The sequence below is a fragment of the Schistocerca nitens genome, chromosome 6 (genome assembly GCF_023898315.1).
Source record: "Schistocerca nitens isolate TAMUIC-IGC-003100 chromosome 6, iqSchNite1.1, whole genome shotgun sequence".
NCBI classification, from domain to species: domain Eukaryota; kingdom Metazoa; phylum Arthropoda; class Insecta; order Orthoptera; family Acrididae; genus Schistocerca; species Schistocerca nitens.
Window position 1 is genome coordinate 326,415,867 of NC_064619.1, and position 72,089 is coordinate 326,487,955.

Genomic DNA, 72,089 nt, shown 5'->3' on the forward strand with positions numbered 1-72,089 from the left:
GGATGTCATTTCCATAGGGTTTCATTTCTTCATTTGTTTTGAAACTTTTGTAGACACCATCACCGAGGAAATTGACATATCAAGAGTTGTATCATGAGATAGACCTTACAAAAATTTTCTTTACCCCTTCAACTTCCATATCACCACTGCTTCCACTATAAGTAGCTCGACAACTTTCAGAACGAAATTAGAAGTATATATTAATACCTTCAGCTGCTGACGGGCGTTGATATGTATCAACGGGGACAGGTGAAAATGTGTGCCCTGACCGGGACTCGAACCCAGGATCTCCTGCTTACATGGCAGACTCTCTATCCATCTGAGCCACTGAGGGCACAGACGATAGTGCGACTGCAGGGACTATCTCGAGCACGCCTCCTGCTAGACCCACATTCTCACCCTATATATCCACACACTACATTCGTAGTGTCCGTACCCAACACACTCATTACTCGTGGAAGCCGTTCTTACCAAGTCCCGTAAAAGTTCGGGTATTATGTGTGCATCCACACAGAAGAAGGTCATGGTCGGTATTAAGTGAACTATATACTTATGTATCCATATAAGTATAACGTTCAGAATGTTTATTTTTAATTCTATCAGGGCATCTGCAATATTCTGATATAATTGCAACATCAGTCACCTTTGCAATGTATCCACTGGCGGCTGTTACAACGCCACTGAGTGACTAATGCTCTCTCTTTTGCCAGGAACCGTCTACGCCCACTGTAGGTACCCTTTTGTTGACTCTGTCATTGGAACTAGCAGCTTCTTCAACTGATTCCTGCATAGTTTCTTGTGCAATATTTTCCACTACAGACCCTAATGTTTTATTGTAAATGCCAAATTCTATTTGAGACTATGGAAAGTTCACAAGACAACACGTAATTTGTCCTGCGGTTGCACCTTTTCCAATAGAGTGAGGGGCATAAACCAGTCTCAAATTAAGTTCAAATAACTTTCCTGACTCACTTTGCACAAAGCGACAGTTAAAAAATGATGCCTTGTTATCTCACATATCACGTGACATCATTATTTCACATGCAAACCCAACATGTCGCTTGATTTGGTGCTCAAAACCTTCCTGATTGCAATTCTTACGACTGACATAACTTTTAAAAATACCTGACAGTACACTTACGTCAAATATTTCATTCACATATTTTGTCTGTTCCCTGAGACATTGTATTGTAGCTGTCTTCATTAGTATTCCTTTTCCTCTTGGATGCACTGCACTGGGAGAAAGAAGCCTCACTACCTGCATAGACCGAACCTCTACGTTTGCAGAAACTTTCTTCCAAACACGCTTCTTCCCTTTGTCTTTCCGCTTTTTAAGTGTTCTATTACTCACTCGCGGCATTTTCGATAAAAAAAATTTTATTCAAACAAGTATGCACCCACTCTGTCTACCTGCTCAACACGCTTCGAAACAACACAAAACCGTGCACGAAAACCAGCTGCCAGAGATGCCAACTTCTGCAAAGAATCCACAAACGTAAAATCCCAATACCTATCGCCCAAGAAAAGAGAGGAAAGTTCAAACGATGTAAAAATCTATCTCCGACCAACAAACAAAAACAACCTGTCAAATAGGTCGGGAAACTCTCACAAAAGAAGCGCAGGCCCTTTTTATCAACTTATTTTTAAATACGAGGGCTATCTTCAAAGTACATTACGTTTTGGAATTAAAAATAAATAAAGTATTGGAATTTTTTTTATTATATACAGATGAAAGCCACACCTAAATACTACTTTTCTACATAGTTGCCATTTAAATTAAGGCACATATCGTAGCGATGGACGAGCTTGGAAATTCCTTCGTCGTAAAATTCGGCCGCCTGCGCCTTCAACCACGTGGTTACCTCTTCTTGAAGCTGTGCGTCGTCATCAAAACGCTGCATAGCCAACCACTTCTTCATTGCTGGGAATAAGTGGAAGTCGCTCGGTGCCAGGTCGGGACTCTACGGCGGATGAGGAAACAACTCGCACTTAAAAGATTCGAGAACTTCACGAGTGGCATTTGCCGTGTGGGCCCGGGCGTTGTCGTGAATCAGCAAGATCTTTGAGCCCAATTTTCCCCTGCGCTTGTTTTGTATTGCTCTTCTGAGGTTGTGCAGAGTTTGGCAATACCTTTGAGAGTTTATTGTAGTGCCTCTTTCCAGGAAATCCACAAAAATCACACTTTTTCTGTCCCATAAGACAGTCGCCATCACCTTCCTTGCCGACATTGTCTGCATGCATTTCTTGGGTTTTTGGGGGGAATTTGTGTGTCCCCACTGCATCGACTGCAATTTTGTCTCGCAGTTCACATGCTGAACCCATGTTTCGTCACCAGTAACGATACGATAGCGTAATGAGTCGCCATCTTTCTCGTAAGCGTCCAAAAACGTTAACGCTGCAGCCATTCGCTGATTTTTGTGAATCTCTGTCAAGATTTTTGGTATCCATCTTGCACAAAACTTGTGGTAACCAAGCTTTTCGGTAGTGATTTCGTGCAACAAACTTCGTGAAATTTGTGGAAAACTCATAGAGAGTTCCGTTATTATGAAATTACGGTTTTCACGGACCGCGGCATCGACTTTTTCGACAAGTTCGGCAGTCACTATGCTGGGTCTTCCACTTCGCTCTTCGTCGTGAACATGAGTTCGGCCATTTTTAAATTTTATGACCCATTGACGCACTCCACCTTCAGTGATTATGTTATCCCCATACACTTCACAAAGCTATCGGTGTACAGTTTTTTGCAGTCAGAAACCTTATTACTGCACGCACTTCACACTTCGCGGCATTTTCAAATAACCCTGACATTTCAAACTGTCACAGCAAAAACCTCTCACTAGCACGGCAGGATGCCGACTGAGCGGCGGAATGTCATGACACCAAGATGGCCGCGCTAGTCCCGCCCCTAACGGACACAAACGAAAACGTAACGTACTTTGTGGATAGCCCTCGGTCGTAGAATTAAGTTAGATGCGTGAAACATGTTTATATATAAGAGATTTTACGTGTAATTTGATATATAAAGTAGCAGGTAAGGGGAATTGAGATACTAAAAAGATTTTACTTGTCTTTTGACATATAAAGTACCAGGGAAGTGAAATTGAGATATTAAAAAGATTTTACTCGTATTTTGATATATAAGGTAGCAGGTAAGTGAAATTGAGAGAGATATTAAACGATACAGCGTTTCGCATGACGCGAAGAGCGGCGAAGTAGAAAAGAACTTCTTACACACACTGTGATGTAATTGCAACGGTGACCTACGTCAGCAGTCGAGGTGAAAGCAACAACTCGCGCGCATGCGCATGTTAACACGGCCGCAGGAGGTTTAGTTATGAGACATCTGACATGATAAAAGGCCGCCAGGTAACGAAATTAAACACGACCCGCCCAAACACACACACACACATATTATTCACGTTTGGGCCCTACTGGACCACGCGAAGTACAATCACGGGGCATTCAGTTATTTTCTTTTAGATTTTCTCTCTGCCCAAATTGTTTTCATTCTCTCGGAATGAGCTCTTTTCCTTTCATCAGACCATGTGGTTCCAGTTTTCTTTGGTTTTTCAGCTTGACCAACTACCCAGTCATGAATTTTTTGCCTAAATAATTTTCTGTCTTGAATTTCATCTTGTTTTATATCTGCCTCTTTCATGTCCTCTTTTATAGCAGCAATCCATTTTATTGTCTCAAATTTAGCTTTACTTCGATTTTCGTAGAATTCCACTACTTGTTTAGTTAGTCTGGTAGCATCCATTCTTTTAATATGCCCATAAAATTTTAATCTGCGTTTTTTCATATCTGAATATATGCTGGTGTATTGTTGAATTTCACTATTTGCTCTTAGCCTGTATGTTCCTTCTTCAGTATATTTTGGACCTAGAATTTTTCTGATTACTTTTCTTTCTCTTTTTTGGATTTCTTGAATGTCCTTTTTTCTGTTTAAAATTAGCGTTTCAGCCCCATAAAGGCACTCTGGTTTTATGACCGTGTTGTAATGTCTCAATTTAGAGTACCTCGAGAGACATTTTTTGTTGTAGATGTCTTTTGTAAGTCTAAAAGCTGTCTCCATCTTTTGACAACGAATTTCATTTCCAATTTTTTCTAGACCAGTCTCTGAGATTGTTTCACCTAAATATTTGAATTGCGAAACTCTTTTGATTTTTCCATACTTAGTTTCCAAAAGTTTGGGTGCCAGTTTGTTGCTAGTCATATACTGTGTTTTTTCAAATGAGATTTGGAGACCTACTCTTTCTGCTGTTTCTTTAAGGATTTCTATTTGTTTCTGAGCAATTTGGATGTCCTGCGTTAGAATAACCAAGTCGTCTGCAAAGGCCAAACAGTCTATTCGAATATTTGTTCGTCCTAATTTCACTGGTTGGTCAATTTTGAACTCCAATTTTCGTTCGCGCCACTCTTGTATTACTTTTTCTAGAACGCAGTTAAATAGCAACGGAGAGAGTCCATTACCTTGCCTCACGCCTGTTTTTATTTCAAAGGATTCTGAAATTTCTCCTCTGAACTTTACTTTTGATTTTGTACCAGTTAGCGTGTCTCTGATAACTGCCGTGGTTTTAGGATCCAGGCCTTGTTCTTTCACAATTTGGAAAAGAGATTCACGATCCACTGAGTCATAAACCTTTCTAAAATCTACAAAGGTACAAACTAGTTTTTTATTGTAAATTTTTTGATGTCTGAGAATTAGTTTGAGGACTAAAATCTGTTCTGGGCAAGATCTATTTGGCCTGAAACCTGCTTGATATTCGCCAATTTTCCATTCAAGTTGCTGTTGTGCTCGGTTCAGAAGACATTGAGAGAGGATTTTGTATGTGACTGGAAGAAGAGAAATTCCTCTGTAATTATTAACATCAGTTTTGTCTCCCTTCTTATGAAGTGGGTGAATCAAGGCGGTTTTCCATTCATCAGGAATTTTTTCAGTTTGCCAAATGTTTTGCATGATTGAAGTAATTTCTTTAACGGTTTTTGGACCAGCTGCCTTTAAAAGTTCTGCAACAATTCCATCTTCACCAGATGCTTTGTTGTTTTTCAACCTATGAATTTCTTTAATGATTTCCTCTTCATTTGGTGCAAGTGAAACTGGATTGCATTGTTGGGGAATTTTTGGTGGAAATCTTTCTGTGGGCTCGGGGCAATTTAGAAGATTCTTAAAATATTTAGAAAGTTCTTTGCAATTTTCTTGGTTGTTAAGAGCCAACTGTCCATTTTCCTTCTTGAAGCAAAGATTCTGGGGCTGGTACCCCTTTATTTTGGTTTTAAAAGTTTTATAAAAATTTCTGGTGTTGTATTTCTGAAAATCTTCTTCAATTTCTAAGAGTTGACTATTCTCATATTGTCTTTTTGTTTGTCTAATTAGTTTTGAAGTGTCTTTTCTAGTTGCCATGAATGTATCATATGTGTCTTCTGTCTTGTTGCTATTCCATGCTTTAAATGCCTCTTGTCTGGCTTTAATTGCATGATCACAGTTTTCATTCCACCAAGCATGTTTCTTCTGTTCTCGTAAAGGAATCTGATCTTGAGCTGTTTTGATAATCTTGTGTTTGAGTTGTTCCCAATTTTGTGCACTTGTTTTGTCAAATTCGTCTGCTAATAATGATGGTTGGATTTTACTGGTGTCAAATTTGGGGATTAATGGTGTCCTTTTGTTGAAATTTTGGCGTTTTAGCTTTAGTTTCACACGGGTTAAGTAATGGTCTGAGTCAATATTGGCGCCTTTACGAACTTGAACATTTAAAATTTCTTTGTGACATGGATACGAGATTGCAATATGGTCAATTTGGAATTCACCTATGTCCTTGTTAGGTGATCGCCATGTCTTTTGTTTTGAAGGCTTTTTCTTAAAATGACTTGACATAATTTTGAGATTGAAATTTCTGCAAAATTCTACCAGCCTCTTTCCATTTTGATTGGTCCATTTATGTGCAGGGAATTCACCGACCGTTTTTCTAAATTTTCTCTCTTTCCCTAACTGCGCATTAAAATCACCCATTAAAATCTTTACATAATTTTGAGGAATTTTGGAGACTGTATTCTCTAACACTTCCCATGACTTATTTACTTTTTCTGGATTTGTTTTATTCTCCTGGTTGATAGGCATGTGTGCGTTAATTAAACAGTACATTTTATTTGCACATTTCATGGAAATTGTCATTAGTCTGTTGTTTACTGGATTTACTTCGATTACGGAGCCAAGAATGTCTTGCGAAATTGCGAATGCAACACCCAGATGCGGAGTGTTTTTAAGAATTCTTTTGTCTGTTTTACTTTTAAACAATCGGTAGTTTCCAAAATCCATGGTATTCTCATCAGGCAACCTTGTTTCTTGCAGGGCTAAAATTTTGATATTTTGTTCTTTTAGTGTGTCTCCTAATTTATAGAGTTTTCCTGGTGTCAAGAGAGAGTTAATATTGATAGTGCCAAAAAATGTTTCGACCTTGGGCATGAGTCGGTCAAAAGACTTCGATTTCCTCTGGTTTGGGATATAGCGTTTCAGCCTAGTCTCCCCAGAATCCGATAGACTAGTTGCGCCACTGATGGCGGAGGATTTGTTACCACCTGGGGTAATTTTGTAATTACTCAAACGCTCCATAATAGTACTTAGAATCAAAGGGTTGAGCTCAGAAAAGCTCAGTGGTTAAGACTGGAGTAGTTAGTTCCAGAATTTGTATTACGGCCGCACCTCTGGTGAACAGACGCCGACCACAGTGCCGCTTGTTACAAGTCAGACGCAAGGTGGATTTATTGTATTATGTGCCTCTTCCGCTAGTTCCACCGTACCGAGATTCGTTCCCTCCGCCTTCACTACCGTTGAGGTCTTCGCTGTAACCCTAGCAAGGGGCCCTGACAGAGTACTATCACCCGGGCCAGGTGAACTCTGGTTTTTTAAACGAGGTTGTTACTCCTCCCCCTCCTCCTTCCTCATCACTTGCATAATGAGGCCCCGGGCTTGGGACCGGTACAGCGGAGTTATATATATATATATATATATATATATATATATATATATATATATATATATATATATAAAGTTGAACTAAGGGAATGTACAAGATACCAGTAATATCTTCATAGAATGATAATGTTAACTTACTATATACAGATATGTACACGCGGCTTACAGAAAGTAAACTACTACATATATTTAAGGATATGAACTATGACAGCTAAGATATTGAAGAAAAACAATGACTGAACGAGTGGCCACTGAGCTACTACACATTTAGTTTTAAATTGGTTTTAAGTTTTCTCTTTTCAGGGACCCGTGCATCGACGAGGCATAAAGGAAGAAATGATAAGCTTTGAGAGTGGCATGCTACCATGCACGTTTAACGGGCCTAAGCTCAAGCGAATAAAATTTAGTTGTAACAAACATTATATATGAATGATTCAAAGTATACGCAGTAGCAGTCCGGTAAGTGACGTCGTAATGATATAGGTTTGATGCTACAGATAAGTAAAGGGCAGATGTACAGACAGGGGTACAGTCACTGCTTCAGAAACTTCAAAAATGGTTCAAATGGCCGGCCGGCGCTTCAGAAACTCCCAACACCCATTTTTCTCTTTACAATAGGTGTATGCGTATATGTACGTTATCATTATAAACAGGATTATTAGTTTTACAGGTTGAATGACAACAACATTTATGGTTATTGAACACGTGTCATGAGTACTTACATTACACATTGTTTGCCTATTTCATGTAGTAGAAACATAATAAGAACCTGCCGTGAAGAAAGCTGATTGAGAGTTTTCTTGTAACACGATATATGAGTTATACGTCCTTTCCTTAGTAATACGATGGGCTTGTAGTCAAATACACTCATTCCTTCATTCCTAGAGGCGATGTTAAGCATCAGGTTGCTGTAAAACACGGTTTGTGTGACTTCAGTATTGGTACATTGCTTTGTATTTTTATTATGTTGCGAGGAAGACTGTTCATGGCACCAAATTTAGTTTCAACAAGAATTCATGTTTTAATTCCAGTGCTGCAAGTAGTAATTATCTCTCACTGCGTAAATTTCATGCCGATCCATACTCTTTGTGTTAGCTATTGGGCTGCATCCCAGCACGGTTATTCCACAATAGACCAACAGAACTAACACAACTGGCACGTCACCTCTCGTCAGCCTCTACAATAGATGAATAGCACAGAGTTGCAATAGCGTTGAATGATCTACCGTTATCTGTCATCCAAGCCTATTTCGACCCCCTATTCAGCCGAGTTAGAGCCGTTGTTGCTTTCAGGGATGACAACTCTGCATAGCCCTCTTACCTACAAATTTAATCATTTATCCTTCCTTCTAACAAGGGGAGCGTACGAAATTCCCAGAACTAATTTGACTCATATTGATAGTGTGCGTAGGCATGACTGCACTCCGTACGTCGAGAGAAGAGCTCTGACAGCTGACAACGCAGTTGTCAGTATGCGATATGGACGGCAGGAATTCAGACCTTCCTGTCCTACCGTCCTGCCCGCGGCAACACTCTTCAGAAACTGACAATGCCGCGCCATTCATTGCAGCATTCCTGCAGGGACAGCATTCTGCTGACCGGTGTGTTCCTTGATGGAATGTTTTCTCACATGCGCTACCAGTGTTTGTCACCTTACACAAACACACACATAAATATTTTCTTTAATAATGTTGCAGCAGTGCAACAGTTTTTATTTTATTGTTATACGGTTCAGATTTTGATGTATTTCAGTCCAGTTTGATATCTTTTGACATATAAATAAGTTACTGTAGCTGAAAATGGCCTATGGCCGAACTCTGGATCGTATAACAATAAAATAAAAATTATTACCCTCAAATGGCCGTAACATCAATAAAAAAATAACCATGACTATGGTTCCAGCCAAAATAAAAATTACACACAATCAGAATTTCAATATTAGTAAGGTAAAGCAAATTGCACGAATGTTAGGTGTAAAGTATCGAATAAGGACGTTATCTCTATTTTTCGTTCAGGACAACGGAAACCCTAAGATCATCGTCATCTGATTGGTTATCTCTCGTCACGACCACGCAGTCTTCGGTATCTTCGCTCCTGCTGTCCTCATCATTTGATAAAGAAATTACAGTATTATGAATGGATTCTTCTCTGACACCTTCTTCTATGTTTGACCTTGTAATCTCTTTCCACACGTGGTTCACGAAGTTCTAATTATCTGGCGTTATTCGTGTGAAAGCCTCATTTATTAGCCTGTCTGTACCTCGCAACATAAAGGTTTTGTTTCGCTCCGCAACATCTGCTTTCATTTGGGCACTGATGAGTTCAATTGCGTTGTAATGGCAGTGGTACGGTGGAAGACGTATAGCTTTGTGACCGTGGTTCACTGTTAATGTATCAATCACATAATGCGCCTTCCGTGGTATGTATCTTTCACTAATCCCAGAAGTTTCACTTTCCGCATATTCTGTTTAAAGGCTATTTTATTATTATCTTTCAACCAGCTTACTATTTCGTCTCTCCTTGCAACAGCCGTTGGTGCCTTTTTTAATAGTACTTTAATGGAAAAAAAATTATATATATATATATATATATATATATATATATATATATATATAATATGTAAAATTAATGGATGAAAATGGGGAAGAAATGGCTTTAAATATTTTTGTTATTTACTCTTTCAGTACGAACATTGTTGTAGAACCCCTTTGTTTTACGTGTGGTAATAAAAATTCATTTAAACACAATTAAGCACAATTAAAATTACGTGAACTTTAGCAACCCTCTCATGCTGATAAATTCAAACTAACTGATTAATAACATTTATGACTTTGAAAATTATTTAAATTAATTTTTTTTACGTATTTCGGCCTTGGCACACATTTTCTAAATGCAGTGGGTTTTTAAATATTTACTTAATTCTTTCCCTGTCTCTGTTAGCATAAAATGGTTAAATATTGCCAAGCCGACCTGAACGTCTAATCATCATTGACAAAACACACTTCACTATACGTTTAAGTTATTTGCTTTAGAAATTGAAAGAACCGGCAGATTAACAACTTCAACGTTAATTATCCGCCTATGAATGCACAAATGTAAAACCAGTAATAACTTCAGTCAACCTCAGGATCGCTGTAAAAGAAAAATATTTCATAACTCACTGCTAATTTTACCTGCTCCCGATTTACGGGTTTGGTCAATTTTATAGCGTAACAATTTTTTAAATGTGCCGCCGCTGCATCTCGTTCGGTCGCGGCACAGCCCAGTAACACCAACGATAATCGCTAAAAGTGCTGAAAATTCTTTAAAGAAATATTATAGATGGCATGGGCAAGCTAAATTACATTAGTAATACACAATTTTGATACATTATAATGTATTTAGACCACAACAATAATTAAAATTACACACCTTTATAATTTCTCCTGTAATGGTGGCTAAAGACAGATGCAGACAAAAGAAGTCTACTCATGCATACCGGTATAATGCTACGTCACAGGTTCCTCTCTCTCTCAGCTCTCGAGGAAGACGACAAAGAATGCACATTATGTAGTGCTATTTATACTATTACTGATTATTAATATCTCTTTGTAATCTTACAACAGTATTTTCCTCTGTGGCTATATTTTACATTTTTTCATTGCAGATATTAACATATTTCTTAATTACATTATGAGTGTAGAAATATTACAATCATAAATACATCGAGAATATTATTACAGAAAATATTACAATAATAACCAACGTCCTTTATACAAAATTAAATAATATTTTTTGTTAAATAATTACAGTACATACGATTTGCTTCATAGCGGCGTACATAGTACAATTAAACGTCATTTCAGTTTATTAACAGTGTGTGTGCTGGCAGGGAACGTTACATTGCCCCCTGGCATCACTTGGCAAAGAGTTCCTATACTTTGACACAATGGTGCCAGTAAAGTTCTATACAATTCTGCATTTTTTTTTTTTTATGGAATGGCTCTTTTAATTAGTCCCACGGTTATATATGTTCATGGCTCCCCCATTTGGGCGAAGGCAGACAGGAAATCTGGGCAAAACTCTGCCGGAGCCCAGCCGCCCCAGTTGGTTCATGATTAATCTTGTCTCTTTAACAGTAATTGTTTTGAAATGATTTAGCCGTTTGTCATCAACGGTTACATAATATCACAGTCACATACAGTTCAACGTAAGTTTGTTGTGTGAGTTTAACAACTTGTAATTATCATTTTGTGATATACTGCAAGGTCACTTGTCCTAGGATATATCACTTAGTTTTTTGAAATCATTTAGTACAACGTCACTTTCATAATGTTCTCACAACCTACGTGTTACAAATCCGTCTCCTACACTTGTTAGTGTTCATTTTCTCTCGTCAATTTACGGGTATACATAATAAGTGTTCAATGTTTGTCAAAAATCGAGTTCATTGACATGTTATTCAGTTTGTGTAAATATTTTGGAATATGTCAATAATGCTGTAGTTGGTGAGCGGTGCGGAGTGATTGTTGAGCGGCGCTCGGCGCGGCGCGTCGGCTCAGTGTAGGTCACCACCCCCGGTGTTGACAGCTACGACGCGGAGAGGCGTGTGGCTGTCTGGTCTGCTACGGGTTGCTGCGGCCGCTGCATGGCTGAAGTAGCCGGATGCGCGTTGTATATCAGCTCGCCCGTGTGACATCTTCTTGCAGTACTACAGAAAACATGCAACAAGTTCACAAACAGTGTACTATCCTTATAAGCATTTTTCCTGCTGTGGGAAAAAATGCACACAGTTATTGGCAGTTATTATTCAGTAGGCCTTCACTAGTCTGGTTTGCACAACGTTTCGTTGTCACAGTAACGCGTTTTATGGGCACACAATATTTTTTCACCTTGTCGTGACTTGTCATTAGTCACACGCATGTTTTCACCATAGAACAAAATGTATCTCTGTAGTCAATGGCCGGCCGCAGTGGTCTAGCGGTTCTGGCGCTGCAGTCCGGAACCGCGGGACTGCTACGGTCGCATGTTCGAATCCTGCCTCGGGCATGGGTGTGTGTGATGTCCTTAGGTTAGTTAGGTTTAAGTAGTTCTAAGTTCTAGGGGACTTATGACCTAAGATGTTGAGTCCCATGGTGCTCAGAGCCATTTGTAGTCAATGCGCTTTCTTGGCGTCACTGTTCGTGTCGTGTCAGTTCCTTGTCCACTTGCACACACGGCGATGATACAGTTTCTTATTGCTTGTTCAAAACAACCACGTGACGTATTGCTGCCGTTTTAACTGTCACTGTCTGTCTCTGCCACACAATACTGCACTTTTGTTTAAGTTTTTTCAGTTACAATGTCCGTTGTGCAATTTTTTGTAAAAGCACATTCCTAACTTCTTTGTTCGCTCTTTACCAAGGTGTGTGATAATTGCGTACATGGTAACAAATATTAAAATTTCGTATTAGTTTGCCCAAAAATCATCTATATTTATGTTCGAGTAGATTTTATTTGTGCATTCCAGCCGGATTCAGGCATATTGTTCAATAACTCCTTTGAAATTACGTCTCACTTTACTTGAAAGGTCCTACGTAACTACAGTGTAGTCTTTGTAGGCTAAAATTGACTTGGACTGTATCAGGATAGCTCTTTTTACTGATTCGATCTGTACATGCTTCAATTGAAGCTTCTTTGTGCGTAACTTTGCGTTACTTAAATTTGCAATAAGTTTGCCTCCCATGGCGCCCTCGGGTCACTACTTGGTGCATTACTCTCTTTGATAATACTGGTTTGAAAATAAAGTTCTCAGGGTCTCATATTATTAATATTATTCTGGGTTCGAACCTGTCAATCTGACAGCTACACACACACACACACACACACACACACACACATATATATATATATATATATATATATATATATATATATATATATATATATATATATATATATATATATATTTCGAGTTTGATACACGTATAGAATATCATGCAGTACACAAACTAATCACTACTATAATGTTCCTCCTGACTGATCTCTGTCACAATTTAACACTATAAATAATTCTTCACTTAAAACTTCCGGGCTGATAGGCCGTGGTCGAAGTATAAAACTCTCTCCTGACGTTTCGTCTCCGACTGCGGGAGACATCATCGGAGGTAAAGCGGCGAACTGTGAAGAGAACTCGAGGAAGCGCTGATTATATAGGTAGTACAGAGGGCGCCACTGTCGATCCTGAATCAGGTCAATTGAGTCCAGAACAGACAAAAAATGTTCCATGTCGTTCTCCGGTACGTGTATAAGTTTTTCCTTTACGTGTATCGGCAAGTGTGACTTCAAAAGTCTGATCAAATCCCGGGATGAAATCTGATCGTCCAAGTAACGGGTCTTATTAATGTTTTTCTCAAAATATTTTCGCAAATTGCCTAATCGTGGAGAATACGGCTCTGGATTATATACCTCTTTCCGTAATCTCTCCTGAATACATGTTGACCAATATTTGGCCAAGAATGCCTTTTCAAATTGCTCATATGTGTCGCTGCTTCGGTTGCCCATAATGCAGCATCTCCTTGTATGTAAGACATAACGTGCTGTATTTTCTGTGTATGACTCCAAACACTAGGCAAAATGTTTCTAAATCCCTTGATAAATACTGCAGGGTGAACAGATTTCTTCTCCGTTGTAAAGATCTGAAACTGTCGCTTTTTAATCAGGCTTTCTTCAGTCACTATTTTGGGGTGACATTTGTTTGTTTCCCTAACATTGGTTGCCTGTTCTGTCTCGTAGTCGCAATTTTTCACTGCTGTATTTATACGCCTGTCATTGTTGGACCTGTTTGGCGTCACACACGCCTGTGCGTCGCCGTGCAACAAGCTGTTTTCCAGCTCCGCTAGACGTCGGTTGACATTCCGCTGCCACAGCGGAATTCAGTGTCCACAGCCCTTCTTAGGTGCTGCACCTCCGCACTCGAGCACCTTCTCGTCTATTTTTTGATTAAAGACGGTATTTTTTGCCTCTAACCAGTTCGTAAATTTCTTTTCAATTTTGTTCGCCTGTTCGGATATTTTCTGCTCTATTGCTTGACTTGTGTCAAATTCTAATTTTTCATCCTGTTAAAAAAATGGTTCAAATGGCTCTGAGCACTATGGGACTCAACTGCTGTGGTCATAAGTCCCCTAGAACTTAGAACTACTTAAACCTAACTAACCTAAGGACAGCACACAACACCCAGCCATCACGAGGCAGAGAAAATCCCTGACCCCGCCGGGAATCGAACCCGGGAACCCGGGCGTTTTCATCCTGTTAGCCAGTACACTGATTTCATCTACGATACTGGCGTTAGCCACCTGGATATTATCTACTCTTTCGCTCAGTTCTTGCACCGCTTTGGGTATGGTTTCATAGTTTTGTCTCAAACTAACAATCTCACTTTGCATAGCTTCCAAAGACTGCATTAACTGCAAGTCTCTCTCATGCTGGCATCGATCACGCTCTGCTTGTTTAGCATCACGTTCCGTTTCTCGTTCTGCATGCATAGCATCACGTTCTCTATCGCGTTCTGCTTGCTTACGTGAAAATTCAGCTACCAATCTCTGGTCACGCTCTGCTTGTTCATGCACAAAAGTAGCTTGAAAAATTGAGCATGCGCTCGAACATAACTCTTAATTATTGCACTTCTGACACCTCACCACTCTCTGGACCGTGTCTAGTGCATGTACTTTCAACTGAATCACTGGCTGGCAGTGGCAACATTTCTTGCCCTTCTGCTCCCAGATTCTCACACTGTACTTCCTGAACTACGGCACTAACATTACTTTGTGCCCCACTTTCTAACACTGTATCACTGCTTGCTAACTGTTGTTCATTATCCATGTTTACATTTTTCTGACTACGCAATCTAGCCATAGTCAACAAAAGAAACAAATTCTGAACTAAATATCCTAACACTCAGGTTTCACTGACATAATCACACAAGAAATGGTCATTTGTTGAAACACACTTGTTATATAATACGATGACTAACTACTCAAATGTCCTGTTATTTTAAAAAAAAAAAACATTAACAAGCACACCACTAATGATCCGAGAACACCGCACTGAGGCTACTTCACTACCCACAGGACAACTACACTGTAGTGATCTATCTTGGGTGTAGCTGCCCCATGGTATTGTGGTAGGTAATTAATTTTTTAATATAATGAGCTCTCTTCTTCAGCTTGCCTCTGGGTGCATAGTGTTCTCATGCAAAAAATCATATACAGGTATTACCATACAATATTGGTTAGGCAATACATGCAATACATGAAAAAATTATTAATTGTTCTCCAACAAAGTTCGACTACAATAATTCCCTAATTATCTCATGGGTATTTTGTGGCCACTGCTAATTCGTGCCCCACTTTGAGCGCCAGTTTAATGAAAAAAAAATTATATATATATATATATATATATATATATATATATATATATATATATATATATATATATATATATATAATGTAAATTGAATGTTTGAAAATGGGGAAGAAATGGCTTTAAATATTTTTGTTATTTACTCTTTCAATACGAACTTTGTTGCAGAACCCCTTTTTTTTACGTGTGGTAATAAAAATTCATTTAGACACAATTAAGCACAATTAAAATTACGTGAACTTTAGCAACCCTCTCATGCTGATAAATTCAAACTAACTGATTAATAACATTTATGACTTTGAAAATTATTTAAATTAATTTTTTTACGTATTTCGGCCTTGGCACACATTTTCTAAATGTTAAATATTGCCAAGCCGACCTGAACGTATTTTCCTCTGTGGCTATATTTTACATTTTTTCATCGCAGATATTAACATATTTCGTAATTACATTATGAGTGTAGAAATATTACAATCATAAATACATCGAGAATATTATTACAGAAAATATTCCAATAATAACCAACGTCCTTTATACAAAATTAAATAATATTTTTTGTTAAACAATTACAGTACATACGATTTGCTTAATAGCGGCGTACATAGTACAATTAAACGACATTTCAGTTTATTAACAGTGTGTGTGCTGCCAGGGAACGTCACAGTACAGAATGGTACGGCTCATTCTTCATTACAAAAACACTAATAGAACTGACGTTTGGTAGCAAAAGAGTAACGAACCAGTCTTTGAATGTATCTGCATTCATCTCCTCGTGGTAGTCGATAGGTTTTTGTTTTTTTATTTTGACTGAAACTTTATCATAGCACCGGGCACAAAACGGTTCATAGAGCCCGCATGAACTTTGAGTGTGCCAACTGGTAAGGGAGGGCGATTAATTAGTTCCGTGGCGCTTGTTGTCTGTCCATAGGACGGAACGTGCATGACGCACTTTGACCCATGTTTCGTCAATCCATTTTACATTTTCCGGATTCACTGCTAGCAACTCATGCAGGAAACGACATCTCCATGCTACAATGTCTACGCGTTCCATAAATACCTTTCGTCCTAAGAGCTTTTTCCAACGGAAGCCATTTTTTTTTCAAAACAATGGAGTGACTTGTCGTACTTCCTGTGAACAAACCACTGTCCGACAGTGATGCCATCAACCTCTTAAGTGTCGGATACTCCTTCCTGCTGTAGTACGCGTATATGTGTTGCCTGATAGACATCAAAGTTGTCTGTTTCAGTCACACGACACGATCTCTTCCTTGACTTTTCAGTTGTTACAATAACAGGGCTCTCAGCTGAATTGCCAGCCTCTTTAACATTTGTGCCTCGGTAATTTCCAAGAATGATTGCCTATCCAAGTGGCGGGGTCCAAACGACACAGATATCGAACGTGCGATTGTAAATCGATCGTGTGAGTCTCGTGGCGGGCATTATGAGTATGTTTATGGTGGTCACTACAGCAACGACAAAAGAAGAGCGTTAAAAATACTTGTAATTACATAGGAAACTACTTACCTTATTCGTCGTTGGTGTTATCGTAATGTGAATGTCCATGTGATGTGTATGCTACTGGGACAATTCCCTTTTTGCCATAGCCTGGTTAAACTCTGCCAATATCACGCAAGAATGTCGGCAGAGTGTCACATGCGTTAACTTTTCCCTGCAAACGCAAGTTTTGGAAATAGAGGTACTGAAACAAGTGCAGTTCGTCTCGTTGTCGTGGACGCCCTTCTCTTTTAATGGAAGAATTCACAGATTTCCATAGCCGCTCAATATTCTGCGTGTGAACACTGGGGTCATCCGAAGACACGAACTCCACAGAGTGGTTCACGAACTCGTGGTCGAATCCTTCAGCTTTCAGAGTCTTGTACGAATGAAACCCATCTGTAATAACTTTAGTACCAAGCAGTATAAAGTGCATTATCAGACCCATTAAAGTGACCTTGTCTCTTGACGATAGTCTAACAACGAAACACTTCCAGGAATCTCTTTCCACCGGCCGCGGTGGTCTCGCGGTTCTAGGCGCGCAGTCCGGAACCGTGCGACTGCTACGGTCGCAGGTTCGAATCCTGCCTCGGTCATGGATGTGTGTGATGTCCTTAGGTTAGTTAGGTTTAAGTAGTTCTAAGTTCTAGGGGACTAATGACCACAGCAGTTCAGTCCCATAGTGCTCAGAGCCATTTGAACCATTTGAATCTCTTTCTATTGCACCGAATACCCAAATGTGATCGATTTCACTTTTTGAAGGTCGTCCTCTCTGGTTCTTCCGTCTAGCTACATGAGTTTCGTCTACTTCCACAACTTTACTCACTCCACCAATTGGTACACTGTCATTTGTCACTACCATATAACAGACTTCTCGGCAAAACCCGAAATAATCACACACGGTATTTGCAGATATTTCAGTTTCTGATGCTGTTGCTTGTAACGTGTAGTCTCGACTCCAGCACGATAGAAGAATTACGCTGGTCTGTATAGATAACTTGGAAGAGTCGAACCACGTATTCTTTCTGATACTGGTTCGTTTTCCGCACTGTCCCCAATGAAACTGAGACGGTATTTTCGCATTCAAACTCCTCTTAACGACGTTTTACACATTTCGCAGCATCACAGTCAAAAAAATGGTTCAAATGGCTCTGAGCACTATGGGACTTAACATCTATGGTCATCAGTCCCCTAGAACTTAGAACTACTTAAACCTAACTAACCTAAGGACAGCACCCAACACCCAGCCATCACGAGGCAGAGAAAATCCCTGACCCCGCCGGGAATCGAACCCGGGAACCCGGGAACCCGGGCGTGGGAAGCGAGAACGCTACCGCACGACCACGAGATGCGGGCATCACAGTCAACACAGTCCCTCCTTTCGTCGTCCGGTAGAACTCCATATTTGCGGCAAAAAGTCAAACAGTTTTGAACGCTGGATAAGCATGGAATTAGGTTTTTCCATGTGAGAGAATCCGCCACAGAAACGTCATAAAGACCAGACATTACACTCAGTATCCATAGAAATCTACTGGGGTTTCCAAGAAAGTCACAATTAATTCGTGGAGGAAAGAGCAAGTAAGTGACCGACGGAAAACAAATAGAAATGACGATCACATATAATTGATCATAACGCCCGCCACGAGACTCGCACGATCGATTTACATTGCACGTTCGATATATGTGTCGTTTGGACCCCGCTACTTCGATAGGCAATCATTCTTGGAAATTACCTGTGACTCTCTTCACTGTCGCTGTAGAGATGTTCCATGCTTCTGCCACTCTGTCAACCACTTTTTTCACTGATATCAAAGGTCCGCCATTGTCCCCTTCGCTTTCAAAGTAAACACGCAGTCTGTATATAAATTCGTGTGCTTGGGATTTCAGTGTAGCTCTTTTCCCAAAAGCCGTCTTCTCTGCACTACAGGCAGCCATTTTCCACTTATACTCACTCTGCCACTTATACACATTGCAAGATACTCTCAGAAGCAGCGAAATGTACGCGTATACACACAAATCTGAACGGAGCACGTTGCGGTAGTAACTGAAAGCAGCGGTCGCCCAGCACTACAGCAACACTGGGGCGTTGCTACGGTAATGTAAACAAAAGCTCACGATCTGATTGGCCGTCGTGGATACGCGAAGCACGTGCGCCAAGGTTCAAATGGTTCAAATGGCTCTGAGCACTATGGGACTCAACTTCTGAGGTCATTAGTCCCCTAGAACTTAGAACTAGTTAAACCTAACTAACCTAAGGACATCACAAACATCCATGCCCGAGGCAGGATTCGAACCTGCGACCGTAGCGGTCTTGGGGTTCCAGACTGCAGCGCCTTTAACCGCACGGCCACTTCGGCCGGCCGTGCGCCAAGGCCGCGTCAACTGTCAGAGCTCTTCTCTCGTCGTATTGAGCATAGGTCTTCAACATACGTAAGCAGGGAGACGCAACTCTCGTTCGATTCTGAGAAAATGAGTTCGAAAATTTAGACTTGCTTGCATACTTTGTACGGTCCATCCTCCTCAACAGAGCGAGTAAGCGATTAGATTTTATAAGGGCAATGACGCTAGATAGAGACTGGCTTCCGCTATTTTTCTTCAGTTCCACGTTAGTGTGCCAGCTTGCGGTATTAAAGTAAGCCTTCCCAAACGTACTCCGCTGGTTCAGCCTTGCACGTTTATTTACAAAAATTTGGAAATTTGTGTTAAGTTCCTATGGGATCAAATGCAGATTTCATCTGTCCCTAGGCTTACACACTACTTAATCCACCTTAAACTAACTTACACTAAGGACAACACACACACATGCCCAAGGGAGGACTTGAACCTCCGACGAGAGGAACCGCGCGAACTATGACAAGGAGCCTTATTTACACATACGGAAGAAGAACATTATAAAACGACTACAAAATTGTGCGTACAAAGCGAACAGAGTAGAGAGATAGCTTCTAGAGAAGACTGCATAAAAATTCTATAAATCGGACACCATCAGTCGTCTCTACAAACATTCGGTGATATGCATCATATCCACGTTACGTCACCAAACTGTGTGGTGACAGACAACAGTTTGCAAACGTAAACCAGGTTTATTTCGCAACAGATATTTTGAAAAATCGTTGACGTGCAAAAATTCGGCTTTCGTCACACGTGCTGTATGTAGCAAGAATTATTGTTTCCCGTGTTTCTACGATCAGTATCATTCTGATTCGTGCAGTGCTCCGTATGCTACATATTATGCTTGTCACTAACGTAGGTACGATACTATAAATGAAATGACCGTACTAATTTGATTAAAGGTACTCGTGTATTCCTTATTTCCAGTCCCGTTTCGGAAAAAGTTTTCTCCTTCTTTTTCTGGGTACATATTACTTACACGAAAATGAGTCGTTAAATATTCATTATGACCACAATCATAAGAAACATGTTAGAATTAAAGAGAATGAAAAAGAAAGACACCCCCAGCGAGATTCGGTCGGAGATCTCCGGCTTACGAAACAACGCCCTTATTCGCTAGGCTGCGGACTACCTGGATATTTGCGGACATTCAAAAGTACATTGGCACACTCGATCTTCTCGAAAGCTGTTGAGGATTGTGTCTTCGTCCTACTCGTGCCCTACGCACCCTGGCAGTTTGTGCTGTCCTTCTGTAAGCCGTATACGCACAAAAAGTAAAATTTTCTTATACAGCATGGTCAGAATTTGTCTGAAAAGCTTGTAAGAGTGTTCCAGGGGATATTGTGCTGACAAACAATTGTTAAGAAAAACTCTAATATGATGCACCGTTTCGAGTTAATTAGCATTGAAGTTATACAGTTAACCTGTTGCGCGAGCACATTCAAGCGGCCCACCGGTAAAGGTGTTACTTAGTTTGCTTTCCTATAACCGAACAACAGAGCTGAGCCATGCTGCGGCTCGCGTTGGTGCTGTTGGAGGCCAGAATGTATCGTTTAGTTGTTTGTGTTCTTGCGTTGACTGGCGCCACTTCGTTTCACAAGTGTTGCCTGTCCGCTAGTGGCAGCAGCGGCGTTATCGATATGTAGTAATTGTGGCCCTATATTTGGGGTGACATCGTTTATTCTTTCGGGTCATGTGAGTGAGTAGTTCGGTTTGGGACTCCGGAGAGTCAACAGGGCAGTGAAAGAACACGCCAGGACCGTTGGCAGCACGCATGCACTGCCGAATGTAAGGGCTGTGGTCGCGAGGGTACTCGACCTAGTCGTCAGCCGGATCCAGCAAGCTTTCAATTGAGTGGATTTTAATCCTAGCAGTGAAACATCCACCATTGTGAGATCTCGCGATTCTCCAGTGACTTGGGTTCGTGTTGCTGCTCGCAGTGTCGCCGAGACAAAGAGCAGCGAGTGGAGTACTTGGGGAAGGCGGATCTAATTAGCTTTCCTCGACTTATTGTTACTAATAGTTACCACCATTTGCCTCACCTGTTTGGTGATCTGTTGCTTGTCCTTTTGAATTAACTTTGTTATTATATTTGCTGTTTTATTGTATGTTTCTAAATGTTTTTAACATAATTGCCATTCTTGGCGTTACAGCAAGTTCAAATGGTTCTGCTACCAAGTTTACTACCTTTTTGTCTCACCTGTTTGGTGATCAGTTGCCTGTCTTTTAAATTAACTTTTGTTATTGCCTTGCTGTTTTACAGTATGTTTGTTAATTTTTTTTAATAATTGCCATACTTGGCTTTAAAGGCCTTCAGCCGTGACTGTTGCTACTTGTCTTAAAATTCTAACGCGGCAATTGCATTTCAATATTTTAATGACTGTAGTTTGTAAGTTGCAACAAGGTAAACAATTCTTAATTCATTGCCATTAAGGACTTCAGCCGTGAAACAATTCTTAAATTATTCCCATTATTGAAATTTGTTGTTAATTTTAAATAAATTGTGTGTGATTAAAAGAAAAGCCAATCAATAGTAACTGATTACGGCCCCGTCCACAATCGTAACCGAATCCTGCCTTCCTTGACTACCTGGTCCAAATTGGACATGGGGCGGTAGTAAGGATCGAACGTGAGCCAGAGGCTGCGCAAGTTTATGTATGTCTATCCTTTTGAATGGAGGTCTGGGGGACTATGACCGTTCACTGTTGTGAGAAAATGAAACGCTTACAGCCGTCTTTATGTTGTCATTTATTGTGTAGCTACTAGTGCATTCCAGGGCCGAAACTGGTAGCTACACAATAAATGACAACACAAAGACGGCTGTAAGCGTTTCATTTTCTTACGAAAGGCTAAACAATCCTGCGCTCTATCATCTACGCTATGGGAATAACTGACACTAAATGGTATCAGGCGAGCCGCTTGAATCTACACGTGCAACTGTCAGATTGACTAACGCTAGTGCTAATTAATTTGGAAACATCGCAACGTGTCTATTTTTTTATCAATTATTTCTCGCTACAAATTACACTGCAACACTCTTTAAAGCTTTTCAGACCGTATATCGTCCTTCCTGGTATCGCAATCTTAATGGCCAGCTGTGTGCATTTTAAATATTTACCGAGTACGATGTTTAGAGACTGTATGTGTAGCGGCAGCCGCCGAGCCGAGAGGACCCGCAGCAGAGCAGCAGCAGCAGCACTTATCTGATAAACTGTAAATTAATTAGTCTTTGTTTTTTGTTTACGTGCTTCTGCAAAGAAGTGAACTCTATGTGTGTATTTTACTGTGCAGACCAGTGGTTAGGAAAAAAAAAAAATTACCCGCCAGGTTAGCCGAGAGCGCTATGGCGCTGCTTCCTGGACTCGGGTAGGCGTGCCGGCGCCGGATCGAATCCGCTCGCCGGATTAACGACGAGAGCAGGTGTGCCGGCCAGCCTGGATGTGGTTTTTAGGCGGTTTTCCACATCCCTCTAGGTATATACCGGGCTTGTCCCCACGTCCCGCCTCAGTTACACGACTCACAGACATTTGAAACACATCCGCACTTTTCCATGATTCCCACTAGGCGCAGACAGATGGCGTACTCTGATTCAATCCCAGGGGGTACGGGGTGACGGCAGAAAGGGCATCCAGCCACCCCTTCACATTAACATGCCAAATCCGAATTAACCACGCCAACCCCGCGCGCACAATGCGGGACAAAGGCGCAAGCGATAGACCAGTGGTTAGAAAATTAATCGTAGTTTTTGTTTTTGCGTAAGTCTTATGAATATCCTTTTGTAGGGCGGCTTCCTAGTGTAAATTTTGCAGTCGCCAGAAACTCCGTCACCCAACTAAGTTTTAATTTTGTGCTAATGGACACGACACAGTATAGACCAGTGCATTCTAGTTTGAATATTTATCTCGTGCAGTAACTTTTCTGCAAACAGGATTTCTAATAATAGGTATCTGTAAATACATCAACTTCAGTAGAGAAATTTATTTCTATTTAATAGCTTGCAGTCTCAGAGTACAGTGAGAAATCTGCACAGCAACTTCTAGTGTTACTTTATTCTCCTTTGGTATATTTTCAATCTCAGTAGCGCCATTTCAGACCTTATATCTATTTTGTACACAGTGCGATATGTCTAGGGACTGTGCTTGTTGTAAGCGGATACAAGGAGAGTTAGCTGCTGTCCGTAAACAGCTGGAAGCTGCTTTTGGGCTGCGAGGGATTAGCCGAGTGGTCTAAGGCTCTGCGGTCATGGACTGTGCGGCTAGTCCCGGCGGAGGTTCGAGTCCTCCCTAGAGCATGGGTGTGTGTGTTAGTCCATAGGGTAATTTAGGTTAAGTAGTGTGTAAGCTTAGGGACACATGACCTTAGCAGTTAAGTGCCATAAGATTTCACACAGAATTGAACATTTTTTTTGCACAAGCTGCTTTGGCTACCGTCGACAAGCTTCTAGCTAATGCTCAAAGATGCGTGGCGTCGGGGCGCCAGTGACGAAACCTGTGACACTTTGGGTGCCACTGGAATCCGCTGGTGACCCGGACGTCACTGTGGCTTCCGTTACGCAACATCTGACCAGTCCGTCCTCACTCCAGAGAGGGTAGCAAACAGTGATGGGTTTGCATGTCACAGGGCGGAAGGCGAAAGGGGGAGCAGGCCGTGCGGCTGGCGCCCAGTGTTGGTGTTAAGTCTGAGCCAGCATGGGATGCCTCTCCTGTTGGGCCAGCAGTCGATTTTCCTGCCCTGTCCAGACAAGTATACAGCGTGGGTTGTTAGTCATTGGGAACTCCAGTGTTAGCCGGGTGATGGAGCCCCTCAGAGAGATAGCAGGCAAGGCGGGAAAGAATTCCAGTGTGCATTCGGTATGTTTACCGGGAGGTCTCATCCGTGATGTGGAGGAGGCGCTGCCGACGGCTATCGAGATCACTGGTGCAACCGGCTGCATGTACCGGCACTTGTCGGCACGAATGACGCCTGCTGCTTGGATTACGGGGATATCCTCGGCTCCTTTCAGCGGCTAGGTGATTTTGTGAAGGCAACTAGCAACGCACGCGGGGTCTAATCTAAGCTGTCTACTTGTAGCATCGTGCCCAGGGTTGATCGCAGTCCTCTGATTTGGAGCAGAGTGGAAGGTCTAAAGAAGACGCTCATACTTTCTGCGACGGTATCTGAAGCGAATTTCTCTACCTCCGCTATCGGGTGCAGAATTGTAGGGTTCCCTTTAATAGGTCAGGCGTGCACTACATGCAGGAAGTGACTATCAGGGTATCGGAGAACGTGTGGCGTGCGCATGGAACCTTTTTAGGTTAGAGAATCCCTCCCTTGGTATCAAAGACGATTTGCCCGTTAAATCAACCACAGTGACCTCAGAGAATCTTGGTCCCCGCAGATCAGAGATAGTAAAGTTTAATATGTCTTAGTAAACTGCGGGAACATCCAAGGAAAGGTCCCAGAATTAGTAACGCTTACTGAAGGTTATAATGCACAGATAGTATTGGGAACAAATAGTTGGTTGAAATCAGACATCAACGACAACGAAATCCTAAGTTCAGATTAGAATGTTTATCGTAAGGCTAGGTTAGTCGCCTATAGTGGCGGCGTGTTTATCGCAGTAAAAAATTCCATACATTCTAGCGAGGTTATCACGGATTCCGAATGTGAATTAATCTGGGTGAAATTGAGCATCAAAAGGTGATCAGATGCTTTCATAGACCACCTGTGTCAGGATCTGTATCATTAGTAATTTTCCTGATAATGCCGTTGTAACAGGTGGTGACTTCAACTTGCCAGGTATAGCTTGGTAGTGTTATGCCATCAAAACTGGTGCCAGAGACAGGGAATCGTGTGGCATTGTCCTGGACGTCTTGTCCGAAAATTACCTTGAGCAGATAGTTAGAGAACCAACTCGTGAGGGTAACATCTTAGTCCTCCTGGCAACAAATAGACCTGAACTTCTCGAAACAGTTAACGCAGAGGAAGGTATCAGTGATCATAATGCTGTGACTGCATCTATGACGACAGGTTCTACAAGAAATGTTAAGAAGGTGACAGGATACAAATTTCAGAATATCTCAGCAGTCAGCATCAAATATTCAGTGATGAGAACGAAGATATGTAGAACAAATGGAAAAAATCCAAAGGCATCTTTCACTGTGCCCTAGACAATTACGTTCCGAGTAAGGTTGTTCTAAGGGATGGGAAAGATCCTCCACTGACTAATAACCGTGACAGAAAAGCGCTACGTAAACAAAGAGCACTTCATCTCACATTCAAGAGAAGTAAAAATCTAGCAGACAAACAAAAGATGAACGAAGTGAAAATGAACGAAAGGAGAGCAATGAGAGAAGCATTCAATGATTTTGAAAGTAAACGTTGTCAACCGATCTGAGTAAAAACACTGAGAAATTCTGGTCGTATGTAAAATAAGTAAGTGGGTCAAAATCATCTACTCATTCTCTCAGTGCCCAAAGCGGCACCGAAACGGAAGATAACAGAGAGAAGGCCGAAATACTGGATTCGGTCTTCCGAAATTGTTTTACCGCAGAAGATTGTAACACTGCCCCTCCTTTCAGTCGTCGTAAAAATCGCAATGGCAGGTACTGAGATATACAAACGTGGAACTGAATAGCAGCTACAGTCGCTTAATAGCGATGAGACACCTATAAGATTCCATAAAGATTATGCCAAAGAACTTGCTGTCCTTCTAGCAGTAATGTATCATAGGTCGCTTGAGCAACGAAAGGTACCTAACGACTGGAAAAAAGCGCAGGTCATTCCCGTTTTAAAGAAAGGCCGTAAGACAGGTCCACACAATTATGGACGTACATCGTTGATGTCAATATGTTGTAGAATTATGGAACATGTTTTATGCGCAAGAATGATGACGGTTTTGGAAAATGAACATATCCTATATAAAAACGAACATGGATTCCGCAAACAGAGATCCTGCGAAACTCAGCTCGGTCTGTTCCTCCATGAGATCCACAGCGCAGTGGACAACGGCGCTCAGGTTGATGCCGTGTTTGTTGATTTCAGTAAGGCATCTGACACCTTACCGCATTGCCGTTTAACGAAAATAAACGAGCTTATCGATTATCGGAGCAGACCTACGTTTGGATTCAACACTTTCTTGCACACAGAACTCAACACGTCGCGCAACGGAACTAAATCGAGAGATGTAAAGGTAATATCCGGAGTACCACAGGGTTTGATAGGACCGTTGCTGCTTACAATGTATATAAATGTCTAATAGAAAGCTTGGGATACTCTTTAAGGCTTTCCGCAGGTGATGCAATTGTCTACAACAAAGTACCAACGCCAGAGGATAGTAAGAATTTGTAGAACGACCTGCAGAGAATTGATGAATGGTGCAGACTCTGGCAGTTGACTCTGAACGTAAACAAATGTGAAATACTGCACATACATAGGAAAAGAAATCCACTACTGTACACGTACATTATTGATGACAAACAGCTGGAGACAGCGTCTGCCGTAAAATATATAGGCGTAACTATCCAGAGTGACTTTAAGTGGAATGACCATATAAAACGCCGGCCAGTGTGGCCGAGCGGTTCTAGGCGCTTCAGTCAGGAACCGCCCGACCGCTACGGTCGCAGGTTCGCATCCTGCCTCGGGCATGGATGTGTGTGATGTCCTTATGTTAATTAGGTTTAAGTAGTTCTAAGTTCTAGGGGAATGATGATCTCAGATGTTAAGTTCCATAGTGTTCAGAGCCATTTGAATCATTTGACCATACAAAACAGATAGTGGAAAAAGTAGACACCAGAGTCAAATTCATCGGAAGAATGAAATGCGACTCATCCACGAAAGAAGTGGCTTATAAGGCCCTTCTTCACCCGGTCCTTGAGAATTGGTTATCTATCTGGGATCCCTATCAGGTGGGACTGATAGAGGAGATAGAGAAGATCCAACGAGGAGCGGCGCGTTTCGTCACGGAATAGTTTAGCTGGCGAGAGACCGTTGCGGAGATGTGTTGTGCGTTGTGCGTCATGGAGAGATTTACTGTTGAGATTTCGGGACAGCACTTTTCAGGAGGAGGAGGACTACGTATTACTGCCCCCACATACATCTCGCGTATTGACCCCGAGGAGAAAATTCTAGAAATTACAGCCAATACAGAGGCTTACCGACAGTCACTCTTCCCACGCACTATTCGCGAATGTAACAGGGTTGGACGGATCAGATAGTGGTACCGAAAGTTTTTTCCGCCACACACTAATAGGTAGCTTGCGGAGTATGATGTAGATATAATGGTACGGCAGGATTAAACCGTCTGTAGTCGTTCATCTGAAGGTCGATACAGACACCCACACACGCACACACACACACACACACACACACACACACACACACACACACACACACACACACAGAGAGAGAGAGAGAGAGAGAGAGAGAGAGAGAGAGAGAGAGGGAGAGAGAATTTAAATTTTTTATTGCAGGTATATTAAATCTGTTTGTACAACTACACTGGCGAAGACATCGCAACACCAAGGAGTTGGGCACGTAGACGAAAGTTGGTAAGTGTATTTCTACATCTGATGTTTTATCCTAAAAATGTATTAATCTATATTATGACATTAAATGTAATACTCTACATTAATTATTTTTTGGTGTTAGGAATTTTTTTTCCATCAGTATATAAAAAAGGTGCATTTCTGTCAACAAATGCGTTTCGTTTGTGAATATGGATCATCACAACTGTTGGGATTATATTCCTAACTAACGTTCACATCAGAAAGCGTTGTCTACTTGCATATTTTCAGATGTTTCCTTGTTTGGTACAGATTTTTTTCATTTTCTTAAAATTTTTATTTTTATTTTTTGCATAGTCCCACCTTGCTTGCAGCACTACGTATTTCTTAATGTGAAACAGGATGCAATGTTTCATACCTTTATATATATATATATATATATATATATATATATATATATATATATATATATATATATAGTGGTGGAGCCCCTCCACGCCCACACCGTTATGATGGCTAACTCAAAAGGTCTTCTGCCATCACTGCAAAAGTGTTAGTCTTCACTAATGTGATGTGGCGCAGGATGTGGGTACTGCGAGATTTGCGTTAACCATTGATGCGCTCTCATCTGGAGATAGATTGGGTCTAAAGTAGAACGAAGGATAGCGGTTTGAAGGGCAGAGGAAAAAAGTGCCAAGGCAAGAGCTAAGGGAAAATAACCTCTGCGATAGTTAGGTCGGCCAGTAAGATCAGTAGCGGATGTCTTGCTGCCTGCGATAGGTCATGCAAGGGTTTGCTTTGTTAGTAGTGGGTATCAAGCATATCGATACTTTTGAAGTTGTGCGGTTCTGTTACTCGGCGACTGCCGCTGGGTACCGGTGTTGATCTCTTGGTCAGCGTCAGCTTACCTGAAACAGTTAGGTTCACCATCGTTTTGTGTCCGATAGATCATATCAGATGCACGGTGTAGGATGACGTTGGCGATTTGTTTGTGCGTTAGTGGGCGAGCTCGTCGGTTTCCCTGCTGTAGGCTGGCATATTCAGTCAACGTTGCTGATATGCAGGGGCTTGCCGACGTCAGTCGCTTGTTGGTGAATGTTAGCTTGCAATAGGTGCTTTGCCATAGCTAGTAGTGTCTTTGGCCACTTATGCTTCCACCTACGGTCGTGATCATAGTTTCCCAGAGTAAGGATGAAAGGATTGTTCGAATGTCTCGAGTTCTTGTATAGTCGTGTGGCGTGTTTTTTCATTACTTCCTTGAGGGTTTCACGGCGGTATTCATTGTGAAGATCCACGGTGCGTGTGTAGCGTGGAGCGTTGCTAATGATGCGTAGCACTTTATTGTGCATGATCTGCAGCCGGCGCAGGCGTGTAGGAGCTGCATATCCCCAGACGGGAGCTGCGTATGTCAACAGAGGTCTAATCAGTGTCATGCATATGGACCTCCACACCCTCCTATTCAGTGTGCTTTCCCTTTTGAGCATTGGGTACAGTTGTTTGAGCCTCTCGTGCGCTCTGTTGGCAACGTATTCAGTGTGGTCCCCCCATGTAAGTTTCCGGTCCATCCAGACACCAAGATATCTGACTTTTCTCAGAAACGTATTTGGCGTGTATGTGATGTTATCTGTCTACAGTGTTGAAGTTTGCGCAGTAGTTTCGGTCTGCGTGTGAACAGAACTGCTTCGCACTTGTCGACGTTTACTTTAATACGCCATCGTTCCAACCAAGGCTCGGCAGTTCTTAGTGCCGTCTGTATTCGTGAATTAATGTTCTACGGCCCTATCCGTGAACTCCTGGGGGACACGGTTTTGAATGCTATCATGGCCAGGGGCTTTCCTAGAGTTGGTATGCTTGATAACCCATGTAATTTATTTGTACTAATGCGTCTAATTACGTTGCGCGTGAACTGGTCTACAAGTCATGTAACCTCCTGGTCAATCTGGATCTGAAGGAGCGAGATTCGGCATGAAAGACGCTGCAAGTGTTATGACCATAAGCTCTGCCTTCTCCGTCGCGGAGTAAGCTGCACCGTCTGGTCATTGTAAAGTGGGAATGTAACGTTTCTCCCTGGTGAAGTGTCTGGCTAGCTTCTATACGCCTGGGCGTGTGATATCTAGCCCTGCGAGTTTGTCCCCATTGTTCGATTCGAAATGTTTGTATTTTGTCCCGTATTATACCGTGCAGTCTGTTGACGTGCAGTTTATAGAACGGGCGGCAGGTGCGCTGCCAGTATCTCCTGAGGCGGTTCCTCATTGAGATAAGGTCCAGGATTTCCTGAGACAGGGCCGTCGAGTGTCGTTTTGGTGTTGTACATGGAATGGCGTCAATCATTGCGTCTTGTACGGCAATAGTAAGGGCATCCACAGCCTCATCAATTTGTTGCGTGTTGTTAATTTTGTGAGTGTCCGGAATACGACTATAAAGCGTTTCCTTGAACAGGGTCCAACTGGCGCTCTTGTAGTTTAGTAGCTCAGTGTCGTGCGTGGTTCTGTGTCCTGCAGTGTTTCTTCCGTGTGCAGTATTACAGGCATTTGGTCTGAGTCCAGATCGTTTTCAACCATAAGGCTGAGTGTGCATGTGATGCCCTTTATGAGGGCTACGTCCAGCAGGTGTGGCCTGTGTCGGCCCTGTATAGGCACGAACGTGGGGACGCACGGCCCAAGTATAATGTAGTTTCGGCCTAGTGCGTGTTCGTATAGTTTCTTACCGTTGGAGGTACGTATTCGTGAGTTCCAGTCAGGGTGTTTTGCGTGTAGATCTCTAGCGGCGATTACCGGCGGTGTTAGGTTGAGAACTGTGCTGATACCGCGTGTTACTATGTTTCTAGGAGGCTTGTACAGCGACATCAGTGCGGTGTTGGCTGCGTTGAATTTGACCCTGACGGCCGTGGCCTCTACTCTCAAGTGCCGGGAGCTCGAAGTTCGTGTGTTCTATGTCTCTGTGTATGATGATTGCAGTGCCGCCTCCCCTCCTGCCATCCGCTCGGTCGGTACGATAAACGCAATAGACCTGGAATGTTTAGCTGTTTGCGAGACGTGAGCAGTGTTTCGTTCACTAGGACGATTCGGATACCCTTTCACACCTATTGTTTCTTCAAGGAAGAAATAATAATTAAAGCGTTCATAGACATGACGGCGACACGAATGAAGATCTTAATTCGTGTTCAGAAATGTTCAAATGTGTGTGAAACCTTATGGGACTTAACTGCTAAGGTCATCAGTCAAAAAAAAAAAAAAAAAAAAAAAAAAATGGTTCAAATGGCTCTGAGCACTATGGGACTCAACTGCTGTGGTCATAAGTCCCCTAGAACTTAGAACTACTTAAACCTAACTAACCTAAGGACAGCACACAACACCCAGCCATCACGAGGCAGAGAAAATCCCTGACCCCGCCGGGAATCGAACCCGGGAGTGGGAAGTGAGAACGCTACCGCACGACCACGAGATGCGGGCTAAGGTCATCAGTCCCTAAGCTTACACACTACTTAACCTAAATTATCCTCAGGACAAACACAAACACCCACGCCCAAGGGAGGACTCGAACCTCCGCCAGGACCAGCCACACAGCCCATGACTGCAGCGCCCCAGAGAGCTCGGCTAATCCCGCGCGGCTCTTAATTTTTGTCTCTGACAGTGTATAATACAACAGTAGCTCATAAATAAATTAAAACAGTTCTTATCTCACTGACCGAGCATAGTTTACGAGGAGTTTACATGGGCGGATAAATAAAGTGGGAATCACCTCCAAAATATTTCCAATTTAAATTGTCCTCTGTCTCAATTTTGCTGAAAAGAAAGAAGTTCTTCAACAGCCCGCTCTGCTGTCGCGAGCTGGGAACGACGGAGCAAAAACTGGCACCTATACCTCTTGCAGCGAATCCTCCATCCTAAATGCAATATATTACTAGCACCTAGCTCCCTTAACAAATAAATGAAGTCTTGGGTGCTCAGGCGAAGAGTATGAGTGGCCGCATACGTGAGAAATATTACAGCTATCCCTAGAATATATGATAAACTGCAGGAACGGTCGTCTCCCGTGGACGCCTCGCTCTGCCATCAAGTGGTCGCCTCCCAGCGCACCCTGACGTGAGTGGTGGCTGTGCTTGCGAATTAGCGGTTTCTGCACATGCGCACAAGGAGCGCCGTCGAATTAGCACCGTCCCCGGGCGGCCGCCGCGCTGAATAATACATACGGCAGCGCGGCGGAGGAGAGGGGAGGGGAGGTCGAGGTGGAGGTGGAGGGGGAAGCGGGTTGTCACCGCCGCGGCGCGCGGGGCGGCGGGCCCGTAATCAGACGCTCCACGGCGCTGAGTCAGCCCGCCCAACGTCGACCTCTCGTTAGCTCGACCTCCTCCACGTGGCTCTGACCTCGCTGTTCCACCTCCAGCTCTGCCTGAGGGATCACGATTTTCTCTGCTGCGAGTCACCCACAAACGGAGACCTTCTAGCGTGCTGCGACTCATGCGCGTGTTGTAGTTTCCTTGGAAAAAGTTAACGCTTCTCCATCAGTTGCGTTTGCTTACGGAGCAGCATTAAGGCAAAGACTCTCTAGGCTCCAGCGTAGGGATCCTCAGGGAATCTGTGCAGGGCAGTCCATTACAGGAATGTCATTGTCGTGTAACCACTCCGCCATAGGTCGTGCATTACGAACAGGTGCTCGATCGTGCTGAAAGATGCAATCGTCACCCCGAATTGCTCTTCAACAGTGGGAAGCTAGAAGGTGCTTGAGCCGGCCTGTGTGGCCGTGCGGTTCTAGGCGCTTCAGTCTGGAACCGCGTGACCGCTACGGTCGCAGGTTCCATCCTGCATCGGGCATGTATGTGTGTGATGTCCTTAGGTTAGTAGGTTTAAGTAGTTCTAAGTTCTAGGGGACTGATGACTTCAGAAGTTAAGTCCCATATTGCTCAGAGCCATTTGAACCATTTTTTAAGGTGCTTGAAACATCAATGTAGGCCTGTGATGTGACAGTGCCACGCAAAACAACCAGGGGAGCAAACCCCCTCCATGAAATATACTACCAAACCATAACACCACCGCCTACGAATTTTACTGTTAGCACTACACACGCTGGCGGATGACGTTCACCAGGCACTCGCCATACCCACACCCTGCCATCGGATCGTCACATTGTGTACCGTGATTCGTCACTCCACACAACGTTTTTCGACTGTTCAGTCATCCACTGTTTATGCTCCTTACACCAAGCGATGATGGTCGAAGTAGAGAGGATATAAAATGTAGACTGGCAATGGCAAGGAAAGCGTTTCTGAAGAAGAGAAATTTGTTAACATCGAGTATTGATTTAATTGTCAGGAAGTCCTTTCTGGAAGTATTTGTATGGAGTGTAGCCATGTATGGAAGTGAAACATGGACGATAGTTTAGACAAGAAGAGAATAGAAGCTTTCGAAATGTGGTACTACAGAAGAATGCTGAAGATTAGATGGGTAGATCACATAACTAATGAGAAGGTATTGAACAGAATTGGGGAAAAGAGGAGTTTGTGCCACAACTTGACTAGAAGAAGGGATCGGTTTGTAGGACATGATCTGAGGCATCAAGAGATCACCAATTTAGTACTGGAGGGCAGAGTGGAGGGTAAAAATCGTAGAGGGAGACCAAGAGATGAATACACTGAACAGATTTAGAAGGATGTAGGCTGCAGTAGGTACTGGGAAATGAAGAGCCTTGGACAGGATAGAGTAGCATGGAGAGCTGCATCAAACCAGTCTAAGGACTGAAAACTACAACAACAACACACCAAGCGAGGCGTCGTTGGGCATTTACCGGCGAGATGTGTGGCTTATGAGCAGCCGCTCTACCATGAAATCCAAGTTTTCTCACCTTCCGACTACCTGTCACTGTCCTTGCAGTGGATGCTGATGCCGTTTGTAATTCCTGTCTGATGATCTGGATGGATGTCTTCCTACTACACATTACTACCCTCTTCTACTGTCGGCGGTCTCTGTCGGTCAACAGACGAGGTCGGCCTGTGCGCTTTTGTGTTGTACTTGTCCCTTCACGTTTTCACTTCAGTATCACATAGGAAACAATGCACCTACGGATGTTTAGGAAGGTGGAAATCTCGTGTACAGGCGCATGACAAAAGTGACACCCAATCACCTGACCACGTTCGAAGTCCATGAGTTCTGCGGAGCTCCCCATTTTGCTCTCTCACGAAGTCTAATGACTGCTGAGGTCGCTGATATGGAGTACCTGACAGTGGGTGGCAGAAAAATGAACCTAATATGAAAAACGTATGTTTTTGGATGTGTCCGAATACTTTTGATCACATAGTGTATCTATGAAAGAGGCGGGCAGGTTAGTATACATAACACCATATCAGGCATTCTAACCGAGAGGATAGGTGTGCATAGACAGAAAAATTGTCTATACATAGATGGAAACTTCCAGCCTCTTGAATGTAAAGTTGAGGACCTAGAGATGTATTCCCTTCAGTTTCTGAGATTGATCAATCAATTACAGGCTAAGATTATCTCACTCAAAAATAACATAAGACTTAACTCTAAAGACTGACGGAATTGAAGAAAGTAGAGGACTTAAACATTAAGGATGATAGAATTAGGCGGGATGTTTGTAAGGCGCATAGTCCAAAGGATTTCGCTTTGTGTACAACAAGATATTGACTAAGCGTAAGCTCATCGCAGCATGGAAGGCTGTTCGAGAAAAGCTATGGCTATTAAAGGTAGGACATTTGCATTGAGAGCAAACACTGAGAGAAATCCTTAAACCAGTTACTTAACTTTTCGATAAATTCACAGCGAAATTACATAATGACGATGAGGTTGCTGACTTTTAACTGCCACAGTTAGGATAGACATATTTTTCGGTATCAGTGGCGGAGAACCATACATGCTGGACACACAGCCTGTAAGTTTGAAAGAAAAACAATACAGATAAGTGAAAGGGAATTTCAAAGGACAGTTGGTCTAATGAATCTCATTTTTCTAAATCCCAAAATTCGTAAATTATTCTGTAGATGTAGATATATGGTGAAATACTGAAAATGACCAATGTTCTACATCTACATCTACATCCATACTCCGCAAGCCACCTGACGGTGTGTGGCGGAGGGTACCCTGAGTACCTTTATCGGTTCTCCCTTCTATTCCAGTCTCGTATTGTTCGTGGAAAGAAGGATTGTCGGTATGCTTCTGTGTGGGCTCTAATCTCTCTGATTTTATCCTCATGGTCTCTTCGCGAGATATACGTAGGAGGGAGCAATATACTACTTGACTCTTTGGTGAAGGTATGTTCTCGAAACTTTAACAAAAGCCCGTACCGAGCTACTGAGCGTCTCTCCTGCAGAGTCTTCCACTGGAGTTTATCTATCATCTCCGTAACGCTTTCGCGAATACTAAATGATCCTGTAACGAAGCGCGCTGCTCTCCGTTGGATCTTCTCTATCTCTTCTATCAAACCTATCTGGTACGGATCCCACACTGCTGAGCAGTATTCAAGCAGTGGGCGAACAAGCGTACTGTAACCTACTTCCTTTGTTTTCGGATTGCATTTCCTTAGGATTCTTCCAATGAATCTCAGTCTGGCATCCGCTTTACCGACGATCAACTTTATATGATCATTCCACTTTAAATCACTCCTAATGTGTACTCCCAGATAATTTATGGAATTAACTGCTTCCAGTTGATGACCTGCTATTTTGTAGCTAAATGATAAGGGATCTATCTTTCTATGTATTCGCAGCACATTACACTTGTCTGCATTGAGATTCAATTGCCATTCCCTGCACCATGTGTCAATTCGCTGCAGATCGTCCTGCATTTCAGTACAATTTTCCATTGTTACAACCTCTCGATACACCACAGCATCATCTGCAAAAAGCCTCAGTGAACTTCCGATGTCATCCACCAGGTCATTTATGTATATTGTGAATAGCAACGGTCCTATGACACTCCCCTGCGGCACACCTGAAATCACTCTTACTTCGGAAGACTTCTCTCCATTGAGAATGACATGCTGCGTTCTGTTATCTAGGAACTCCTCAATCCAATCACACAATTGGTCTGATAGTCCATATGCTCTTACTTTGTTCATTAAACGACTGTGGGGAACTGTATCGAACGCCTTGCGGAAGTCAAGAAACACGGCATCTACCTGTGAACCCGTGTCTATGGCCCTCTGAGTCTCGTGGACGAATAGCGCGAGGTGGGTTTCACACGACCGTCTTTTTCGAAACCCATGCTGATTCCTACAGAGTAGATTTCTAGTCTCCAGAAAAGTCATTATACTCGAACATAATACGTGTTCCAAAATTCTACAACTGATCGACGTTAGAGATAAAAGTCTATAGTTCTGCACATCTGTTCGACGTCCCTTCTTGAAAACGGGGATGACCTGTGCCCTTTTCCAATCCTTTGGAACGCTACGCTCTTCTAGAGACCTACGGTACACCGCTGCAAGAATGGGGGCAAGTTCCTTCGCGTACTCTGTATAATATCGAACTGGTATCCCATCAGGTCCAGCGGCCTTTCCTCTTTTGAGCGATTTTAATTTTTTCTCTATCCCTCTGTCGTCTATTTCGATATCTACCATTTTGTCATCTGTGCGACAATCTAGAGAAGGAACTAAAGTGGTCTTCCTCTGTGAAACAGCCGTGGAAAAAGACATTTAGTATTTCGGCCTTTAGTCTGTCATCCTCTGTTTCAGTACCATTTTGGTCACAGAGAATCTGAACATTTTGTTTTGATGCACCTACCGCTTTGACATAAGATCAAAATTTCTTAGGATTTTCTGCCAAGTCAGTACATAGAACTTTACTTCCGAATTCATTGAACGCCTCTCGCATAGCCCTCCTCACACTACATTTCGCTTCGCGTAATTTTTGTTTGTCTGCAAAGCTTTGGCTATGTTTATGTTTGCTGTGAAGTTCCCTTTGCTTCCGCAGCAGTTTTCTAACTCGGTTGTTGTACCACGGTGGCTCTTTTCCATCTCTTACGATCTTGCTTGGCACATACTCTTCTAACGCATATTGTACGATGGTTTTGAACTTTGTCCACTGATCCTCAACACTATCTGTACTTGAGACAAAACTTCTGTGTTGAGCCGTCAGGTACTCTGTAATCTGCTTTTTGTCACTTTTGCTAAACAGAAAAATCTTCCTACCTTTTTTAATATTTCTATTTACGGCTGAACCCATCGATACCGTAACCGCTTTATGATCGCTGATTCCCTGTTCTGCGTTAACTGTTTCAAATAGTTCGGGTCTGTTTGTCACCAGGTCTAATATGTTATCGCCACGAGTCGGTTCTCTGTTTAACTGCTCAAGGTAATTTTCAGATAAAGCACTTAAAAAAATTTCACTGGATTCTTTGTCGCTGCCACCCGTTATGAACGTTTCAGTCTCCCAGTCTATATCCGGCAAATTAAAATCTCCACCCAGAACTATAACATGGTGGGGAAATCTACTCGAAATATTTTCCAAATTTTCCTTCAGGTGCTCTGCCACAACAGCTACTGAGCCAGGGGGCCTATAGAGACATCCAATTACCATGTCTGAGCCTGCCTCAACCGTGACCTTCACCCAAATCATTTCACATTTCGGATATCCGTCAATTTCCTTCGATATTATTGCACTTCTTATCGCTATAAACACGCCTCCCCCTTCACTGTCCAGCCTGTCTCTGCGGTATACATTCCAATCTGAGTTTAGGATTTCATTACTGTTTACGTCTGGTTTCAGCCAACTTTCTGTCCCTAGTAGTATATGGGCGTTGTGACCGTTAATTAATGAGAGCAGTTCTGGAACCTTTCTATAGACGCTCCTGCAGTTTACTATCAGCACATTAATATTGTTATTCCCTGTTGCATTTTGCCTACTCCTACCTTGCCGCGTCTCAGGAGGCGTCTTGTCGGTCCTAGGGAGGTAATTCTCTAACCTAAAAAACACCCATGTGCACTCCACACGTACTCCGCTACCCTTGTAGCCGCTTCCGGCGTGTAGTGCACGCCTGACCTATTCAGGGGGACCCTACATTTCTCCACCCGATAGCGGAGGTCGAGAAATTTGCACCCCAGATCTCTGCAGAAGCGTCTGAGCCTCTGGTTTAAGCCTTCCACTCGGCTCCAAACCAGAGGACCGCGATCGATTCTCGGAACGATACTACAAATAGTTAGCTCTGATTCCAACCCGCGAGCGAGGCTTTCCGCCTTCACCAATTCCGCCAACCGCCTGTACGAATTCAGGATGACCTCTGAACCCAGACGGCAGGAGTCATTGGTGCCGACATGAGCAACAATTTGCAGTCGGGTGCACCCAGTGCTCTCTATCGCCGCCGGTAGGGCCTCCTCCACATCTCGAATGAGACCCACCGGCAAGCAGACAGAGTGAACACTGGCCTTCTTCCCCGACATTTTCGCTATTTCCCTAAGGGGCTCCATCACCCGCCTAACGTTGGAGCTCCCAATAACTAATAAACCCCTCCCCCCGTGTGCCTGCTCGGACCTTGCTGAAGGAGCAGCCACATGTCCACTCAGAGGCAGAGCGGGCGATGCCACACGGCCAGCCTCCACATTGACCCTCCGCCTCGTGCGCCGCGAACGCCGCTGAACCCGCCACTCCCCTTGGGGAGAGGGTGGCCCAACCGCGCCCGGTACCCGCGAAGATGTCTCGACAGCAGGGACAGTGGGTGAAGCATGTAACACCTGGGATGTACCATGCGACGCACCAGACTCCCCACTGCCGCTACACTCCGAGGCAGCAGCCTGAAGACGGCTGACCGCGGCCATCAACACGTTCAGCTGTTCAAGAACAGTGGCCAGCTCTTCCTGCGTCCCTACACAGCAGTCACACATCCTACCCATCCTAAGAAATCAATTTACTGTAGAGAGTTAATCAACTTTTAACTAGACTGCTAATTCACTATAGGCGGCTGATAGTTGACTAAACTGTGGTTACTAGACACTTCTTGTAGAAAACAATGAAAATAGCACTACCTGTCTCTGGACTGTATTGAAAACAAACACTAGCACTACTGGCACTATGATGGACTAAAGGCACGCTCTCTGACTGTATTCAAAGCAAACACGAAATCTATGGAACACTATTAATAGCACTCGACAATTAAAGCTTCCTAAAAGCAAAAACACACCGAAGAAGAAGTGACAAGTAAGAAAAATACAGTTAATACTTAAATTAAGGTAGCTCGCTGCACAGCAGACGTGAAGCAGACGACGGTTAGGACGACACTGGAAAGTGGGATACTAAGACATTGTGTAATCCAGAACCATTATAAAACCTATATTAGATGCTCGATATAGCACTGGCGATGGTATTGACATCCAGCATGAAAGAGTCATAAATCGACCCCCATCGTATACAAGGTGGTCCATTGATAGTGACCGGGCCATATATCTCACGAAATAAGCGTCAAACGAAAAAACTACATAGAACGAAACTCGTCTAGCTTGAAGGGGGAAACCAGACGGCTCTATGGTTGGCCCGCTAGATGGCGCTGCTATAGGTCAAACTGATATCAACTGCGTTTTTTTTTAAATAGAAACCCCTATTTTTATTACATATTTGTGTAGTACGTAAAGAAATGTGAATGTTTTAGTTGCACCACTTTTTTCGCTTTGTGATAGATGGCGCTGTAATAGTCACAAACATATGGCTCACAATTTTAGACGAACAGTTGGTAACAGGTAGGCTTTTTAAATTAAAATACAGAACGTAGGTACGTTTGAACATTTTATTTCGGTTGTTACAATGTGATACATGTATCTTTGTGAACATATCATTTCTGAGAAAGCATGCTGTTACAGCGTGATTACCTCTAAATACCACATTAATGCAATAAATGCTCAAAATGATGTCCGTCAACCTCAATGCATTTGGCAATAAGCGTAACGACATTCCTCTCAACAGCGAGTAGTTCGCCTTCCGTAATGTTCGCACATGCATTGACAATGCGCTGATGCATGTTGTCAGGCGTTGTCGATGGATCACGATAGAAAATATCGTTCAACTTGCTCCACAGAAAGAAATCCGGGGACGTAACATCCGGTGAACGTGCAGGCCATGGTACGGTGCTTCCACAACCAATCCACCTGTCATGAAATATGCTATTCAATACCGCTTCAACCGCACTCGAGCTATGCGCCAGACATCCATCATATTGGAAGTACATTGCCATTCTGTCATGCAGTGAAACATCTTGGAGCAACATCGGTAGAACATTACGTAGGATATCACCATACATTGCGCCATTTGGATTGTCATCGATAAAATGGGGTCCAATTATCCTTCCTCCCATAATGCCGCACCATACATTAACCCGCCAAGTTCGCTGATGTTCCACTTGTCGCAGCCATCGTGGATTTTACGGTGCCCAATAGTGTATATTATGCCGGTTCACGTTACCGCTGTTGATGAATAACGCTTCGTCGCTAAACAGAACGCGTGCAAAAAATCTGTCATTGTCCCCTAATTTCTCTTGTGCCCAGTGGCAGAACTGTACACGACGTTCAAAGTGGTCGCCATGTAATTCCTGGTACATAGAAATATGGTACGGGTGCAATCGATGTTGATGTAGCATTCTCAACACCGACGTTTTTGAGATTCCCGATTCTCGCACAATTTGTCTGCTACTGATGTGCGGATTAGCCGCGACAGCAGCTAAAACACCTACTGGGGCATCATCATTTGTTGCACGTCGTGGTTGACGTTTCACATGTGGCTGAACACTTCCTGTTTCCTTAAATAAAGTAACTATCCGGCGAACGGTCCAGACACTTGAATGATGTCGTCAAGGATACCGAGCAGCATACATAGCACACGCCCGTTGGGCATTTTGATCACAATAGCCATACATCAACACGATATCGACCTTTTCCTCAATTGGCAAACGGATCATTTTAACAAGGGTAATGTATCACGAAGCAAATACTGTCGGCACTGGCGGAATGTTACGTGATACCACGTACTTATAGGTTTGTGACTATTACAGGGCCATCTATCACAAAGCTAAACAAGTGGTGCAACTAAAACATTCATATTTCTTTACGTGCTACACGAATATTTAATAAAAAATGGGGGTTCCTATTTAGAAAAACGCAGTTGATATTCGTTTGACCTATGGCAGCGCCATCTAGCGGGCCAACCATAGCGCCATCTGGTTTCCCCCTTCAGGCTAGACGAGTTTCGTTCTTGGTAGTTTTTTCGTTTGACGCTTATTTCGTGAGATATTTGGCAAGGTTACGATCAATGGACCACCCTGTATATACTAAGACGATCCCAGTGACCTTATTGGACCGACTGCAACCGCTCATCGCATCAGCTGCTGCTGCTGGTAATACCACTTATTCTAACTACGTTTTTTCAGTAATTTCAGAGGTTATAGAGAGAGGCATAATCGAATAAGAATGGACACAGTAGAACTGCACAAACCAGCAGGCAAAACATACCTTCGTAGGCATATTAAAATTAAATGTTTTGATTGGTTATGACAGGGTGATCTTGTAGGTATGTAGGAATATTCACATGGGAATAATGGATTGAAATATATTTTAAGCGTCAAAGATACATTCTCTGAATTCGACTGGGAGTTACCTCTTGAAACAAAAACGGGGAAAGGTGCTACACACCCGTGTTTGAGCATTCCTTGCAGACAGGGACTAATCGTTCTTCTGATGATCTTCAAACTGATCACGGTGGAAAGATTTACAATGGGTATTTCAAGACCTTGTTACAGAGGTCAAGGAAACGTCAATACTCAACAGTCACCTACCCGAAGACGAGTATCATGAAATGTCTGCACAGATCAACAAAAGGTCAAATGTGGATGCGTTTTAATCGTCTTGGTTCATAGAAATGGACATACATCCTCCCAGAAATAATTGCACAATATAATCGAGCCAGCCGCTGTGGACGAGCGGCTCTAGGTGCTTCAGTCCGGAACCGCGCTGCTGCTACGGTCGTAAGTTCGAATCCTGCCTCGGATATGTATGTGTGTGATGTCGTTATTTTAGTTAGGTTTACGTAGTTCTAAGTCTAGGGGACTGATGACCTCAGATGTTAACTCCCATAGTGCTTAGAGCCATTTGAACCATATAATCGAACCAAACATAGCACAAATAAAATGAGGTCAATCGAAGTTCGTAATAAGGGACTCATGGATAAGTATTAAAATGACGGAGCCATGTAAACAGAAATTTGATTTGGTATGTATCTGAAAACACAAGACAGTATTTGAGGAGTCACACCTACCCATCTGGTTGAGTAAGATATTCACAGTTTTCAAAGTGCAGAGAACAAATCCTAGAGCTTACATCTTAAAGGATAGCAGTGACACAGAAGCTTCAGGACCCTTTTACACAGAGGAACTGCAGAAGAACCACGTGTGTTTCTCAGAGTGAGGGTCATAAGACGTCGAAGTAATACAGCACTAGTTAAATGGCTTGTTTCTCCTGCAACAAAAAGCAGATGGATTGACGATGACGATTTGCGACATAGGGTGAGACACATGAGATGTATTATTTCGTGATGGGTTAAACATATCGAAACGCGTCGAGGGACACACATTATTTTGTTTGGATGCTGTTTTTAGCACGGGTACCAGCGGAGATATGGACAGAAGTACCTTTTTTTAAATGGAATTGTATACTTTTTATAACTGCATTCGGTAGATTTTGAGAAGACAATTATGGTGATACACTGTTTCTTAATGTTGACGTTGAAACCTGTCGTAAAAAATTCTAGAAATATCTGGTGTGGCCTTCAACCAGTCGGGGCTCGCAGCAGCCAGAAGATTCCCTGCATCCACGAAGACATGATGGGTGTGAGGTACAAAACAATTGTATACAAATTAAGCATGGAACTTCACAACAGAACGGCAAGGTGACAACACATACGAACTTTCTTAAATCAGCAGGTTTGAAACCTTGCAATAATGTTGTTCCACATAACTATCCTGGTGGAATATGATGAGCGTTTTATACGCCAGGAATACTTCTCGCATAAATTCTATGCTTCAACCACATTTAACAAGAACGATGGAATTAGGATAGTCAGCCAGCACCAGGACGCTTTAACACTACCATGCAAGAGTTTCAAATATCTGCAGGTTAAATTTAAGAAGAGGAATGGTACACCTGCAGTGGGATCGAAGTTTTCGTGTAGTACTTTGGAATTCCTATTTACGATGTGCGGTATGAACTTAATGAGGTGAGATTGACCATACACATAATGTGGGTATAACATCAGTTCTTAAAACATATGTCTTGCTTCTCCCTTAGATATTTAGAAAATGCATTACAGTTCGTACGTGAACCAGAAGGTAGAACTGCTAAAGAGTACCGGAGATTTACTGGATGTATACCTCAAAAACTGTTTATGTGTTACTTTGAGGATATGCAGCGAATTATTATGAACGCTAATCAGGAACTTATTCTGGTATGAAGTGCAATGGATAACAACCCATACATTGAAGGAGCTAATGAGGACAACGAGATCACCACCAATAAAGTAATATGGAAAATGTTGCACACATCACTGCATATGACAAGCAACGTTTGAAGCTTTTAGAATTTCTGAATGCAAGTGTATTTCTACCATTAACTTTTTGTTTATGGGAGCTTTTTGACTACCCAGTGCTACCAACGGCAAGTAGACCAATCTGGGCTATTAAAACTTCTTTTCAATTGGAGACGCCCAGATTCTTCATACTTGAGTCCAAGACTAGTAGAAAAGGGAATATAGCAAATGACTCCACCGAATTTTGAAATTGCAGGTTAACTAATGCCAGAGTGTACCTGAACACAGAATTCTACCCGTATGAGAATTTACACCTAAAGTGTACAGTCTGTCACCTGACATGTATACAAGGTTCCATGGTTCTTACTGTGAAGAGGAAGGATGTGTACTCTGTCCACGGAAATTCAAGTAGGAGGCACCAATCATCGTAACAAACTTTTTAAAACAGAACGAGATAGTTAAATCTGGATCTACACATGAGGAAACTGAATCTGAGTCTTCTGTGAATTTCCCAGAAGACGCTCTAGTTCTACATGACCGTGTGATTAACTATTGCCCACTCACTGGTGACCAGCAGCGAGCTATATAAATGAATAAGTTTTGTGTCACATCCGAAGCATTTCACAATGACTTCTCAAACTGTGAACATCATTGCAGATATTCAGAGTGTCCATGATAATGAGTGTAGATAGTTCGCACTTAAAGATGTTGCATTCATAGCGTATATGGAAGACGCTTGTGTAATAGAGACATTCTCAGCATGCACTGCATTGTCGAGGATTTTCAACGATGTGAAGTGTGCTAAAACACGGAGGTTGCAAAGGGGTATACACATTTCTACCATGTAATTCACTGAGACGATCCTGGTATACATTAAAAAGATATGGTGATGTCGCTTCGATTATTTGACCACACTGACACCACCATCTACGTCAAAGATGAGGAGAATATCAAATAGATGAGTCAAATCTTCAACTCTGATACCTTTCAAAATTCTGGAATTCTACGGATGCCCTGCTGTCCATTGAAGAAATTGGGATATGTAGCTGCCAATATATGCGCCTCCCATGACAACAACTAAACTTCTCCTAAAAATAAATAAATAAAGATTGTACCTTTTCCTGCAGCAGCTCAGCACAGACTGAGTGTTTTTCACACCAGTTCACAAGTGGGGATACAGAAGAGGGGGAATCCAATAGCGCCCTCCCGTGAAGGTAATGTGAACACTGTCACCAAGATTTGAAATTCCTGCCATTTTCTTGAATTTCCGACCATTTTTCGAAATTCCTCTCATTTTTTTAATTTTCTATCATTCTGAAATTAATTTGTAAATAAATTTAATTGCGATGCTGCCACATCTACACCACAGGGAAAGGAGGTAGGGGACCAACTAAGAAGATAAATTTGATAACTACGCAGACTGCACCAGGACGAACTTTGCTCGCCTACTTCTGCTAAGTAACACAGGGGAGCAAATATACAACGTGTGTATGTTGCAAATCAAAGTTATGACAGAAGACCGCTCTAGTGGATATACATTTCTCCAGAACAGTGATAATGACGATTGGTTTCTGCAAAAATTCTAATGATGGAACTGTGGAAACAACTGCGTTATGGGTCATAACACTATTTCTTTCATATGGTGTTGCGGTAAAAGGACCCTTAGGTGCAGTCAAATGGCGCACAGCGTATGTCTCTGTTGCAGATGAGACCTCTTGTACTGACAATTACTAGCTCTCCATCTGGACTGCTGGACCAGGAAAGGCGGTAATACTGCTGGTTAAATATTAGGAGTGAAATGTAAGGGCTACTGGCAGACTGACAAATACTGTACTTGACGGAAAGGCTGAAAACATATGCAGACAGAGACACTGCTCTGGATTTCTACAAGCAGTTCCATCCTGGCAATCATGTATTATGTTAAGTAATTTATGTACTAAAATATGATATACTATGTCTTTTGCTGTCCTATCTTAACTGGTTAATGAATGTATGTCTTTAATACTATGATATTAAGTTTTATAGACGTGGTATCTCTGGTAACTAAGTTTGGGAACCAGTAAGAATTAAGGCAGGGTGCCCTCCGACGTATCCTCACATATATTTATACAAAAAAAAGCACTCCGTCTTCAGGCCACGAGTGGCCTACCGGGACCATCCGACCGCCGTGTCAGCCTCGGTGGAGGATGCGGGTAGGAGGGGCGTGTGATGAGCACACCGCTCTCCTAGTCGTAAGATGGTATTCTTGACCGAAGCCGCTACTATTCGATCGAGTAGCTCCTCAATTGGCATCACGAGGCTGATTGCACCCCGAAAAATGGGAACAGCGCATGGCGGCCTGAATGGTCACCAATGCAAGTGCCGACCACGCCCGACAGCGCTTAACTTAGGTGGTCTAACGGGAACCGGTGTATCCACTGCGGCAAGGCCGTTGCCTATATCTATATAAAAGACCAGTCATTAGCATATGGGCTGGCTATCTGTGCCAAACATCTGTATTGTGAGACTGAGACGCCTGTGTTTCTTCCTTTTCGGTATGAAGCGTTATTGATGTATTCTGGTAGAAGGATTTTAGATTTCTCTCTCGATTAACTAAGTATTCAGAGATGTGCATGTTAACCACAGCCTTTGAGTTATATATCTCGGTTGTTACGAAGGCTCAATTTTAAATAAATGCGGTTTTTTGCAATTTTGCCAAATAGAGACATAGTTGAAGACTGTGGCTGTTATATGAAATACATTGTTGATGGCTTACAGAAACCAGCCACAAATTGGTTTTAGGCTTCTTTATTCAAAAAGTATCGTTACCATATTCGAATTTTTCACCGCTCATCATCAGACGGTTTTTTCATGCTTTCATTATACAAATTATTCATTGGTTTCCTGTGAACTGCCCTAGGATAAACAATAATTCACAATTACAAACGTGTAACCAAAATGATTGCTCTACATATTTGTTTTGGAATGCAAATTAACGCGAAATGTCAGTCTGGCGCATTTGTTTCTGCAGTTTTCTTGCAATTAAATACATTCTCAAGAATGTTCGTATTTTCACAGTCGCAGACGTTTCACTGCATTGCAACCCACTTTCGTTTGTCCACAAAATGAGTTTTCAATATACACCACATGCTTTGATTTACAACATACGAAAACAGGTACACAATATCTCAAAGTGCATAAGTGTCAAAGCTGCTGCAATGCAGTGATACAAATGCATAGCATTTTTTGGAAAAGGAAAAGTAAATCAGTGTTATGTTAGACAGAAAGTGTCTTATATTAAATGAAGACAGAAACGATAAATAAGTGGGATTTTGTGAATTATAGCATTACAAACTTATTTTATATAATGATGGAAATACGAATGTGTCCTTGACTGTGCATGTAGGTTTGATACTGAGGGATTCATTGTCATACAGCTGGGCATTTCCTATGTGTTTAATAAAAAGTTACAGTTATTTAGAAACTTATGGAGTTTAATTTCTAATTTCATTGTGGGATCACACTTTATTTCAGTAATATTGTAATGTTCTGTCTATACATTCCTTTTCATGTAAAATTGTAATAGACCTTTCTCTAACAGCCATTCCCTTCAGATAATTTGATATTGTTATGTTGCAAATCTTTCAGTTCAGAATTTTGGTGGGTACTATTTGATTTTAAGCGTCTTATTATCAATTTATATGATTTAAAACCCAGTGCATTTTTCTCATTTAAATCATAAAAAATTATACTTATCCTATTAATTACTACATTATTGGTAATAATTTTATTACTATAAGACTATTTGCAAAATATATTAATGTGTTTTATATATGTTAAAGTGGCTTTCATCCTTTTCATTTTGAATATTTTGTTCAACTTAGGATGCTGACAAATGTAACGGACTTCACCTGCTAAGGCATCTAAAGGCAGAAGAAAGAAGAAATAGGAGCAATTGTAAAAGCGTAAAATGTATGCATCGTTGAAATTCTGGCAAAGAGTACATCTCTGATAAAAGAAGATAAATTACTGGTAGTAAAATTCTGGGTCCTGGATGTCATGTAAAAACGAGTGTTGGGAAAAAAATTCCTGAATGTATAGAGCAAATATTCCATTCTTTCTGGGATAGTAAAATAATTAGCGTCTGAGTCATGCGAAGATGAAACATGTGCAAAGGAAGCAACTATGATTAATGAAAATCAGAAATTAGTTTTCTTATATTATGTACTCCTTTAAAAATAAAATTACTATTTTCATTGATTAATGTATTTTATTTTCTCATTTATCCAAAGAAAAAAAGTGCAGTTTCACTGCAAATGATTACTTTTCTGTACCAGTTAAAACTAATGGCTGTAATATTCGGGTATGCAGAGAGGCATTTTTAAGTGTTCATGCTTCCCAGAACAGTCAAGGACTTACAGAAATCTTGCGTGATGGTCACTGCACTTCTCAAAAAGATCGAAGAGGTGCCTAAAGATTAAATTAACGTTGCCTCCAATGAAGTCAATAATTATGTTGTATCCTGTTTATTTATTCTCTTTTTCTTTAAGTATCACATTCAATCAAAAATTCACTGAGTTTCTCTGATCTGCATGTTTAATTTTAAAATGCGCTATTTTTAATTTTTATTTTTTCTATTTTTTCAGGTAGAAAGGGGAACCATCCAAGGAAAATTTCACCAGAAGAAGTTCAGACAAATGAAAACTTCATAAATGATAAACCTAGGTCGTCAGGTGTCACCACCACTCACAGAACCCTAATAACGTGTACCTCTACCATGACATGTCGACCTCTTCATTATGTCAAGAACATTAATTGAAATACTGTGAACAAAATAATCCATCAACGAAAAATTTTCCAAATTGCAAGATATTTTCGACCACGATTTTAATATTGGTTTTAAATTGCCTATTTCGGACACAAGTCATGCGTGTGATGAATTTCAAATTCAGTTTGAAAATGCGCAATTGAAAGTTGAAATGGAGTTACATCACGCCAAAATATCTGCAGAATGAGATATCATTATACACCCTTCCAAGTTAACTAGAGAAAATCCCGAGGAAATATTACAACAGGCTTGAATCTACAACAAACATTCCCGACATTCTGACTGACATCCAGGCCTGCGTCCTATAAGAGGAAATTCTGGGTGTTTAATTTAAGTGTTCATGATTGTGAGCCTAGAAAGAGACATATGTTCTTTTGGAGCAAAGGTGTTGGGAAGAGTGGGTCTGATGAGATAGGAAACTGTCTGATAAAATTCCTAAGGAAGAAATTAATTATTCATGACTGCGAGCCTAAAAAGTGTTCCTTTGGAGCAAAGATGATGCAAAGAGTGGATCTGTTGAGATAGGTTACTGTCTCATAAAATTCCTAGTATAGAACAGTCTCAAGCAACCATTCTTTATACCATTAGTGACATGTGCAGAGGCCAAGGTAAAAACAAGACTAAAACCATGGGGATTGTGGCACTAGAGAGGTCACTAGTGTGATCAGGAAAATTTAAGGCCTTCTAACATAGGTTCTCACAACTTGGGCACATACTATTGCCCTGTGACCGAAATTTCTGTGGAACTGAGAAGTATGTTAAGAACAGATACCGCATAGTGTGCACCCCTGACAACTGGGTTACAGTCATTAAAAATTCCTGCAAAAAATGACATTTTTCAGTTGTTAAAACGAAGCAGACTTCATATATCTGAAAACTTTGCAAAAAAGGGGAGAAATATGATGGTGGATCTCAGTTCTAATTTTCGGAAGCGTCAGATTTTCGTTTTGATGAAGGAATGCTATCACATTTAAAAATGAAGTATCAATACACTGATCTCGAAGAATTCAGAATTTCAAATGTCACTCGAAAAGGACGAGCACATCAGGAGCTTAATGCATCCCCTGCATTAAGGAAATACTTAAACCCCATTCCAACTTGCGAGAAATACTGAAAGACTTATCACATTAATGTCATACATGTGTATCAGATATTATATGTTGATGTTGCACAGAGCACAACTTAATCATAGCTAACACTTGGTTTAAGAATCATGATAGAAGGTTGTATACATGGAAGAACCCTGGAGATACTAAAAGGTATCAGATAGATTATATAATGGTAAGACAGAGATTTAGGAACCAGGTTTTAAATTGTATGACATTTCCAGGGGCAGATGTGGACTCTGACCACAATCTATTGTTTATGACCTGTAGATTAAAACTGAAGAAACTGCAAAAAGGTGGGAATTTAAGGAGATGGGACCTGGATAAACTGAAAGAACCAGAGGTTGTACAGAGTTTCAGGGAGAGCATAAGGGAACAATTGACAGGAATGGGGGAAAGAAATACAGTAGATCAAGAATGGGTAGCTTTGAGGGATGAAGTAGTGAAGGCAGCAGAGGATCAAGTAGGTAAAAAGACGAAGGCTAGTATAAATCCTTGGGTAACAGAAGAAATATTGAATTTAATTGATGAAAGGAGAAAATATAAAAATGCAGTAAATGAAGCAGGCAAAAAGGAATACAAACGTCTCAAAAATGAGATCGACAGGAAGTGCAAAATGACTAAGCAGGGATGGCTAGAGGACAAATGTAAGGATGTAGAGGCTTATCACACTAGGGGTAAGATAGATACTGGCTACAGGAAAATTAAAGAGACCTTTGGAGATAAGAGAACCACTTGTATGAACATCAAGAGCTCAGATGGAAACCCAGTTCTAAGCAAAGAAGGGAAAGCAGAAAGGTGGAAGGAGTATATAGAGGGTCTATACAAGGGCGATGTACTTGAGGACAATATTATGGAAATGGAAGAGGATGTAGATGAAGATGAAATGGGAGATACGATACTGCGTGAAGAGTTTCACAGAGCACTGAAAGACCTCAGTCGAAACAAGGCCCCCGGAGTAGACAACATTCCATTGGAACTACTGACGGCCTTGGGAGAGCCAGTCCTGACAAAACTCTACCATCTGGTGAGCAAGATGTATGAAACAGGCGAAATACCCTCAGACTTCAAGAAGAATATAATAATTCCAATCCCAAAGAAAGCAGGTGTTGACAGATTTGAGAATTACCGAACAATCAGTTTAATAAGCCACAGCTGCAAAATACTAACACGAATTCTTTACAGACGAATGGAAAAACTAGTAGAAGCCGACCTCGGGGAAGATCAGTTTGGATTTCCGTAGAAATACTGGAACACGTGAGGCAATACTGACCTTACGACTTATCTTAGAAGAAAGATTAAGGAAAGGCAAACCTACGTTTCTAGCATTTGTAGACTTTGAGAAAGCTTTTGACAATGTTGACTGGAATACTCTCTTTCAAATTCTAAAGGTGGCAGGGGTAAAATACAGGGAGCGAAAGGCTATTTACAATTTGTACAGAAACCAGATGGCAGTTATAAGAGTCGAGGGGCATGAAAGGGAAGCAGTGGTTGGGAAAGGAGTGAGACAGGGTTGTAGCCTCTCCCCGATGTTATTCAATCTGTATATTGAGCAAGCAGTAAAGGAAACAAAAGAAAAATTCGGAGTACGTATTAAAATCCATGGAGAAGAAATAAAAACTTTGAGGTTCGCCGATGACATTGTAATTCTGTCAGAGACAGCAAAGGACTTGGAAGAGCAGTTGAACGGAATGGATGGTGTCTTGAAGGGAGGATATAAGATGAACATCAACAAAAGCAAAACGAGGATAATGGAATGTAGTCGAATTAAGTCGGGTGATTTTGAGGGTATTAGATTAGGAAATGAGACACTTAAAGTAGTAAAGGAGTTTTGCTATTTGGGAAGCAAAATAACTGATGATGGTCGAAGTAGATAGGATATAAAATGTAGACTGGCAATGGCAAGGAAAGCGTTTCTGAAGAAGAGAAATTTGTTAACATCGAGTATAGATTTAAGTGTCAGGAAGTCTTTTCTGAAAGTATTTGTATGGAGTGTAGCCGTGTATGGAAGTGAAACATGGACGATAAATAGTTTGGACAAGAAGAGAATAGAAGCTTTCGAAATGTGGTGCTACAGAAGAATGCTGAAGATTAGATGGGTAGATCACATAACTAATGAGGAGGTACTGAATAGGATTGGGGAGAAGAGGAGTTTGTGGCACAACTTGACCAAAAGAAGGGATCGGTTGGTAGGACATGTTCTGAGGCATCAAGGGATCACCAATTTAGTATTGGAGGGCAGCGTGGAGGGTAAAAATCGTAGGGGGAGACCAAGAGATGCATACACTAAGCAGATTCTGAAGGATGTAGGTTGCAGTAGGTACTGGGAGATGAAGAAGCTTGCACAGGATAGAGTAGCATGGAGAGCTGCATCAAACCAGTCTCAGGACTGAAGACCACAACAACAACAACATGACTCGGTTTTGTAAACCTTCTCTTCTTGTAGTACGAGACAGGCCAAAGTCTAATGTTATGTCACCTAGGAGTAGAGTATTTCCTATTAATAATGTGTAACTTTTTTCACAAAATAGCTGTCAATATCAATACATGTATATTAAGACATTGGAGAAGTAAACTCTTTGCGTAGGACACCAAAAAATTTATATCCAAATTTTTAAACACTCTCCTGCCAATTTTACTTTTTGTTACTTTGGATTACAGCATTTATGCCGCCTTCAGTTCGTTAACCATGAAGACCTCGTTTCGTCTTCGGAATGAAATGTAAATAATGAATTTATTTCTAAAATATTTTTTCAGCCAGTCATGTTATCTTTTTCAAGACTAGTGTGCATTCTGAGTAGTCACAGATGATACACACCATGTTTCCTTCTTCGAAAGCAGGTTTTTGAATCTTTTTTTTTCTATGGAATCCCATTTAAGTACCTACAAGACACACACAGGTTATTTGTTGTAATATCAAGTGCCATTAATAATATATGATTGTTATGATGGTGCTGCCGTATTTTATTCAAATAAAGGTTCTCGAACATTCCATAACATGATTAGAGATTAGATTAGATTCAGTTTTCATTCCATAGACCCAAAAAGTGAGATGATTTCGTGGGTGTGGAATATTTCAGAAAGTATAACATAAAAACATAAAACATTTGAAATAATACTTACTACCCTGATCATATGTCAGGAGATATTCGAGATAGGTTAATACAATGCAGTAAACTGGAGCAGCTAATATTACAGAACAAACACGCTGTCAGAATGAAACACTATTATGCACTATGGTTTTGCGAGAATGATGTTGCCTTTCTTCCTGTTGCATTAAACATCTAAATCTTTCTATGCTCTTAAAGTAGTCTGATGGGGACATGTTGCTGTATGAAGTAACGGTGGCCCACAGGTACATAATTATCACTAATTTAAATGAGGGAAGTTATTACGCTATTTGCAAATGACAATAGGACACACTCTTAATGGAATGGAAGATATCTGTGTTATGCTTGTGAAACCAATTAGTGCCTCACAGACGGTGTCGGCCGACAGAAAATCTGTCTGCATCTGTGCATGAAAACGAGGCGAGAACGATGCTGTGTGATTGCTAGATGTAATATCTAAGCTTCTGTGGCAACTGCTGTAGACCGTGCAAGTATTTAAATAAGATGTGGACATGGAATCCATCCTCTACTTGAGTCAAGCTTACTATAACGAGCCAAGCGACTCAAAGAACATTGCGAGAGTGTACAGGGATGAGACACATACGTAATATTCGTTGCCTCTGGTCCAGAGGATTGTGTGAGATGTTCCTTACGTATTGCAGAAAAAAAAAAATACAACTGAGGGCATGGATTCATGGCAGGAAGGCACGCCAGTGTAGATGGTAGCCTCAGCTCTCACCTGGTGTGTGAATTCAAGGCCTGGAGGTGCACTGTGGGAGTTTAGACTGTCTAGACAGTACACTCACTTCATTCTGGCCAGCGTGTGAAAACCCTATAGTAACGAATGGTCCTAAATATTTGAACAAGTGGACAATGCAGCATGTAACGGTTAAAAACACGTGTATCCTTCCCATTTCTTGGTGTACAGTTTTACCACATAAAAACGCAATTGTAAGAACTGTGGTCTGCAAATAACCTGCAAATTAGATACGACTGCACATATACAGTGAGATGTATCATAATGCACTTAAATGTTTAAATAAATAGACTATGCAACATGCACCTGTTGAAAACGCGCCATACAAGCAGGACTCCACTCAATTACAGTAGAACTCCAATTATCCGCACTCCAGCTATCTGGACCATCAACTATCCAGATCATTTTAAGGAAAAAGAAGTTTGCAGTGCATTGCTAAAATCGTGTGTTTTGTTTGATAGTTATTACAGTTTACAGTAAACTGTATGTTTCTTTGTCGTTCTAAAATCAATCAACAATGAATCTATAAAAGACAAAATCTTCCATTGGATAATCAGTACAGCATGCACATTGTTGTACGCACAATATGCACATCGTCGTGTTTTTGGTGCTAGTCATTCAAAGTGGCCAACAAAAGTCTGTGTCGTGAATTCAACGTTTGCACTGATTTGTCGCTATACTTTCTGTCTTCTCATCTACCGTGTCTTTTGTTTTGTTTTGTGCGTATGTTTTAATTTACTGTACGGTGTATGACTCCAGAAAGGTAACACATTTTCTTACACTTGGCAGACAGAATAAAAATCCTTGAACAGTCAGACAAAGGAGCGGGTGGTGAGCAGTTACCTCAGGTGTTTACCGTGAGGACATCAACACTTTTACACTGAAAAAACAAGTCTTGAATTTTAAACTTTGTATCTGTCCTTGAAAATGAAGATGAGAGTTCATCGAGAAAAGTGAACAAAACGGCGGAAAACAAAGAACTTGAAGATGCCATATTCAGGTGAATTTTGCTGCAGCAAGCACTGAGAAATCCTCTTTCAGGGCCGATTGTTTACGAAAACGCAAAATTTTAGCTGAGAAAATCGACATTTTGTTTTCATGTAAAGAGAGCTAAGGCTGGCTACAAAATTTTACGCCAAGTTACATTTGTGAGTTGGATTTAGTTGCTGTAAAATTGTCAGCAGACCCAAAAGCAGCAGGAAATTTTATTGAAAAATTAAAAATTGAAATAGGATCTTAAGACGCTGAATTTTATACAACGCAAATGAGGCACCCCGTTTTTGAAAGGTTTCGCCTGAAACATCTTTAGATTCTAAAATGGAAATTTTTGCTCCTGGCCACACGGTTAGCAAAAAGCATGTTACTGTGCCGAACCGTCCTAACTCTATGGAATACGACAAAATACCCATTCTTTTGATAGGAAAGTCGAAAAACCCCAGAAATTGTTAAAAAAATTGCCGTCTTTTACAAGAAGCAACCAGAGGCGGAATGACTGCTACTTTCTTCTGCGAACGGTATGATTCAGTTTTCATACCTGAAGTAAAAAAAAAATACCAAAAGGCCATAGGCAAAGACGGAAGTATGGTGACGTAAACTCTAAACAATGCATACAGCCAACCCACAGAAAGCCTTGATAGAGAAAATGGGCGTTTCAAAACACGGTGCCAAACGCACCGAGTTTGCTGCAGCCAATGGACTAATTGGTCTATGAAACAACATAACTGAGATCAGCTGTTGAGAAAGCTTGTAACAGAAGGTGGAAATGAAGCAGCCATTGTGGTTCATCACCAAAAATTGAATTATAAGACTGCTCATACATGGTGCAGAAGAGTGGAATTTGATGAATAAAACCAAATTAAGAAGAGCTTGGAATGTACTGTAAGGTATTTCAACCAGAGATGAAGATGAAAATAAGAACTGTGAAAAAGAAGAGGAAGTAAGAGTAATGGCGGAGGGCGAAATACCACTTGAGGACCTAAGAAAGATTTCTTCGAAAATTCCTGGACTTTCCGATTGCAGTGCAGAGGATATAGGTGATTGGCTTGCTTGTGGTTATTTTGAACCTGCAGTCCAAATTCTCAATTATCATAAAGCCATTTAAAGTGTGAGAGAAGAATCTGATGGCCAGGAGAATTCCAGGAAAATTACATTGTCACTAAACCCGATGTGGGCAATGTGTTGAGAATATCCTGACACTGTGCTAACATACTGGAGTGTCAACCCGAGTTTGACAGTAAACAGCTCCTCACCATCAAGCAGATGCCAGACTTGGCTGCACGAAAACTTTAAAGAAAGCACAACAACCGTCTCTGACTGACAATTTCAAGAACTGGTATTGTATGCAAGTACAGGACTGGACAAAGACAAAATGATTTTGTAGTTATTAAATTAACATTACGGTCGTATATATACACAAATTTACCTTTTTTTTTTTAAAAAAACGAGCTATTTCATGATTTATCGACTTATCCAGATATCTGATAGTCTGGACCAGGTCATCTCCTAAGTCATCTGGATAACATTTCTACCATAACGTAAGTTGCCATACTGAGGTGTAATCTATCTTGGTGGGCCACAATTCATGGAGGCAACCAACTTAGACGGACGTTTCGGTCTGAGATGGCACAGTGGACGCCATATTGACCTTGACGAGACCAGTAGTATAACTGCTCCGAGCACTATGGGACTTAACATCTGATGTCATCAGTCCCCAAGAACTTAGAACTAATTAAACCTAACGAACCTAACGACATCACACACTGCCATGCCCGAGGCAGGATTCTAACCGGCGACACAAGCAGTCGCGCGATTCCGAACTGAAGCGCCTAGAACCACTAGCGACAACGGCCGTCCTGCGGAAGACAATGGAAACCACTGCATAAAGACATATAACGTGTATCCACAGGCCATGTTGCCTGTAATTGAAATGTCATGATGATCTCTCCATTGGCAAAATATTCCGTAATAGCACCATATGCAAATCTCCGGCAAGGGACTGACAAAGGGCAGGGGACCATGAGTAAAAGATTGAATAATCAACGAAAGAATAAAGTTTTGCGAGTCGGGGAGTGTATTTACAGAAGCTGTTACTTGATGGGGAAGCTAGAAAATCGGAAAAGAGAAATTCAAAGGCTCAGTCTAGATATGGAAGGGGTCAGTGAAGTGAAATGGAGCCGGCCGGGGTGGCCGAGCCGTTCTAGGCGCTACAGCCTGGAACCGCGCGACTGCTACGGTCGCAGGTTCGAATCCCGCTTCGGGCATGGATGTGTGTGATGTCCTTAGGTTAGTTAGGTTTAAGTAGTTCTAAGTTCTAGGGGACTGATGTCCTCAGAAGTTAAGTCCCATAGTGCTCAGAGCCAACCAAGTGAAATGGAAAGAAAACAAGGAGACAGGAGTTGGATTCGTTGTGAATAGGAAGGTGGGGCAGAGAGTGTGTTGTCATGTTCATTTCAGTGATAGGGTTCTTCTCATCAGAATCAACAGCAAACCAACACCGAGAACATTAGTTCTGTTTTATATACTGACGTCTCAAGCTGAACATAAAGAAATAGAGAAAGCATATGAGGATATTGAAAGAGGAAAACAGTCCGTAAAGGGAGATGAAGATCTGATACATCTACATCTACATTTATACTCCGCAAGCCACCCAACTGTGTGTGGCGGAGGGCACTTTACGTGCTACTTTCATTACCTCCCTTTCCTGTTCCAGTCGCGTATGGTTCGCGGGAAGAACGACTGCCGGAAAGACTCCGTGCGCGCTCGGACCTTTCTAATTTTACATTCGTGATCTCCTCGGGAGGTATAAGTAGGGGGAAGCAATATATTCGATACCTCGTCCAGAAACGCACCCTCTCGAAGCCTGGACAGCAAGCTACACCGCGACGCAGAGCGCCTCTCTTGCAGAGTCTGTCACTTGAGTTTGCTAAACATCTCTTTAACGCTATCGCTCTTACAAAATAACCCTATGACGAAACGCGCCGCTCTTCTTTGGATCTTCTCTATTTCCTCCGTCAACCCGACCTGGTACGGATCCCACACTGATGAGCAATACGCAAGTATAGGTTGAATGAGTGTTTTGTAAGCCACCTCCTTTGTTGATGGACTACATTTTCTAAGGACTCTCCCAATGAATCTCAACCTCGTACCCGCCTTACCAACAATTAATTTTATATGATCATTCCACTTCAAACCGTTCCGCACGCATACTCACAGATATTTTACAGAAGTAACTGCTACCAGTGTTTGTTCCGCTATCATACAATCATACAATAAAGGATCCTTCTTTCTATGTATTCGCAATACGTTACATTTGTCTATGTTAAGGGTCAGTTGCCACTCCCTGCACCAAGTGCCTATCCGCTGCAGATCTTCCTGCATTTCGCTGGAATTTTCTAATGCTACAACTTCCCTGTATACTACAGCATCATCCGCGAAAAGCCGCACAAAACTTCCGACACTATCTACCAGGTCATATATATATATATATATATATATATATATATATATATATATATATATATATATTGTGAAAAGCAATGGTCCCATAACACTCCCCTGTGGCACGCCAGAGGTTACTTTAACGTCTGTAGACGTCTCTCCATTGAGAACAACATGCTGTGTTCTGTTTGCTAAAAACAAAACAATCCAGCCACACATCTGGTCTGATATTCCGTAGGCTCTTACTTTGTTTATCAGGCGACAGTGCGGAACTGTATCGAACGCCTTCCGAAAGTCAAATGGCATCTAATATTTTCTGGGTCTCATGAACAAAATAAAGCGAGTTGGGTCTCACACGATCGCTGTTTCCGGAATCCATGTTGATTCCTACAGAGTAGATTCTGACATGACACGCGAGCAAAAAAACATGTTCTAAAATTCTACAACAGATCTATGTCAGAGATATAGGTCTATAGTTTTGCGCATCTGCTCGACGACCCTTCTTGAAGACTGGGACTACCTGTACTCTTTTCCAATCATTTGGAACCTTCCGTTCCTCTAGAGACTTGCGGTACACGGATGCCAGAAGGGGGGCAAGTTCTTTCGCGTACCCTGTGTAGAATCGAATTGGTATCCCGTCAGGTTCAGTGGACTTTCCTCTGTTGAGTGATTTCAGTTGCTTTTCTATTCCCTGGACACCTATTTCGATGTATGCCATTTTTTTGTTCGTGTGAGGATTTAGAGAAGGAACTGCAGTGCGGTCTTCCTCTGTGAAACAGCTTTGGAAAAAGGTGTATAGTATTTCAGCTTTACGCGTGTCATCCTCTGTTTCAATGCCATCATCATCCCGGAGTGTCTGGATATGCAGTTTCGAGCCACTTACTGATTTAACGTAAGACCAGAACTTCCTAGGATTTTCTGTCAAGTCGGTACATAGAATTTTACTTTCGAATTCACTGAACGCTTCACGCATAGCCCTCCTTACACTAAATTTGACATCGTTTAGCTTCTGTTTGTCTGAGAGGTTTTGGCTGCGTTTAAACTTGCAGTGAAGCTCTCTTTGCTTTCGCAGTAGTTTCTTAACTTTGTTGTTGAACCACGGTGGGTTTTTCCCGTCCCTCGCAGTTTTACTCGGCACGTACCTGTCTAAAACGCATTTTACGATTGCCTTGAACTTTATCCATAAACACACAACATTGTCAGTGTCCGAACAGAGATTTTCGTTTTGATTTGTTAGGTAGTTTGAAATCTGCCTTCTATGACTCTTGCTAAACAGATAAACCTTCCTCCCTTTTTTATATTCGTATTAACTTCCATATTCAGGGATGCTGCAACGGCCTTATGATCACTGATTCCCTGTTCTGCGCTTACAGAGTCGAAAAGTTCGGGTCTGTTTGTTATCAGTAGGTCCAAGAAGTTATCTCCACGAGTTGGTTCTCTGTTTAATTGCTCGAGGTAATTTTCAGATAGTGGACTCAGTATAATGTCACTCGATGCTCTGTCCCTACCACCCGTCCTAATCATCTGAGTGTCCCAGTCTGTATCTGGTAAACTGCAATCTCGACCTAAGACTATAACATGCTGATAGTCATGGAGAACTGAAATGCAGTTGCAGGGGAAGAAGTAGAAGAAAAGGTTACCGTAGAATATGGGCTTGGGAAAAGGTATGAGAGAGGAGAAAGATTAATTGAGTTCTGTAATAAATTTCACTCGCCGGCCGCTGTGGCCGAGCGGCTCTAGGCGCTTCAGTCCAGAAGCGCGCTGCTCTTACGGTCGCAGGTTCGAATCCTGCCTCGGACATAGATGTGTGTGATGTCCTTAGGTTAGTTAGGTTTAAGTAGTTCTAAGTCTAGGCGAGAGATGACCTCAGATGTTAAGCCCCATAGTGCTCAGAGCCAAAAATTTCACCTGGTAACAGCGAATACTCTGTTCAAGAATCGCAAGAGGAGAAGGTATACTTGGAAAAGGCCGGGTGATAGGGGAAGATTTCAGTTAGAGTACATCATGGTCAGAAGGAGATTCCGAAATCTAATACTGGATTCTAAGGCGTACCTAGGAGCAGATACAGACAGATAAGGGTTTTAACTTCACGAGTACAATGGGAACTCCAATGTTAAACGCAGACGAGTGAGCGGATAGGTGGAAAGATTTGTCTGATGTGATAGAAGAAGGAACAGGAGTCGACTTACAAGAGATAGGTGATCCAGTATTAGAATCATAGTTTAAGAGAGCTTTGGAGGACTTAAGATCAAATAAAAGAGAAGGGATAGATAACATTCCATCCGAATTTCTAAATTCATTGGGAGAAATGGCGCCAAAGCGACTATTCACGTTGGTGTGTAGAATGTATGAGTCTGGCGACATACCATCTGACTTTCGGAAAAATATCATCCACACAATTCCGGAGTCTGCAAGAGTTAACATGTGCACACAATCAACTTAACAGCTCATACATCCAAATTGCTGACCAGAATAATATTAAGAAGAATGGAAAAGAAAATTGAGGATGCGTTGTATCGACGATCAGTTTGGCTTTAGGAAAGAGAGGAAATTATAACGTTGTGGTTGATAATAGAAGCAAGACTAAAGAAAAATCAAGACACGTTCATAGGGTTTGTAGACCTGTAAAAAGCATTCGAGAATATAAAATGGTGCATCATGTTCGAAATCCTGAGAAAAGTAGGGGTAAGCTATAGGGAGAGACGAGTCATATACAATATGTACAACAGCCAAGAGGGAATAATAAGAGTGGAGGACCAAGAACGAAGTGCTCGTACTAGAAAGGGTGATGTAGGCTTTCGCCCCCGCTGTTCAATCCATACATCGAGGAAGTAGTGGTGGAAATAAAAGGAAGGTTCAGGAGTGGAATTAAAATTCAAGGTGATAGGATGTCAACGATACGATTCGGTGATGGCATTGCTATCCTGAGTGAAAGAGGAGAATTACACATCTGCTGAATGGAATGAACAGTATATTGAGTACAGAATATGGATTGAGAGTAAATCGAAGATCTACGAAAGTAATGAGAAGTATCAGATACGAGAACAGCGAGAAACTTAACTCAGGATTGAAGGTCACGAAGTAGTTGAAGTTCAAGAATCCTACTACCTACACAGCAAATAACCAATGACGGACGGATCAAGGAGGACATCAAAAGCAGACTAGAACTGGCAAAAAGGGCATTCCTCGCCAAAAGAAGTTTACCAGTATCAAACATAGGCCTTAATTTGAGGAAAACATTTCTGAGAATGTACATTTAAAGCTCAGCATTGTATAATAGTGAAACATTGACTTGGGAAACCCGGAACAGAAGAGAATCTAAGCGTTTGAGATGTGGCGTTACAGACGAATATTGAAAATTAGGTGGACTGCAAGGTAAGAAATGAGGAGGTTTGCGCAGAATCGTAGAGGAAAGGAATACGTGGAAAACACTGATAAGGAGAAGGGATATGATGGTAGAATACCTCTTAAGACATAAGGGAATTGGGATTAAAACTATGGATGAAAGGGTATTAATGATAAGGTTCGCTGACGATAGTGCTATCCCCAGTAAAACTTAACAAGAAACTACGATATGCAGTCTAAGAAGATTGACTGAGAGTAAACTGAAGAAAGGCGAAGGTAATGAGGAATAGTGGTAATGAGATTAGTGAAAAACTTAGTTTGAAAATTGGAAGCTACGAAGTAGGCGAAATTAAGCAATTCTGCTGCTTTGGTAGTGAAATAATACAAAAGGGGCGAAACAAGGAAGACGCGAAAACAAATTAACAAAGGCAGACTGGCACGGGGAAAAAGGGCATTCTTGGCCAAGAGCAGTCTGCTATCATCAAACATCAGCCATAATCTCAGAAAGTAATTTCAGAGAAAGAAAGACTTGAGTGTAGCACTGTATGGTACTGAATCATGGCCTGTGCTAAAACTACATCTTTTCCTAGCAGATATCGCCAACGCGTGATATTACAGCAATTTTTTTATCGAAAAACTGCAGTCAGGCCATTCTGGTTGGTGGATAATAAATCAATAACGGGAGTCAAGAGGTGAGATTATCAGCAAAGGACTGACACAGTTGGATTCTTTTATGTCAGGTAATGCCGATTAAATAACGTGTTTGTACTGCAGCAAGGATGTAAAGCTTAGCAAGAATCAGGCGACCTCTAAGACAAAAATACTCAGATGTTCCCCAATCGTGGCCAAATATGAAATTGAGTCCAATTGACAACGGAAATATTACCATTAACAAGATGCTGTAATACGTTAGACGTATTTCATACTGATGCTGGTGACTTGTGATCATCCATTCGCTACTTTCTTGCAATTGGCATTTTTGCGGACCGATGCTTACTGGATCGTTTTCGTTTATAATATCGTATACCTTCGTCCACTTATGTTCCTGCATCTAATTATGATAAACTTGTAAATTTGTGAAACTGTTTCGACCATAACAGATTGTGCTCTACAAAACAAGCTGCTTGAGGGAACTGCAGTAGCAGATAGAATTGTCAGAAGAAATATGATATATGAGACCATATGAAAGTAACTAAAGATTTTTGAGGCCTATCCCATCTCTTATGGAGCCATGCATCTATGCCCAGCAGGTCAGATCGTCCATTTTCTTTCCGCAGTAGGTAATTCAGTATTGACGTTGCTGTTCAGCTCTCGGTCGACGATGAAATATGATCCAATATTTTGTCCCATTTTTCATGATCTCATTCTTCAGCCCGACAGGTCGTTGTTTTTAAGTATTCTATTTTCCTGTACAATCTCGCGCACCAGTGGTTCAGGGGAATAACGGGCATAAAATATTACTTACGAGAAAAACTAAAAGTGAGTATGAAGAATATTTTCTTCTGTGCCTTATTAATGCTAACTATCTTAGTTTAGAATCAAGTAGAAAAAACATTCAAATAAAACAGTTAACATAAGGACTGTATGTTCAAAATATCCTGACTATAACCAAACGGGTGGAGACAAAACTGTATCTACAACCCGCATAACAACAAGCTGACATTAGAAGAATATATGGCGCAATCGACATTTTGCATGTCTCAAAAGAAGCTTTAACATGGGGCAATTAATGTGAATTATTTCTTTTGTTGGAATCTATACTTTTGGGGATAACCATTAACTCAACTTCGACGTAATCTCCAGTGCCAAACACAACAAACTGATATTAGTCTTTACCACCGTATTTATTAAATTTATTCTCCCATAAACGATTTCGCCTTGTTCCAATCTCAAAGGCTCCACAAGAGAAATATATGAAAATGTATCAGTGAAAAATCTTTGGTACAGTTACGTAAAATGTACGTCTTAAAAACTGAAGAAGCAGTCACTCAGTGAGAAACTATGATAAAGTTACACAAAAACGATGGATACTGGAATTCACTAAAATATTATGTACAACATTCGTGTGGAGAACCTAAACTGGATTTTTCAAACACGGATACAAAGTATCTGGTTTACCCTCTGAGAGGGCATTTGAGTGCAATCTCACTAACTGCAAATGCCAAAGTACTCGTATTAGGTAACGAAGACCAGATGGCTGTACTACATGGCGATTATGAAAGTCATGTACGAAAGTATTTACAATTCATTAATACAACACACACTGCCGAGAAAAAATGTTTACACCCTTTTAGAGCTTACCAATGAAAGGAGGAAGTACAAACATGTTCCGGGAAAATCAGGAATACAGAAATAGGCCGTGCGGTTAAAGGCGCTGCAGTCTGGAACCGCGAGACCGCTACGGTCGCAGGTTCGAATCCTGCCTCGGGCATGGTTGTTTGTGATGTCCTTAGGTTAGTTAGGTTTAACTAGTTCTAAGTTCTAGGGGACTAATGACCTCAGCAGTTGAGTCCCATAGTGCTCAGAGCCATTTGAACCATTTGAACCAATACAGAAATACAAGTCGCTGAGGAATGAAATAAATAGGAAGTGCAGGGAAGCTAAGACGAAATGGCTGCAGGAAAAATGTGAAGACATCGAAAAAGATATGATTCTCGGAAGGACAGACTCAGCATACAGGAAAGTCAAAACAACCTTTGGTTACATTAAAAGCAACGGTGGTAACATTAAGAGTGCAACGGGAATTCCACTGTTAAATGCCGAGGAGAGAGCAGATAGGTGGAAAGAATACATTGAAAGCCTCTATGAGGGTGAAGATTTGTCTGATGTGATAGAAGAAGAAACAGGAGTCGATTTAGAAGAGATAGGGGATGCAGTATTAGAATCGGAATTTAAAAGAGCTTTGGAGGACTTACGGTCAAATAAGGCAGAAGGGATAGATAACATTCCATCAGAATTTCTAAAATCATTGGGGGAAGTGGCAACAAAACGACTATTCACGTTGGTGTGTAGAATATATGAGTCTGGCGATATACCATCTGACTTTCGGAAAAGCATCATCCACACAGTTCCGAAAACGGCAAGAGCTGACAAGTGCGAGAATTATCGCACAATCAGCTTAACCGCGCATGCATCGAAGCTGCTTACAAGAATAATATACAGAAGAATGGAAAAGAAAATTGAGAATGCGCTAGGTGACGATCAGTTTGGCTTTAGGAAAAGTAAAGGGACGAGAGAGGCAATTCTGACGTTACGGCTAATAATGGAAGTAAGGCTAAAGAAAAATCAAGACACTTTCATAGGATTTGTCGACCTGGAAAAAGCGTTCGACAATGTAAAATGGTGCAAGCTGTTCGAGATTCTGAAAAAAGTAGGGGTAAGCTATAGGGAGAGACGGGTCATATACAATATGTACAACAACCAAGAGGGAATAATAAGAGTGGACGATCAAGAACGAAGTGCTCGTATTAAGAAGGGTGTAAGACAAGGCTGTAGCCTTTCGCCCCTACTCTTCAATCTGTACATCGAGGAAACAATGATGGAAATGAAAGAAAGGTTCAGGACTGGAATTAAAATACAAGGTGAAACGATATCAATGATACGATTCGCTGATGACATTGCTATCCTGAGTGAAAGTGAAGAAGAATTAAATGATCTGCTGAATGGAATGAACAGTCTAATGAGTACCCAGTATGGTTTGAGAGTAAATCGGAGAAAGACGAAGGTAATGAGAAGTAGTAGAAATGAGAACAGCGAGAAACTTAACATCAGGATTGATGGTCACGAAGTCAATGAAGTTAAGGAATTCTGCTACCTAGGCAGTAAAATAACCAATGACGGACGGAGCAAGGAGGACATCAAAAGCAGACTCGCTATGGCAAAAAAGGCATTTCTGGCCAAGGGAAGTCTACTAATATCAAATATCGGCCTTAATTTGAGGAATAAATTTCTGAGGATGTACGTCTGGAGTACAGCATTGTATGGTAGTGGACTGTGGGAAAACCGGAACAGAAGAGAATCGAAGCATTTGAGATGTGGTGCTATAGACGAATGTTGAAAATTAGGTGGACTGATAAGGTAAGGAATGAGGAGGTTCTACGCAGAATCGGAGAGGAAAGGAATATGTGGAAAACACTGATAAGGAGAAGGGACAGGATGATAGGACATCTGCTAAGACATGAGGGAATGACTTCCATGGTACTAGAGGGAGCTGTAGAGGGCAAAAACTGTAGAGGAAGACAGAGATTGGAATACGTCAAGCAAATAATTGAGGACGTAGATTGCAAGTGCTACTCTGAGATGAAGAGGTTAGCACAGGAAAGGAATTCGTGGCGGGCCGCATTAAACCAGTCAGTAGACTGATGACCAAAAAAAAAAAAGAGGTTACCAGTTCACTCAATATTTATTGTTGCAAATTTTACATATGGAGTACAGGAAATGATTACACTGAAACGCCTCTGCTACATTCGGTTCACATTATTTAACTTATATTTCATTCTGATCACACTCAGCCATTTCTGCTTCAGTTTTGTACTTCATGTTGATCCCCATTCAGTGGTATAAATCTATAATAAAGAGTGATATTTCCCGTAAGCAACCAACTGTATCCATATTACCTACATTTTGCGGTTTCAAATTTTCTTTTTCTCTTTATCCTCTGTTTGAATCATTGAGAATGTATGTTAAATTTGCCTTTTATATGATAGTAGGACAGCGTCTGTTTGTCGCTATGGTGGTAACAGCGTAGCCAACGTAACTTTTTCAGTCATGCCAAGGAGATTTGTACGCTTTCGGTAGTCATTCAACGGTAGCTAAGTAGTGACGGAAAGGACCCCTCTGGTCTCTTCCGGCTTCCTGGGGGAAGTTTAATACCGGGGGAGCGTGCACTCATCACCTCTAATGCGTGAAGACGGAAGTCTTAAAGAGTAACTTGGCGCTGGTGAGTGTGTTGACGTGTGACACCGTGTAGCTATTCTAATTGAGTATGCGTTTGATTTCTTAGTTCAGTTTCAAGTTCAGTAATCGAATTCTTATATTTTCCAGATTTTATTCCCGAGTATATTTTCTGTATTTAATAAGTTTTTCCGGTCCTTGCTTCGTGTAACCACAACACATGGAGAAGGAAGTTCCTTACTCCAGCACAGATTTAAATTCATTTGTGCTACTTCCCTCTTAATTGGGACACATGTGTGAGCTTTTCTCGTGTGTATGTGTTATTTCCTTTCCTCCCATTTAGCATCAGCATACAATATTAGGATTGTGTAACTTTGCTCATACCATGCAGTGGTAATTACATTGTGTGTAACTTCAGTACCATCTTGTAGAAATTTTAGTCTTAGTTCCTAGTGATATTTTATTGCTCTTCGTGGCTACACAGTTTGCATTTGTATCCTTGAATTTTTCACGAGGCTGAGTAATTTTGCTTTGTTGTTGAATATTCACAGCATTTGTGGTTGTTTCGTGCCAGCGTATCTTAGTTTCGTGCGGAACATGAGACTGGTAAATTTCTTCGTCGGAAAGTATTCCATAGAATTTGTATTCACAATAATTCAGTAATAGCGATCGGAATGAACCTCTGAGCCTTTCACTTATTGTGATGGGCAAAACTCTTTTAATCTCTGTTGTGTGCATGAAAAATGTATGTTTGTGTGAACTTTTCCAGTGCTCGTCTAATACTTCCTTTATATTTATCATCAAAATATACCTCACCACTCAGTATGATAATAGTATAAGTGAATTATATGATTTAAGATAAATCACAGTTTAAAATTGGTTTGTGAATTTTTAATATGATGTTTTATTTCAGTAAACTGTGTTAAACTGTGATGACTGTTTGTCAGTCAGACTGTTGCCCTTTCGCAATTTTTAAACATCCAATCTGACGTTTCTGAAGCGGGAAAGGCAGGCCTTATATTTCTAGATTTCTGTCTGATTATTATATTTTCTTGTTGAGGTTTAAGATCCTGCTTGCTTTTATTATTTGATTTATCGTGTGTACTTAAATTGTTCCCATACGCTTATTCCATCTATTCACCTGAATCTTTTTGTTAAATGTCAACCCAGAACTTAGTGATTAATTAAGTTCTGATAATAAATTTTCCCGATTTTAATAAAATTTGGTGGCGACTGTAATATTATTGGTATTTCCGTCCTATGAAAGCTTTGAGTACCCTTGGAAAGGCATTCACCTATCTGTATATTAAATGATCAACTTATGAGGTGAGACATATTCTTTGAAAGACATTTGTTTTATATAATTTACATAACTGTAAAGATGCGCATCTAGCGCGGACGCTAATACATCGATTGCGCAGTCAAAGAAACATTTTAACAGAAGCTGAACTGACGTTCCGCTTCGATCTAAATAAAAGATGACAGTAAAAAAACTTTGGTAGATCTTCAGATTTTAATGTACTTCTGCTTGTAATGTGAAAACGTAAAGAAGGTCGACTTTAAGCTAGAAAAGTAAGCGGTCTTGCCAGCGTGCAGACAACATTATTAATTAATAAAATTCAAGTAATTTATGTTCGAAACTGTAAATCGGCAAGTTATTGTTATGAAGGTGTTGAACAGTGCAAGAATTGTCTTCAATGAAGGAGAAAAGTAATGACTGCAATTTGTGACAAAAGCGTGAACATAGGAGCTAGCACAGGGCAGGCTGAAATCTGATCGCACCATACAGTTAGAAAAGTACTTACGTAAGTTATATTGTTTATAAATAAGCCCTAATTTGCAAGTGAGAATTGTTTGAATATATTTAGTGTTTACCAGATTTCTTATTCTGTTCTTTTCCTTTATACTTTTTACCTCCATGCCATATTATTTTTATAAATGTCAAACAGCCTTTACTACAGCAGAGAATACTGCGGCATCCTGGTCGTGTACAGAAGGCCGCCCCTTGTCTTCTATACAACTCATAGCAGCCCCATTTATTAATGATTTCATTTGCAAATGCATTTTTTTTACTGTTCATTGTTAAAAGTCCCTTAGGTAATTATAAAATTCATACTGATTACGTAAAGAAATCCGGGTTGTTGTTTTCCAAGTAATAGAAGTCTTTGCGTAATCAAAGACTAGCCTCCTTCTGACAACGATCAGGAGCCGACCAGAAGACGGACGTCTTCGACCGCTTTCGTGTCTCCTGTGGCAAAGCTGTGCCAAACTGGGTACACGACATTCTAGTATGAAACACAGATTTAAATTGGAAGAATTGAAATATATTTAACCTAATAATAATAAAAATAATTTTTTTTATCATACTAGACGACCCAGAACAATTTTGTGGCACACGTAACTTACAGTAGGTTGCAGAGTTCCACATTGCCTAACTTCCAACATTTTCTGTTTGCAAAGCAGTTTCCAGTTAACCACTCACCCGTTAATAGCTACACTCCTGGAATGGAAAAAAGAACACATTGACACCGGTGTGTCAGACCCACCATACTTGCTCCGGACACTGCGAGAGGGCTGTACAAGCAATGATCACACGCACGGCACAGCGGACACACCAGGAACCGCGGTGTTGGCCGTCGAATGGCGCTAGCTGCGCAGCATTTGTGCACCGCCTCCGTCAGTGTCAGCCAGTTTGCCGTGGCATACGGAGCTCCATCGCAGTCTTTAACACTGGTAGCATGCCGCGACAGCGTGGACGTGAACCGTATGTGCAGTTGACGGACTTTGAGCGAGGGCGTATAGTGGGCATGCGGGAGGCCGGGTGGACGTACCGCCGAATTGCTCAACACGTGGGGCGTGAGGTCTCCACAGTACATCGATGTTGTCGCCAGTGGTCGGCGGAGGGTGCACGTGCCCGTCGACCTGGGACCGGACCGCAGCGACGCACGGATGCACGCCAAGACCGTAGCATCCTACGCAGTGCCGTAGGGGACCGCACCGCCACTTCCCAGCAAATTAGGGACACTGTTGCTCCTGGGGTATCGGCGAGGACCATTCGCAACCGTCTCCATGAAGCTGGGCTACGGTCCCGCACACCGTTAGGCCGTCTTCCGCTCACGCCCCAATATCGTGCAGCCCGCCTCCAGTGGTGTCGCGACAGGCGTGAATGGAGGGACGAATGGAGACGTGTCGTCTTCAGCGATGAGAGTCGCTTCTGCCTTGGTGCCAATGATGGTCGTATGCGTGTTTGGCGCCGTGCAGGTGAGCGCCACAATCAGGACTGCATACGACCGAGGCACACAGGGCCAACACCCGGCATCATGGTGTGGGGAGCGATCTCCTACACTGGCCGTACACCACTGGTGATCGTCGAGGGGACACTGAATAGTGCACGGTACATCCAAACCGTCATCGAACCCATCGTTCTACCATTCCTAGACCGGCAAGGGAACTTGCTGTTCCAACAGGACAATGCACGTCCGCATGTATCCCGTGCCACCCAACGTGCTCTAGAAGGTGTAAGTCAACTACCCTGGCCAGCAAGATCTTTGGATCTGTCCCCCATTGAGCATGTTTGGGACTGGATGAAGCGTCGTCTCATGCGGTCTGCACGTCCAGCACGAACGCCGGTCCAACTGAGGCGCCAGGTGGAAATGGCATGGCAAGCCGTTCCACAGGACTACATCCAGCATCTCTACGATCGTCTCCATGGGAGAATAGCAGCCTGCATTGCTGCGAAAGGTGGATATACACTGTACTAGTGCCGACATTGTGCATGCTCTGTTGCCTGTGTCTATGTGCCTGTGGTTCTGTCAGTGTGATCATGTGATGTATCTGACCCCAGGAATGTGTCAATAAAGTTTCCCCTTCCTGGGACAATGAATTCACGGTGTTCTTATTTCAATTTCCAGGAGTGTATTTATATGCTGATCATGGATGCGAGCACAGCTGGAGCTTAAGAGAAAAGGTCGGTAAATAGGATGAATTACTTGAATTTTTTTTCCATTACCGCTCTAATATCTTTCACATTGTTTCAAGACGATGTCTTCTCTGATTTTACAACGTTGTTCTTGACTCGGAGTTGCGTTGTGCTATATCGCGTACACATGTATTTTGTCATTTTTGGGGTATTTTTTAAAGTTTTGTTGTGTGTGGGTGGACACTGCGTGTGTTAGGTTGCGTGTAATACTTGTGTTTGGACTGTGTGTGAAAGTTATATTAAGGCTGTGTGTATTGGAGAGTAGAAATTTGTTACGAGATGCCTGTGACTGTAAATTTTTGGCAGCAATGTTTTGCGGAAGTGTTCTCTATTTATGATGACTCGTAGTCGTTCCAAATGCAATAATAGGCACGAAAACGTAGACCCGATGGAACAGAGTAATGGTTCAGTCATGAAGATCGAGCAAACGGAAAATGTTGTAGATGGGATACAGGCCTTCTCCGATGTAGTGTAGGCTAGTGATTAGTTTACAGCGGGAAACGTGAGCAACAATACCGCGCATGTAAGGTTTGAAAACAGACATGCTCCATCAGCTTTCGTGTCACATAGTGAAGGAACGAAATTAAATATTTGTAGTGAAGGTACAGCTGTATCCCGAATCAGCCCCGTAGTAAACTGTAAGAGCCTTATCTGAAGAGAATCGTAAGGCATTAGAAGAAAACAATAAAAAATTATCCGAGGACGTGGATCAGTTGCTGGAGGGTCTCGCAGACCAGATAGAAATCTATATAGGTGCGGAATTTTAGGAGCAGTGTATTTGCACTTTGGAAAAGGGGCAGCTACACGCTTGCGAACAACTAAAACTGCAAGAAGAGCGTCTTATGGCGATGTTTCCGTGCCCTAGCTGTGCCACATAAGCACGAACCGGCGGTGCTACGGGCGCTTGTGGAATGTCCTGCGGCACAGGTACCGGAGTGCATTAGCGGTCGGGTGGATGCTAATAGCGTAACTATTCAGGTATTGGAAGCCGAGCACACAAGCATGGACACAAAGTTGGGGGACTTGTCTATTAGTGAACATCGCGACAGCAATGCACAGATAAGCCTAGCTGAGACGGCAGGAAGGAGATCACCACTGGTCTCAGCAGGGTTAGTGCGAAGTGTATATATTGCAGAGGGATATTACGAACTTTGAGGTTCGCCGATGACATTGTAATTCTGTCAGAGACAGCAAAGGACCTGGAAGAGCATCTGAACGGAACGGACAGTGTCTTGAAAGGAGGATACAAGACGAACATCAACAAAAGCAAAACGAGGATAATGGAATGTAATCGAATTAAATTGGGTGATGCTGAGGGAATTAGATTAGGAAATGAGACGCTTAAAGTAGTAAATGAGTTTTGCTATTTGGAGAGTAAAATAACTGATTATGTTCGAAGTAGAGAGGATATAAAATGTAGACTGGCAATGGCAAAGAAAGCGTTTCTGAAGAAATTTGTTAACATCGAGTATAGATTTAAGTGTCAGGAAGTCGTTTCTGAAATTATTTATATGGAGTGTAGCCATGTATGTAAGTGAAACGTGGACGATAAATAGTTTGGAGAAGAAGAGAAAAGAAGCTTTCAAATTGTGTTGCCACAGAAGAATGCTGCAGATTAGATGGGTAGATCACATAAGTAATGAGGAGGTACTGAATAGAACTGGGGAGAATAGAAATTTGTGGCACAACTTGACTAGAAGAAGCGATCGTTTGGTAGGACATATTCTGAGACATCAAGGGATCACCGATTTAGTATTGGAGGGCATCGTGAAGGGTAGAAACTGTAGAGGAAGACCAAGGGATGAATACACTAATCAAATTCAGAAGGATTTAGGTTGCAGTAGGTACTGGGAGATGAAGAAGCTTGCACAGGATTGAATAACATGCAGAGCTGCATCAAACCAGTCTCAGGACTGAAGACCACAACAACAACATTACGACCGAATTATGTGAGCGAGTAGCGCACTTAGAGAAACTTAGGAACAAGTCAGAGGCAAGCGAACGTGTCTGTAAACACAGACGGGAGAGTACAGACCGGGATTCTCGACACGGTGTAGGTTCGGATGAGGATAAGAAAGAGTGTGTTCTCGGAGGCAGGAAGAAAGGAAGTGGCAGCGCTAGCGAGCGATCTCCACGAGAAGAAATGCGCGGATATGATTTCAAACATTTCCTCGCGGTGAGAAAGTTGGAATCGTTTTGGAACGTTCCAAACGGGATTGATAACAGTCCTTGGATGTAACAGTTCCAGTTTTCCCTTCCTCCTGCCTTGGCGGACGCGCACAAGATTCAGTATATGTTTGGGTACTTAGAGAGTGAGCCAGCTATAGGCATGGGGGGAGGCAAAATGCAACTGCAACTCAGTCAAGGAGTTACAATAGAATTTTCCGTCAGCTTACTGGTCTGAGGCGGTCCAGAACCGCGTTAAACA